This window comes from Prosopis cineraria, unplaced genomic scaffold (assembly GCF_029017545.1).
Source record: "Prosopis cineraria cultivar Desert tree isolate PC_DT_omini unplaced genomic scaffold, ASM2901754v1 PC4, whole genome shotgun sequence".
In the NCBI taxonomy this organism is placed as follows: domain Eukaryota; kingdom Viridiplantae; phylum Streptophyta; class Magnoliopsida; order Fabales; family Fabaceae; genus Prosopis; species Prosopis cineraria.
Window position 1 is genome coordinate 35094670 of NW_026555335.1, and position 72089 is coordinate 35166758.

The 72089-nt window shown below is 30.7% G+C and overlaps 5 protein-coding genes and 1 pseudogene across 5 annotated transcripts; all 6 read right to left on the bottom strand.

Annotated features, from left to right (window-relative positions):
• Positions 1-14400: 14400 nt before the first annotated feature.
• On the bottom strand, positions 14401-15603 carry LOC129309848 (ethylene-responsive transcription factor ERF060-like). The gene has a single exon (XM_054951595.1). The coding sequence runs from the start codon at positions 15505-15507 to the stop codon at positions 14740-14742; it is 768 nt and encodes a 255-aa protein (XP_054807570.1). The 5' UTR covers positions 15508-15603; the 3' UTR covers positions 14401-14739.
• A 15135-nt stretch (positions 15604-30738) lies between these two features.
• LOC129308114 (protein ALTERED PHOSPHATE STARVATION RESPONSE 1-like) lies at positions 30739-35330 on the bottom strand (annotated as a pseudogene).
• Positions 35331-39532: 4202 nt separating this feature from the next.
• Positions 39533-43097, bottom strand: LOC129310055 (type I inositol polyphosphate 5-phosphatase 5). The gene is made up of 10 exons (XM_054951890.1): positions 42715-43097; positions 42531-42627; positions 42366-42449; positions 41839-41923; positions 41661-41765; positions 40896-41463; positions 40602-40795; positions 40389-40497; positions 40129-40277; positions 39533-40009 (listed from the first exon to the last, which is right to left on the bottom strand). Exons 1-10 carry the CDS (start codon positions 42850-42852, stop codon positions 39781-39783), a joined length of 1758 nt encoding a protein of 585 aa, XP_054807865.1. The 5' UTR covers positions 42853-43097; the 3' UTR covers positions 39533-39780.
• Positions 43098-48813: 5716 nt separating this feature from the next.
• LOC129309879 (uncharacterized) lies at positions 48814-52744 on the bottom strand. Its single transcript, XM_054951630.1, is given in 9 exon segments — positions 48814-49278; positions 50028-50155; positions 50232-50333; positions 50457-50613; positions 50701-50770; positions 50773-50818; positions 51270-51493; positions 51716-52506; positions 52577-52744. Coding segments are annotated over 8 exon segments (978 nt in total). The 5' UTR covers positions 51960-52506; positions 52577-52744; the 3' UTR covers positions 48814-49271.
• A 1302-nt stretch (positions 52745-54046) lies between these two features.
• On the bottom strand, positions 54047-54954 carry LOC129307666 (protein DOWNSTREAM OF FLC-like). The gene is made up of 2 exons (XM_054948521.1): positions 54768-54954; positions 54047-54590 (listed from the first exon to the last, which is right to left on the bottom strand). The coding sequence occupies exons 1-2, from the start codon at positions 54919-54921 to the stop codon at positions 54262-54264; spliced, it is 483 nt and encodes a 160-aa protein (XP_054804496.1). The 5' UTR covers positions 54922-54954; the 3' UTR covers positions 54047-54261.
• A 13663-nt stretch (positions 54955-68617) lies between these two features.
• Positions 68618-69536, bottom strand: LOC129309894 (FCS-Like Zinc finger 3-like). Its single transcript, XM_054951646.1, has 2 exons — positions 69057-69536; positions 68618-68953 (listed from the first exon to the last, which is right to left on the bottom strand). Exons 1-2 carry the CDS (start codon positions 69308-69310, stop codon positions 68785-68787), a joined length of 423 nt encoding a protein of 140 aa, XP_054807621.1. The 5' UTR covers positions 69311-69536; the 3' UTR covers positions 68618-68784.
• Positions 69537-72089: the final 2553 nt, after the last annotated feature.

Below are 72089 nucleotides of genomic sequence, written 5' to 3' on the forward strand. Positions count from 1 at the left end.
TAAAAAATATAAAAGGTATTATAAATGACTATAACACCCTTAATGAAAATATATAAAATAATATTAACTTTAGAATGTTCAAAAAAATAATTTTCATAAATTTAATAAAATTATAAAAAAATATTTTTAATTTTTTTTAAATTTTCATAAGTTTTTTATCTTCAATAAAAATAATATATTTTATCATTAAAGTAATAAAATTTTTAATTAATTGAAATAATTTTTTGATAAAAGCAGAAATAATATATTTTACCTTTTACATTTATGCGTACATACTTGCATGAATATATACTTAATTGTATTGTTAAGAAATTTTAAATAAAAAATAAAACATACTTTTGGAAAATAAAAAATAAAAAGTATATCAAAACATTATTCGAAAAGAAGAAATTAATGTAAGAATTATGGATCTTTTTAGTGTTCTTGTAAATCATTCCATTCATATGCAACATTCCATCTCCATATACATATGAAGCATATGAGAGAGGGGTTGGGGGTGTTTTAGTCTTTTTGTAAATCATTCCATTCATATGCAACATTCCATCTCTTGGTCAAAGGGACTGCCGATTCTTTTTGACCCCTAGTAAAGATTAACGTATGAAGCAAAGAATGTACCAAACATGTTGCCTCAGAATATAATTTCCTTTGGCAATCAAACGGTCAAATTTGGGGACTGGAGTGTAGTATCGAGTGGTGTATATGGATTTGTTATTGTTAACCCAATGCTGATATTCACCTGGCCCAAAAAAAAAAACTCTTAATCTGTTGACAAAATAAATTGATGTAAAAATGTTTTATAAGATAAATGTTACTCCCTCTGCATTTTTTAAAGAGGTAGATGTTAAAAAATATAAGGTATTTTTAATTTTTTGAAATGTAATCATTATTTTTTTCAAAAATGTCCCTATTAATAATAACTTTATATTTATTATAGGGTATTTAATAGAGGTAAATATGAAAAGATAGGGTTAATTTAAAAGTAGGTAATTATTTTATTGAGAATAAAATTTAATTAAAAATATTTTACATTTTTAAACGAAGGAAGTATTATTCTTTTAATATACTTAGGGGACAAGGAGCAACAGTTTTCCTTTAAATTAACTGGTTGAAACTCACGAAGGACAACAATTGGGTGAACTACAAACTTGTATATTATCAACTTGAAATCAAAAGAGGTGCTTGTTTTTAAGTGATTGAAGGAATTGAATCAATTAACTTATCTTGAATTCCTAACTCTTAAATTTGAGTTTTTAAATATGGAATCATGTTAGATAAGTACTCATTCTGGTCCTCATTATAGGATGTTTTCTATGAGGATTGTTTGGTCCTTAACAAAATATATTTGATGGGATATTAATTATATTTTTTTAATATTATACCTATTTAAACTCAATAATTATGAGAGATAATATAATGCAAAATTAAAAAATTTATTTAAATATGCGTAAAACTGAAAGTTTATTTTTTTTATTATTTATAGGTATCTTCTTATTAGAGATAATTATCTTATTCAACGTATGGTCAGGTATTAAATGTAGACAATAAGAATTCAAACTTGATTTATCATATTGTGAAAAACTAATCCCTTTTGCTGAACTACACCCAACCCTTGGTGGAAGTTTATTTTATTTTAAGACAAAATTAATAATTTAACCATACCTCCTTAATTTCAATGAATTATAGTTAAAAGTGTTTTATCACAGAAGTTAGAGGGAGTATGTCAAAGGCTCCTTTTATTCTGGGTGCCGGAGGATATAATATCCAGGTTCCTGGGATGCCATAATGGAATAAAATAAAAATAAAAAATCATAATTATGGACTCAATTAGTCCCCATATTTTTGAGTAAATTAACTAATCCAAGTACGATGAAGTGGGAAACCAATAATGATCTCTATTTCTAGACCTATCATTCCTAACCTTAAAGTAACCATTATTATTAACCAGTTATGAAATGTTCATCAGTGATTGCTCCATCAATTTAATTTCAAAAAGTGCATTACTTTACTGATTAATTAATTAATTCTGGAATTTTTATCTTTAGCTCTCATGCTTATGCACCATTAATTATTTTATTTTGCCCTTTAATTCTGATCGTTCGTTCAAATGTCAAAATCGGAAAGCATGTGTTGTTGGCCTGAAAATTGGAATAAAGCTAAAAAGACAGTCTTGATGGTTAGGAAAACCAAATCTCTAAAATTTGTGATGATAGATTCTTTTGGTTGGCGTTCTTTTCACCAAGATCACAAATTTAGTGTAGCTCTTCACTTTCAAACCAGACTTGATTCATATTGACCACATCAGGAACATTATTATTGATTCAATACATGGTTGGAAGTTTCTGTAAAAGCGACATGTGCATCTGACAATTTTAGTTTTAATTTCGAGTTCTATGCATTGATGAGTATTATATATTAATATTTGCACGTAAATGAACTAACTTCTGAATTTATTTTACATGTTAAGCTTTCAAATCATCAATATAAAATGCCGATTTAGATTAAGGTAGTTTTGGATTTGAACTAATCCTTCATTAATTTAGATGAAAATTGTAATTCTTTTATGATTTTAAATTTTATTTATAGTTTAATTATTTAAAATTTCAACAAACATAACGCCTCAGTTCTTTTTATATTTTTACTATTGATATTTCTATTATTTTCATATCTTGTTTTGTCTCTTGGTTAATTGAAAAATAAATATAAACTTATTATTACTCTTAACTTTCATTTTCAATTTAAATCTCAACTTATTTTTTTAAAATTTTTTTACAGTATAAATTAAATGATTTTACATACATAAATTATAAATATGAGATTTCAAATTCAAAATTTAAGTTTAAATCCATCAACCCAACACACTACTTGAATGTTTTAAGGCTCACCAAATTAATTTTTTTAAAAAATAAAAATTATACTTTGGACTAACCCCTCAATCCACTTTGTTAAAAAAGAGGGATCGAGGGCATGATGCCTAAGATTATATTCATCCACTAAACTCTAGAATTGCCCGCCAAAAAGATTCATCAAACAAATGCAAGCAAGCTTTTCTACAAATTAAGTTAATATTATTTTATGAAAATGTTTTAGAGCAAGGGAATATAGAATTCATTGTACACACAATTTTGATTCTAATTTTTAGATTAATAGTCAACTTTCCATGTCAGACGAACGTAATTACAGAACCTGCACTCCAAATTCTGAATATTAATAAGAATTTTTGGTCCTGTTTAATCAATAGATGACATAACATCACTTTCTAGTAGCCGACATTGATTTTCAAGTTACAATTTGCAGTACCTATTTGTTGTGACCTTACCGGCCACAACACTGCCATTCTTTGCACATTCTACAAAATCAATTAACGGGTGTGTTTGTTTGTTTGTGTGTGTGTGTGAGAGAGAGGTTTAGTAAAAATATGTTGAATTTAAGGTTGGAAAGAGATACACATTACAAATATTGATTAATTATATTTGGGCATGAATATATATGTGGGTGCGTTCTTGCAATAAAGAAAGCGACTGATCGAGATGAGTGCCTCGTGAATCATGAATGATCACTCAGTTCTCTCACCTAATTGTTGGGTCAAAATCCATTGAGATTTTGGAGAATGAAATGATGATAACTTCGTTTATATATACTTTGAGAATGACCCTTTTGTTTTTATTTCAAAGACTGTCCATTTTGTGTGTATATATATGTTCTGTATGAGTCAATTTTATTTTCCAATCAGAGAACCGTAACAAAACAAAACATTTTGATTTGCTGACTTGTGAACCAAAGCATGACCTTAATGTTCAAGCCATTCAATAATCTCTTTTTTAAATAAATCTAATAATAATAATAATAATAATAATAATAATAATAATAAAAAAATTCACTTTATGTTATTAAATAACTGTTTCTTCTTATTAACTTTCCTTCCTTAAAAAATTGATTATATATGATTAATATTAAATTTTTTAATATAATTTTCGATCTTCAAGTTAAAAATACATGCTTTGGCTATTCAGTCTTTAAATAGTATATAAATATAAAATTCAATGATCTTGAAAATGTGTGCATGTTTGTGTGTCTTGGTCTCTCAGGCTTGATAATATATGATTCAGTTTCTATCTGAAAATCTAAAATATGGTCATGTCTGTCTTGAAATGCTGATAGGTACCACACGAAGAAAAGTTTTAGGGATTAAATTGTGTATTTTTAAATTTGAAAGACCAAATAATTGAAAATACGATCATTTCACGAATTGAAACAGTGTATTTCTAAAAGTTGAACCTGTGTCCGATAACTTTCATGTTCATTCTTCATGGGAGGTCACAGAAGTTATGATACTGTTGATTATGAATCCATTAACAATTCTTAGATAAACGAAAAATATTCAAGTCTTTTGGGTTAGGGGAAAATCTTCAAAATTATTAACACTTCTTGAATTAAAGTCATATTTAAGGTTCATATTTACGTTTAGGATTCTATTATTATGAAACTATTTTTATACACGATTATCTTTTAATATTTTTTTTCATTATATATATTATTAGGTGATTGGGTTGAACATTTAAAAAGAAAAAAAGAAATTGAAGTGAGTTGAGTTTTCCTAAAGCTTACCAAGACTAGAGTATGTCTCTAGGTTTAAAGTATTTAGAAAAACACTTACAAATTATTCATTCTAAAAAAGATTTAAACGCATGACCTTGACAATTATGAATCAAATTCTTATCAATTATATTAATTTTTATTGACTAAAAAAATTTGGATTTTCTCCCCTGCAACAGAGAGAAAAAAAGAAATCAGTACAAATTTAAACTATTAAATTAGATTTAAAAATTTAAATGTAATAATTTTTGAAAATATAGATTTAATTTAAATGATTTAAATTTGCAATAGAGAGACAGTTAAAAAAAAAAAATCAGAGGAGAGAAACCTACCCCATATTTAACAACATGGAGCACGTGAAACTGAAATGCCGTGAAGAATGTAAAAGGCCAGCCCATTAGTTGAAGTCACAGAACGAGATGGTGAGACCCAATCCAAGGACCACAAACCCAATTAAGACCCATTATGTAAGTAACGCCTAATTAATTGTACGGATCCAAAATTTTAATCTACATTTCTTAACTTTCAAAAGTCGCTATATATATCTTAAAAGTTTAATCTTAAAAAAAAAGAATTTGAAAATATGTAATATAAAATTATAGGAATCTAACAAAAAAATTTAAAAAATGAATCATAAATATTAACTTAAAAAGCTATCGTTGCAGAAAAGAATCTCGATTATAAATTAAAATTTATATTTATAATTTTAATATTTATTTGCAATTAGCTCTGTATTTATGACTATTTGAATTGATATTTAAAATTTAATTTCTAAAAAAATATTTATTTGAATTTTACAACTTAACTATCATTGCTTTTTCTGAATTATATATGAATCCAACTCAAAACATGGAAAGGCAATAACGTTTCTCACGCGTTTTGATCATTTTTCAACGTGATTTTGGGGCCGCATCATCTCTCTCTCTCTCTCACACGCACACAAATAATTCGCAACGTTTTAAAAAAAAAAATTAGTCAAGTTTAAGAATTATGTCTAAAAATTTAAAAATAAGACTAAATTATTTCTATAATTAATGAAATAAATTTGTAAAATAAACATTGACTTTATGAGAGATAATTTGAGAAAAATATAATAAATACTTGAAATTTGTGAATTTTCTTATAAATAAAAGTAAGGAGAAACATAGTAATTTATCTTATATTTGAAAACAAAATAGTACATAACATATAATGGAGTTTTATTTTTTATATAATATTCCCTCCAATCCTAAATGTAGGATTAGTTGAAAGTTTGTTTTTTTAAAAGATAAATGAGCAAACTGTCTATTGAACTTTAGATCCAATAGTATTATAAATTCTTAAACTTATTTATTATGAAAATTATTTTCTTAACTCTTGACAATGATATAATCTAGCCCTTATTATTAATAAAAGTTAATTTTAAATAGTTAATTGACAAAAAAATAATAAAAAATGACTTGAAAAAAACACGGAAAGAATTGAGAAGATATAATGTGAATATGTAGATATTATTTTGAGTTGTGCAGCATTCTAAATCCTAAAAATTACATATTGGACTTTGTTGAAAGAGTGGGCATGATGTATATCAAGATCATCACCAGATATACTTATGAAGCTCGTCACATGCTCAAATACTTTTGTCAAATTAAATATAGAGTTCAAGGTTGAAAAGAGCCATGCATATATTGAAATGATGAAGAGACTAATATGAACATCAAAGTGATGATATGATGACTCCTATATATATATATATATATATATTTATGAGTATTGCGAAGAAAGATAGTGACTAATGGAGATGAGTGCCTCATGATTCATGACTCATGAGTAGTGACACAACTACTTTATATTTGAGAATGACCCTTTGTTTTATTTCCTATATTGTCCCATTTTTTTTATACATATCGATTGTCACTTCTATTCACTAATCAATAATCCCTGCAACAAGCACAAAACAATTGGATTTGCAGATTTGTGGGTACCCCAGAAGAAAAAAAACTGCATTTTTATTTCACGGTTAACCAAAGCAATGAGAGTAATTGTGTTGATCTAAATGTGAACCAAAATCAATGAATCGCCAAACACACTAAAAATCTTTTTACCATGTGATCATCACTAGCTATTAATTTTTTTTTTTTACTTGCTAAGATTGGTGGCTATTCTTGTTTTATATATTTTTTGCTCTCCTATTTATGAGGACATGATAAGAGTATAGTAGCAATATTGAAATGTAGTATATGTATTAATGGGCATTTAGATTTGAATTTGAGCTAAACATCCCATTTAAATACGTGAAAACATATGTATTGAACCTTGAAGTTCAAAAATAAACTGGACAAAAAACTATTATTGAACTGATAATAATACAATAATTGTCTCACACATAATCCCCTCATCTAAACCTATATATATATACACACAAATAACAAACTATTTTCTAACTGGGCTAAAAGGGTTGAAGCCCACACTTATTATTGGGCTCAGTACTCCCCCTCAAGTTGGAGTTGTACAAATCAAAAACTCACAACTTGTCTATTAGATACTTGTGTGCATCTCCTCTAAGTGCCTTAGTCAAAATGTCAACTTGTTGATTATATGATATCACATGTTGTAGCCTAATCAGCTTCTGTTGAAGCTTCTCCCTTACAAAATGGTAGTCTATCTCAATATGCTTCGTACGTTCATGGAACACCAAATTGGTCACTATATGAATGATAGCCTTATTGTCATAGTGAATCTCTGTCGATCCCAGTTGATGAATACCCTGATCTATCATCAAACTTGTAATCCATACAACCTTTGCAATAATAGTGGCCAAGGCTCGGTACTTGGCCTCTGTAGGGGATCTAGACTACAGTCTGCTTCTTAGATTTCTAGGACACAAGTGAATCACCCATTTTCACTATATATCCTGTTACTGAACTTCTAGAATTAGAGCAACTTCCTTAATTAGAGTCACAAAATGCTATCAACTCCATGTAATTTGTTGAAGATATCAGTATCCCAAGGTTAGGATTTACTTTTAAATATTTAACCACTCGTAATGCAGCATTCATATGAGATCGCTTAGGCTTTTGCATGAATTGACTAAGCACTGAACAGGAAGACAAATATCAGCCCGAGTCAAAGTAAGATACAATAATCTCCCAATAAGTCATCTATAAGAATCAGGATTATTCAAAAAATAATCAGGTTTCTGTTACTGTTTCTTAATTTTCTTGTTGGTTCTCTTATTAACTTGAATATCATTTGTCAAATGCAAGTTTTGCTCCATAAGAGTAGAAAATGGTTTTGAAATGCTCAAACCTATATCAACAAGTAAATCCAACACATATTTTCTTTGATTTATAACTATACCTTTATTAGACTTATTGAAAAAACAAGAACAACAAACCATATTCATAAATAAGTTTTTGAAATATTTCCCCCTTAATTTGTGACTATTATATCTTTGAAAGGAATCTTATTTTCTATGAAAACAACATGCCTACTCACCATCAATGATTTAGCTTTTAAATTATATAATAGATAACCTTCACTTGTTCCTAGTTATCTTAAAAATACACATGTTTCTAATTTTGGCTGAAATTTATCCAAGTTATGCAATTTGGAGACAAATGCAAGGCACCCAAATATTTTTAAATGATTTAGAGAAGGTACAGTATAATGAATCACATCAAAAGGAGTTTTAAAATTTAGAAGTTTACTAGGAGTTCTATTGATTAAATAAACAGCAATTTTCACACATTCTCCCTAAAATTTTAATGGAACTCTAGAATGAAAAAGCAAACTTCTAGCAACTTCTAAAATGTGCCTATCTTTTTGTTCTACCGCACCATTTTGTTTAGGTGTATAAGGACATGATGTCTGATGAATGATTCCTTTTGCTTCAAACAAGACTTTATTTTCATGGTTAATAAATTTTGTTCCACTGTCAAAATGTATGATTTTAACAGAGGCATTAAATTGATTATGTAGGTAATTCAAAAAAGTCCTTATATGACTGGGCACCTCACTTTTATGTTTCAGCAATATCATCCCTATTACACGAGAGAAATCATTAACAATAGTTAAAAAATATTAAAAACCTTGGTGTGTGGGTTCTCTATAGGGACCCTATACATCCATGTGCAATAATTGAAACAAAGTATTAGATTTAGTATTACTCGGTGGAAAAGGTAATCGAGGTTGCCTAGCTTGACTACAAACATCACAATTATTTGGGTCAACAACAACAATATCATTCCTTATAGAATCCAAATGTTTAAAAGAACAAAAAGAGGCATGTCCTAATCAACAATGCCATTTATTACTAGTATCAATGTTTTCATTACTATGAGAAACCAAAGATGTTTCATTCTTTAGCTTAGCCTTTAACATATATAACCTATTATGGAGCTTATCAATCTCTATAATCCTTTCAGTTTTCATGTCCTACACAATACAAATCTTAGGATAGAATGATATAACACAGAATGCATCACTAGTTAATTGAGATATAGAAATAAGATTGAAACATAATCCAGGTGCATACAACACATATTAGTAAGAGTCATGTTATTCGACAACTGAATAGTCCTAACATGAGTAACAGTTAAGATTTGCCCATTAAGAATCCTAATTCTCTTAGTGGGTCCCGAATGTGATTTATAATCATCTAAAAGATCTAAACTGCTAATGGCATGATGTGATACACCAAAATCCAACAGCCATTGATGTTGAAAAAATTTAGAATTAAGATAGTCACGCAAACCAAGTATTTCTTGCCATTCCCACATAACCATCATTTGATCCCTTCTTAAGAAGTTGAAGGATTTGCTCATATTGTTGCTGAGTGAGAGTAGGGATCACCACGTTATCCATGAAAAAGGAAGTTCCTAGTATAGTTCTTGTCTTAAAGGACATCATCTAATTAACTTGTCCCTCTTGAGACTTTTTTGTTCGATTATTGTGGAAATGAGGTGGGAAACTTATTATCTGGTAGCAATTATCACAGGTATGTCCCCGTCGATGACAATAAGAATACTCATCTGTGCTAATGCCTTTGCCTCTTCCTCGACTACGTCCCCTTGGCCCATTACAACCACCTCTTGCTACCATAATTATAGTTTCACTGGAAGGGGAAGGAGTAGATGTAATACTGAGTAGTTGTTGCTCCTTTTCTTGGGAAGCCATAGCATAAGCCTGGTTGATTGATGGGAGGGGACTTAAAAGGAGGATATGACTCCATACTTGCAGATAGGATTCATTTAAGCCTATAAGAAACTGAAACAACTTTTGATCTTGAATGATACGAGCATATTCACGTGAAATTTAACACTGGTATGTGGGAATAACAATGACATTGGTGTGTTCATCCCAAAGATCCTTCAATTTAGAATAATACTGAGATAGTGTTATGGTCCTATGGCTCAAGGTATGAATAGCTTAGTGAAGACTAAAAATCTTGGTTGCAACTCATCAAAATGCTCCTTTAAATCCATCCATACCACAGTTGAAGATTCAGAGAAGGTAAGACCATTTGAGAGCTCCTTATTGACTTGACTGAATTAATAATCAAGGACAGCACTACTGTATTACATCAATCCCACTGAGATTTGTATAAATCTAGTTGAGCTTTACGAATACAAGAACCATCAACAAACCCCAACTTGTTCTTCCCTAACAATGTGATCTGCATCACTTAACTTTATCTCGGATAATTGATAAAATCGACTAATGGATTTAGAACAAGAGTCATCGCCTGTGTGTCTGAAGGGTGCAAATAGAGGGGATGTTGGCAATCAATCTTGGGTAGACCTTCGTGTTCACCACCCATTTGGAATGCTCAAACTTGCTCGATCTGGATGGTGACAAGATAAAGATTTAGAGACGATCTAGACAAAGAGAGCGATATAAGAACGTTGATCGAATCGTGATGATAAGATACAGAAACTCTGATTAGATCTTGACGATGAAAGGGAAAAGTAATCTGTTTCACTAGGACAAGGAAGAATGATTTGGCGACTAGGTGTGTGATGATGAGGAAGAAAATAAATCTTGGATCTATGTGTGGTCAAAGAACATCACGGATAGGGTTTCAAGAAACTAGATCTTGAACCTCAATCCGAGTTAACCACTAACTTGACCCATAGAGAGCAAAGCCCAACCTGGCTGGCTTTGGTACCATATTGAACCTTAAAGTTCAAAAATAAATTATACAAAAAACTATTATTGAATTGATAATAATACACTAATTATCTCGCACATAATCCCTTGATTTGAACATATATATATACATACACAAATAACAAACTATTTGCTAACTGGGTTAAAGGGGCTGATGCCCACACTTATTATTAGGCTCGATAATATATATATTCAAATATAAATCCATTTCTTATCATATATTTTTTTAATAATTTCAAATTCCCTTTGTATCATAGTTATTTAAAATTTCAGCTATTCCATTGATTTTGTTCTCTTTATGTTTTCATAGTTGATGTTTTTGTCACTTTTGCCTCTCCTCTTATCTCTTGTTTTCACCTCTTGTTGATTAAACAATACAAGTAAACCCGTCAATCTTAATCTTTAATTTTTTTTTATTTTGAATATCAACTTGTCTCTCTTCATCTTGTAAAATTTTTTATACAATCAAAACAAATTATTGCAATACATGAAATTTAAATGTGAGATTTTAAACTTTAAATTCAAATCCAAATTTATCAATTCAAATTTTTTCTGAACGTTTACTAAAACTTCCCATAAATTATCAAGAACATCATATATTTCACCATAAGAAATTAGGAAATCACGTTTGATCACGTTTCTAAAGAAACCAACCGTTGCATCGATCATCTATCCCATAAGGCTTCAAGAGAATATTTTAATATTACCTTATTTGACAAATCGCTTGCAAACTGTACAAGCCTTTTGGCTTTTGACATGACCTAATATTTTGATTTTGGTCTTCTTGCATGGTTTTACCATGGCCATGTATTAAAAAAAACTTCCCAAAGAAAAACTATGAATACTTAAACTTCTCGGTCCGTAGATTTTATTATAATGAAAAGTATCAAGCATGGAAAAAAAATTAGGCAAAGAACTGAAAATATAATTATTTTAAAGATTGAATAGTTTATTTCCTTAAAAGAATTGAAAATTTGAGGGGAAATTAAGGGTCCATTTGGTTTTCCTCCATTTCACATTCAAAAAGAAAAATTTTACTTTCAAAAAATTAGAAATTGTTTGGGTAGAATATTTTACAGGAAAACACATCCTAAAAGTACATTCAAACAGTAGCTGAAAGTGAATTTCTGAATCGTAACTATTTAAAGCTTTTGAAAAGTAGGATGTTATTTGACCATACTACCCTAAGTTTAATCTCTTATTCTTTTATTTAAAAAATAGTTAATTCATTAAAAATGTAATTATTATTTTAATAATAATAATTAGGTATCAATTTTTTTAGTAATATAAATTAAATAATTAATTATATTAATTTTTAGCATTAATGTATAATAAAAATTACAAATCTTTACTACATCTTTTAAAATTATAAATTAAAAAAATACAAATAACTAGAGATTAAATTTTTAACATTATAGATCAAAATTTATGTTATTTGAAATATTTATTATATTTTTTAAATATTTTAAATATATTATATTTTTATAATAAAAATTATAAATTATTATAAATTAATGTCTTTTTTATTAATTGTACATACAAAAGCACATTTCATTATCACAAACCAAACAACTTTCAATGTATCAAACTAACTTTTAAAAAAATATATTCAAATGTAAATTTTATTACAATAATTGACTTTTACTAAATTAATTTTTATCAATTGGACTTTTACTAAATAAATTTTTAATAAATTAAAAACTAAACGCACACTAGATTAAGCACGTGGTTCCTATGTATTATATGTTTGGAACAAAAACTATTAGCCCGTTAAGCTTTAATGACCATGAAGAACGTAGTGTACAAGGCCAACCCAGTAGCTCAACTCACAAATGAGAGCCTAATATTTTATTTTTTTTGCTTGTAATTTCCTCGCAGACTACTTTATTTGTTTCCTCCTACTAATGGGCCTTGGGCGAAGGCCCATTTCCTTTCTTAAAAAAAAAAAAACGATCTCCGGAAGAACCGAAGGATTTTATTTCATATTTTTGGGCAGAGACCGAATGAATTTAAAAAGTAAGGACTAATGAGGATGCGAAGGTTTTTTTTTTTTTTTTTTAAGAAACCAATTAAATATAGACATGCCATTATACAACTCATTCATCCAGCCTCCTGATTTGTATCTTTATTTTAACTTTAAATTTTAGTTGTAAATCTAACAAAATCTTGATCTGGCAACAAACTAATATTAGTTATCTATATAAATAAAGTAAACCTAACTCAATATTAAATTATATTTGACAACCCATTCTCTTAACTTCAAATGACAAAACGATTTTTCTTCTTTTTTTTTCACTTTGTGACGGAAAAAAAAATTGTTACTGAAAGTGAGGAAAGTATAGTTTGCTAAGAGTGTCATAGGGATTGTGGAGAAACAAACTTATTGTTAGTTACATTGCATAGAATTAAAAATCCAATTGAAAATTTGAAATAGTTCGTCACCAAAGTTTGAAACTAAGAAAATAAATTGGTAAATTAAGAATAATTGTTGTGTTCTGAAATGAAGAAAATGAGCAATTGGGATGTGAATAAGATGCATGTCCAATTGAAGCAATCCACATTACAACGTCAGATAGTTGTATATGGTCACCTAATTTAGTTCATACTCGAGCATTGTCAATGGGCTTAACATCTCAACCCATGGTGTTAGTGATTGGTGCAGCCTCTCAAGAAAACTTAAGGAAATAGCATTGCGTGTTGACAAACAGTTATAACTTTTGGCCTAATAACTGCTCGATCCTACATTTAGTATTAAAGTCAAGTCATGGATTCAAATCCCCTAAATGTTGTTTTGGGGAGAGATTATTAGAAAAAGTTTGGTCAACGTCTTCTATACAATTCAATAGACTTAGCATTTTAATACATGGCACTAGTGACTAGTGCATCCTTTCAAAAAGGCTTAAAGAAATAGAGTTGCATCCTGACTAATAGCTATAACTTTTTATTTAGGGGTTGCGCTTGATCCTCCAAAGTGTTTTTTTTTTTTTTTGTATTCATACATATATTCACACTTGAGACATTATATTTAAATGATTATAACTCATTTTACTAAAATCACCGCCTATAAATACTTTTCATCAAGGTATTAAAAGTCAATTTAACTAAAACTTTTTGTCAATTTAGCTAGAACCTAAGTTCAAAGGTTAATGGATTAAAATCATAGTGAAACAATAATTAAATTGATCATAAATAAAATATTTTATTTAATTGATCAAGATACATGTTTATTCAAATAAGTGAGTTGACTTGTACCTCCATACTAAATGCTGTTTATGAATTTGAAAAGTGACAGCTTTTAGAAAATAATAACATATTTGAGGAGTATCGCGGCTTCTAGAATTGATTCTTCCCAACCCCTACATTTTGGTCCCCCCCCCCCCCCCCAATCTGTGTCTTCTCATGCTCACTTCAGATTCACTCACAGAATTGCAACATTGAATAGTTATTAACCTATGAATTGCAATGAAGTACAATTCTTTATTTTCTTCTTTTTCCTTTTAAGTAAAATATGATTTTGAATTATGGAAACCAAACTGACAATATTTTTATAAGATGATGGGAAGCAGATGTGATTCCACACTCCACAGAAATTGGTGGAACTTGGAACAGAATAACACCAGGATTGGATCTGGCTGCTCCATATACATATGGATGTCATTGAAAAATTAGACCATATTATTGAAACTGTTGGCACTAAAATAGAAGTACAAGTATTCTTCTCACAGCGAAGTCTAATTAAAATGAAACTGGAAGCTCTCATGGGCATGCCAAGAATAAAAATAAAAAGACACCAGCATGCAGTGGAACTCATTTTCACCACCACAAGTCAATAACCGCTGTGACCCATTGAAATTCTGACATCGTCTCCACCGGGATCTCTGCACATGTCGAGATATTCCATTGCAGATGCTAAACTAGAATACATACATTCATGCATATCTACTCAACCTAAAATTCTAAGGCACAGGAAGTCCAAGTAAACGGATACGACATGTCTCAGATAGCAGACCAATCAATCTCAACGGAAGGATATCTGTCCAAACCGACAACCTCTGTTTCATCCACTTTAGAATCGGAGAAATCCAAGTAAGTAATCTCCGATTCATCGGACGACGAGGCTAAGTTGGAAAGAGTACAAGATTCATGATCGTTCTGAGGCTTCTCTGCATTATTATTAATGCTCTGTTTCTGGGAAGTCTCTGTCTCTGCTAAGCTTTCACAAATAGCTCGGAGCTTGGCGTCCACAGCCGAGGGAAGAGGCTTGTAGGCACCGAATTCACCAAACACATGAGCTCCATGGTGGCGTAAGTGAGGGAAATTGAGCCGAGCAAAGTCTCCTCTGAGCTTATGGGCGGCGCTGTCGTAAGCGAAAGCAGCCTCCTCTGCAGTATGGAAGGTGCCGAGCCAGAGTCGAGTACGGTTCTTGGGCAATCGGATCTCGGCGACCCATTTGCCCCAATGTCGCTGTCTGACTCCTCGGTAGAGTTTTGCCGGTTTTGGAGGATTACCCTTTAAACGGCGACGTTGCAGTGAAGGTGATGCGATATGGCGAGGCGTGTTGTAGTGGAATTGGGTCTGAATTTGATGAATCTGAGATTGAGTGAGGTGGTTGAGCCTGATCGGAGTGGTGGAGATGGAGGAATCATGGAGGAGAGGAGGAGGAGAAGAGGAAGGAGTGGTGGTGATAAGTGGTTGGAGAGCTTTCATCAACTCTTGGGTACATGGATCTGACAAATCTGGCATCATGTTGGTGATATGAAGCATGAACAGAGAGAGAGAGAGAGAGAGAGTTAAACACTGGAACAGAGGAGAGGTTGGAGAATCGGGGAAGATGGAAGCTTCTCTCTGTGCTTTTCGTGTTGGCCGGAGTTTCTCTATTTATATACACCGTGGCTCCACGGTTTTAGCCTCTAATGCTTTCTCTCATCACCACAGTCCTATGTTCCACACTGCAAATGTGCACTAATGAAATTTAGCTCGTTAAAAATATAAAAAATATTTTTTAAAATTTTCTTTTTAAAAGTCAAAGGTTATTCTTTTCTTATCCTTATTATAATACACTTTTAATTATTTCATGAAAATTAATGAAAAATAATTAACTTGTTAAATATTTTAAAATGATTTTTTTAAATTTACTTTTATAAAAAAATAAAATATATATATATATAATATATGATGAGTCATAAAATTAAATTTAAAATAATTATAAAATTAAAAATGGTACTTATTATAGATGATTAGCCTTCAACATTCTTTATATCAAGGACTAAAAAAATCTTCCTAAAATGTGATGTATAATAGAAATTAGAGGGAGTACATTAAATGACAAATTAAAAAATCTTCTTATTTAGTTGTTCTAGTAGCAACGTTACATCCTTTATTTGGAGGAGGTTTTTAGCTCAAATTAAACATCCAACTCGTTTTAACTTGATAATTATGAGGGTCAGGTTTGAATTTTAGAGTTTTAAAATATAATACAGGTTTATAAAGACTAGCCCTAATGAGACAAGGGCCTAAACAGGTTGGCTCTGTAGGATTGAGGGCCAACCCATTTAAGCTCATTTATTTATTTATATTTTAAAATATTATTTATTATTATAATATTATTAATATTTTTGGTAATGTTTTAAATACTTAGTTATTATAGCAGTTTTTTTAGAATTAAAATTTACATAATACTTTGATTTGTTTAATATTTTTTGGATAAAGTTTAATTTTTTTAATTCTAAATAATGATATATTTGGACAAAAAAGTAACTATTTGATCTAATTTAAATTTTAGACAATAATTTGATTCATGTTACGTATGTGTGTTAATATTTTTAAATTATATTTTTTAATAATAGATTATTTTTATATTTATATAATTTTGCATTGTATGACTTGAATTAAGAATTTATAAATTTTAATTTTATTATTTGAAATAAAAAAATTTTGTATAATCAAGATATTGTTAATATTAAAAATTAAAATGTTGTCTATGTGATTTAATATTGAAGTAAGATTTTATATTATAATAGAATGAATAAATTATTTTTAATTTAAAAAAAAGACTCGAAGCCTGCAAAGCCAACCCTAAGCCCATGATACTTAGGGTCGGGCTTGAGATATAAGCTCCTCAAAAAAAAAATTCAAGCTTAAATGAGCAAGTTTTTTTAAGTCTAAGCTTGTTTTGTTTTTCCAACTCTATATATAAGTGAGTGGTTTTGTTTTTTTTTCACAAGAAAATATTAGGTTAGAGGTAAAATTCAAATCTACTTATAATATCTAATTATTTATAATGATAAAAAATAAAAAAAAATAAATAATATGAATATTATTAAACTAGACTTATATTTTGAAAGAAAAAACCTGGACAAAAGGATTTATAATATCATGAACAAAGGGAGTATTTTCTTCTTTCTTTTTTTTTACGTATAAGCATATTTTTATTGGAAACAATTTTGTAAACACCGCGAGAATTTAAACTTAAGTTTATTATATTATGAATGATTAGCTTCTGTTCACTAAATCTGGTGCGATTGGTGTATTTTTTATTGTAAATTTGTAATCACAAACCAGATCTTAATTATTCTCTTTTTTATCACTCAATCGCTTTCCTCTTGTACTAATGATACAGATTGGCCATTGGTCAAATATTTTTTAAATATGAATGTCATCCAATTGGTCAAAAAATTTAAAAATATGAATACTATAACAATCACCGCGTCAACTTCAACAATTCCAATATTCCATGAAGGCTAGCCAATGGATAAATGCCGTGTGTATTCTACCCGAACGATACTGGTATCCAACGAAAGCCGGCAATACACATGTCCGGGTTCTATTGGTTGAAATTTAAGCACACAGGATATGGGTTGGCGTGCAGTGCACTCAAATTGTCAACTTTGCGTCTTCAAGTTTTGCTGTCATATGTTTGTCCACGTCGACGTTATCATAAATTCTATGGCACAAATGTTTAGGACTCTAGGTTTAGGCATGAAGGGGGTTAGCTAAAAATGTAATACTCCCTCATAGTTTTCAAATATATATATATATATATATAAATAATTAATTTACATGGTTTAAAAAAATTAATTAAGTATAATAATTATATTTAAAATTAAAAATTAAAAAATTTGAACTAAATTATTCTATAATTATTGAAACAAATCTATCTAGTGAAAATAAATATTAATTTTATAAGGGACAATTTTAAAAATATATATATGATAAATGATCCTTGAAATTTATAATTTTATTTATAAATAAAATAAAAAGACATTATAGTTTCCTTCATATTTAAAAAACAGAGGGAGTAATTTATTACCAAAAAAATACGAGTCTTGCTGGCCGAAGGTTCTAGAATAGGAGTATTAGAATAACATGAGTTGTTGTCCAGAGTGTGTGAGAGGGAATTTTAGATAAGGAAATAAAAAGAAAAAGGATGAATAATGGAATGAAGATTGAAGGTGGTGAAAGGTTAGAGACAAAGCGTGGTGGATTGCGGCGGTGGGGATGGGGAGGAATCTGTTGTTTTCATTGGAAAAGTGAGAAGTGGTGAGAGGATGAAGAATCGAATAGAACAAAGATTGAGTTGTTGTTTGTTGGTTGGATGTATCCATCCTATGTGCCTAAGCCTTCTCTCTTCCCATCTCCATTCTTCCCATCTCCATCAATTACCACACCATAATTGAAATGTTTTAATTGTAGATATAAGTGAACTGATCATAATAGGGGGGAAAAAAAGACCAGTTCACAGGTTTATTATATGTTTGAAATGTTTGAAACCATCAATTTATAATTTTAATATATACTATAAAAGTCCAAAACCAAGTAATCTGAACTCATTGAAAACTCAATTTAAAACATAATAGTAATAAAGATGAGATCCCAAGTTTGGAAAACTTAACCTAGATAAAAACAAGTTTACATTAGAGGTACAAAACACACGGAAGCAGGAATTACCAATTATATTTGAAAACAATTGCAAATAGGATTACAAATGTCATTTTTCAGCAAAATGAGATGTTTGCTATGGCTAAGGGATGTTGCACCACGGCTAATGCCCTCTGCGCCATGCGTCGTGAATTACACAGACCAAATGACAGCTCTTTGCTGTCAAATTCAATTTCTAGGGCTAAACTTACGGTATGTCCCAAATTTTTGTTCAATATTTAATTGAAGTGATTTAGGTATTTATAAAAATCTTATTTAGCTAATTAGCTAATGGCACTGCCTTCGTTTTCAAATTATTCTATACCAAAGAGTTGGACATTTAAATTCAAACTAGTCATATTTTCACACTTTTCACCACTGAGGTGTCCAAAATCCAACTCAAATGTCAAAAGCTCAACCAAACCTCTAGATCACACTCAAAGGATCTAGAACAATTTGTATAGTACACCACATCAATCCAAAATTACATATAACTGAAATTAATCCTCAACCTCATGACCTTCAAAAACAACTAGGGGAGATTTTCAATAGAAATTTATGAAATATTCATCTAATAATATCAAGTTATCCATATCTATACTTGCATTGATATTTTAACTTTGTACATATACTTCATCACATATAACACTAGACCTAGGGCCCAAAATACATTTAATCAAACTAATCATGCAATTAGTGCAAGCACATTAAAATGTAATCTTAGTTGGCAATATCAAATTAAATTACACATATCTAAACTCAAAATACTATGGACATATAGTAGGAATAAAATTCATAAGTCTAAAGTGTTTTTCCCTTTGTCTTACTCGAGTCTAGTGTCTATAAAATGTTAACTAAAGGATGAGTATAACTACTCAATAATTAAAGAAGTCTAATCTATGAGCATGCGAGTTAATCAATTCTTGTAATGCAAAGCCAGCATTTATAACAAACATGTTCTATTTGTGAATCATATGACTATATCCATTCACATATTTACATTTCAACAATGCACAACATAGTCTAGTTACAAACTTGACAATTATGTGACATTTAATTCAATGAAATGCATAATTGATAACCTCCCTTATAGCCTCATGACACTTTTGATTGAAACTGTAAACTATTAAATCAAATAGGATTATGACTGTGTGAATAAACTAACCCAAACTCACCAATCATCAGAGCTACTTGGTCAAATGTTACACTCACTCTTAGATCATGATTTTCTCCATTCATTAATCTCTAGAGTGTCATCAACCCTAAAATAGTAGAATGAGTGGTTAACCACAAGTTATCAAATGGCGGCCATATTATGTGAATTTCTCAATGCTTATTTTTCTAATAAGACAAACTCCCACCAACCATGATGTTGTAATATACACATGCTTAACAACTAGCATGCCATTATTCATTTCATCATGCTCTTCACATTTATCACTTCTCATGCTCAATCAACATCATCATAATCACATCTCATAATTTCATTTACATTCATCATATTCAAGAAACAACGTGAAATTCCTATTTGAATGCCTCATTGCTAATTATCACTTTCAACATCTCAACTCATATCACCAAAATCTCATTTAATTACAAAATACTCAAAATCACTTTAACAGTCAATTTCAAAAGCCACATTTGTATTTATACATTTCTAAAACATGAGTCATTTCATAGTAAATGTCAAAGTAATTTCACATGTGCAAAACACATTCACAAAGCTCTAATATATTCTTAATTAATTGGGGAGTAAACTTTTAGGATGTCACATAAGACACCTCTAATATATTCTTCATTTAGAATTACTACGATATTTTTAACCAATTTACACCTCCCAATTAGTTAATTAAAATTATACATTATTTTTATGTTTATTCTTATTTAATAGGTTATCTTACTTATAAAATCTTATTTATTACATATATAATTAAGGGTATTTTTTTAAAAAAATGTATTAATTATACATTGAAAAACCCAAAATGCTTTACTCCCTCCATTCAAAAATATAAGAAACTTTTTTGGAGGTTAGATATTAAAAAATATAGGGTATTCACATTTTTAGTTTTTCAATATATAATTAATGAATTTTTAAAAAACACCATTAATAAATAAACTATTTAACACTTCACCTTTAAGTGAGACACTCTATTAAATAAGGGGTAAATATAAAAAGGTGGTAATTATAGTTTAAAAATAATTAACTAACTCATTGAGACATTATTCAACTAAAAATATTTTATATTTTTGAGCATACACTACAAAAAAAACTAGCATTTAACAATTGTTTTTTTGTTCCTTCAAGTAGTAGTTTTAATTGCTATAAGGGAGGTTGGTAGTGGTTTCACAAACCACTACTAAATGTATCAGAATGACACAAGTTATAGTGGTTTCACAAATTGCTACCGCAAAAGTCAATATACTACTAGCTTTTAACTATTTGAGTAACCATTGTAAATGAATAGGAGAGGGTTTTTCCATTTTTTTCTCTCCCTTTCCCTCCACTTCTCTCATCCCCACCATTCAAATTATTTTATTAAATAATTTTTTTAAATGATAAAATTAATGAATGATAGGGATGAGGGAAGTGAAGGGAAATGGAGAGAAAAGAAGTGGAGAGACTCCTCTCCCCTAAATGAATGGATATCATGAGCGAACCAAATGGCTCGTGTGGATTTTTCTTTTTGCACGAACATTGTAGCTATTTAAAACTGCCGCTAGTTTTGAAATTTTTTATTTTTGGTGCCAACAATTGTAATGGTTTCTGTGGCAGTTTAAATAACTGATGCACGCGAAAAAATTTGGAAATTTGGAGGAAAATTTGGTAGAAGTTAGTAGAACTGCTAATAAATTAAAAAAAATTTGAATGTCCCTCTAGCATCATATTTGAAATGTTTTGTGGCAAATGTTCATAGCAGTTTGAAGAACCGTTACTAAGTTTGGAGATTAATCTTTTTAAAAAAGAATTTGGAAAACTTTTATCAATTTAATACATTTAAATTTTTTTATTAATTTAATGAATGTTTTTATAATAATTATATGGTTTTTGTAAATGATATTCTCTCTTTGCTAATTTATGATATATTTTTAGATAAAATTATACATATCAATAAAGTTCATTTAATACTCTTTATAACTTTATTTTTCTAAGATAAAAAATATAAATTTTTAAAATTACTTTTGATTCTTTATTTGTGAAATAATATTTGAGAGATAGAACATGATAGGAAGGATCATATCAAAAAAATAGTTAAATCCAACTAATGACCGATTTACGAATTCTCTGTTTTATTTGCCCGCCCCTCATGTCATAGATAGATACAGAGAGAGATATCTAATTGATCTTATATCTAATTAAATCATTTGATTGGGTTAATGTACACCTCAAATGAAAAGGATGTGAAATTGACACTTAAGGGTGTCAAAAGGGTTGACACTAAGTGACAAGAGAACACGTCAGATCCTACGTGGACATCACTTGGCAGTTTCAAGCAACGCAAGCAAGGCGTCATTAGATTCTCTGATTCATCAAACTCTTCACTTTCCATGGTATCTGAGTACTATGAGTTGCTAGGCTTTGGTCTTTATTAATGCTCCACGGATGCCTCGCTCACCTTTTGACGTCCTCACTCTCTGTCTTCTTACACAATCCACCTTCCGATTCTTACTTTACACATATTCCTTCCAAAATCAGTAGAAACCAGTGTTTAATGCTGCTACAAAAATTAACTCATTTAATTAAAAACTGATTTATATTTGATATATGTTAGTCATTGGTCACTATTTGGGTTAAATTTTAGTAATTTTATTTTGGCCCATGCCCAACACATGTTTCTGAAAGGTTACTGTCAAGCAATGTTAAGTTAACATGGAAAATGGGAGGAAGTTTAGGAAAATGTAACAATTAGCCCTCAAATGTGGGAGTTGTATAACAATGTAACTATTTGTAAGGACAAGGGACCAGCATCTTTATAACATTAGGCTATGTTTGGTACAAAATATTGACAAAATGATCCTGTATTTTCATGTTTGTTATGGGGTAATGAAAAATTTAATCTCAATCATAATCTCACCAAAGTTAAGATTGCTCAATTCTATCCACCCTAGGTATTGAGAAATCAATTTTAGGATTGAATTTTTTTTATCAAAACGCCCTCCATCACTCCCCCTTCTCGTCTCTCCCTCTGCCCTCCACTTTCACTCTCTCATCTCTCCCTTTACCCTCCAACCTCCACCCCTCCTCACAACCACAACAGTGATGGTGACGGTGATAACAACCACAAATTTTGCATCAATCTACACAGCCCTCCCTTCTTCCTTGAATGAGGAAGAAGAACAACAACAACGGTGATGCAAGGTGATGACGATTATTGGTTTTTTTGTGCCAATCTACATTATCATTGGTCCGAAACGAGAGAAGAGAAAGGTTTGACTCTATTGATCTACATCGTTGGTTTAAAAAGAGAGAAGAGGAAGGTTTTTTGTGCTTATCTAATCGACGTGCATCTTTAATCTATATGACACACACCCTCATAGTTGTGAAAAATAAGACCACAAAAGGGTTTTTTTTCCTTCGATCTCCATCATATAAGACAAAGAATAACCAGAAAAGGAATAGCAACAAGGAGAAGAGTGATCTTTTGTGTTGCCGTGCTCTTTTGGAAGAAAAAGGAAAGTGATTGTGTGTGAGATGAGTTATAGTCTTCATATTACATATTTTTCTTTTTATTATTTTATGAGCATTATGGTATTTTCATAATTTATATTTAATTGTAAAATAAAATAAAAGAAACTGTTCCATCTAAATAATACTCCATATCAAATATAATCTTAAAACCTCATTCTTACTTCTAGTCACAGCCTCAATCCTAATCCTTTTAAATTGAGACCTGCAGACCATCAAGGCCTTAGTATTATTATGTCTACTCCTAACCTGGGTCTCCAATTTCTTTTCGGGTGCATTTGATTTTTAGTTTAACAAAAGTTCATTTGTTAAAAGTCTGTTTATAAAAAATCAATTTGATAGAGTTAGTTATTATAACAAGATTTGTATTTGAATATATGTTTTTACAAGTCAATTTAGTAAATTAAAAGTTGTTTAGATAACATATGACAAAAAGTATATTTATAAGCATAATTACTAAAAAGGGCATAGTTTTGTGATATGTAATTTTTTATTTAAAAATTATTTTTGAAAAAACATATAAATAATATAAGTTTTGAAATGTTAAATATATATATATATATATATATAATATAAAATGCATATGTACGCATAACTTATGTGCATATAAATCAATATTAAAAAAAAATGTACCAAACACAAATTATTATAATGATTCTTGTTATTAATTAAGGTGTATTTACGCAACTACGGTTCTCTTAACCATAAATTGAAGTATTATAAGTTTACCGCTCCAAAATAAAATGAGAGACAAAGCTTAGTAGTTGTTAAACTTACTAAATGTAATATGGGAACCAAATTTTCAAAAGTTCATATGCAAATGGCAAAAGCAACTCTAATGAAAGTTGAGGAAAAGCACGTTTAGGTGGATTTGAGATGGACTTCTTTATTGGACTTTTTGAGATAAATCTAAATCCAAAAGACTTTTTTAGTTTAAATCTCATTTCAAAAGGACTTATTGGTTTGTTAAATGTGAAATCCAAACAAATGCTTCATCTCTCTATCCCTTCTTATTCTTCATTTTTATAACACCTGTGTCCGAGTAAATTATGAAAAAGGACCCCAACACTTACATTTGATTGAGAAGCTAGGTTCACCATAGTTCACACCATTTGGGGATATCTCTCTTGTCCTGCCTGCAATAAAGCTTTAAAAAATAAAAAAAGACAAGCAATCATATTATTAATTATATTCTCTCCATTAAAAAATATAAGGCATTTGTAATCGAATCTCACACCTAATAAAATAATTACCTACTTTTCAACTAACTCTATCTTTTTATATTTACTTCTATTAAACACCCTACAATAAATATAAAGCTATTATCAATAGGACCCTTTTTAAAAAAAGATAATGATTACACCTCAAAAGACTAAAAATACTTTATATTTTTTAACGTTCAACTCTTCAAAAAATATCTTATATTTTTAAACAAAAGGAATATTTTTTATTGCTTTTATGTATTCTTTTATTGAAGGCAATTTTATTTGAGGTATGGTTGGGGCACTAAATATAGGTACCTTTTCAAGTAGAAATTTAAACATTGGTTTGCTATACTATGAGGGATGATAATTCCTTTTATTAGATCAACTCTCATTTGTATATTATTAATTATATTGATTATCATCTGTAATGACTTCGGTTAATATTTGATCATCGTATGTTTCCAAAACAAAGCACAATCCTGGTTTCTTTTAGGCGTCTTGCCTCCTTGAGTACCAAGATAAAAAAGCACAATTCCTATTACCAAAAAACAAAAAAAAAAAGCACAATTCCAAAACAAGAAAAATACAGATTAACTAATTAAAAATAATTTTTGTAGCAAATCCGCACAATGTTTTTTTGGCTTGTTCATGCTAGTTGATTATCAATATATTAATGTTAGACTTTGCACTTCACAATATATATATATATATATATATATATAGGTCATATGGTTGCCACATTTGACTTGAGTTTTGGCTAACGTGCACGCACTAAATAATGTGCTCATTAGAATTAATTAATTAAATACACTCTGTTGCGTTCCTTCTGTTGCATTATTATTCAGTTATGCATGCCAACCTCAAAACAAATTGGGGCCATTAATAAAATAATGAATTATATATGTAAGCAGTGGGAGACCTTCATTAAATTTGTCAACCAGCGAATTGACCAAAGAAAAGCATTGTCATTATTAATTAGGAATGGAGAGATTTCCAAATAACTGGATTTTTGGAAGAAGTGTATATACATGAATTTCATTTGAAAAGAAAAACTTAAAATATATGTATAGTGATTTAACCTTACATAAGATTTTGTTTTAATTTTTAAACTTTATAAAGTATCATTTTAATTTTTTAATTTTAACATTATTAGTTTCATTTAAAAAATTTTTACATTGAACTATTAAATATTGACAAATAATTTTAAATGTTAACATATTAAGTTTAATTTTTAAAATTGGCACCAAAAATAATAATTTTTGAAACTAATAATGATAAGATTAGATGGTTGAAAAAATACTTTATAAAATTAATGAATCAAATTTAGATTTTATATAAAGTTAAAAAATTAAAAATATAATTTAATTCCATTTATATAATATGAGCACATGTACATGTAATCATCTTACCCTTTCTTACCTTAAATGATTCATTTCCCACCGAATTTGGTCAAACATATATTTGGTGTCCACTCGTGAAAATGCATAACTCATAAAATAATAGGAAAATGAACTTTCTATTTTTTTAAAAAAAGAGTTGATTGATTGACGGTTGGGTTAATGCACTTCCCAAATGAAAGGATGTGAAATTGACACTTAATGCAAGTCAATAAGGTTGATGAAGGAAATTAAATATACACACAGTTGGCTGACGCGTCAACAAGTCAGATCCCACGTGGACATCACTTTCCAGTTTCAACGCAACATCGCCACTCTCGCAAATTATATATATTCCACTTCCTATAGTACCTGCACTCGTCATGGACACATTTTTTAAAATATCCTTGCTGTCAAAAAATAATTTTATGTGTTTTCTTTCTGATGGAGTCAATCATGTGTTCATTTTCAAAACATGTACAGGAAAAAGTGAGGATAATACATGAGATTAGCTCAACATTAATTTTACTTTTAGGAGAGGGATTACCTAGTTTAGGTCCATTTGGTGGGGTTCCATTTTCTTAGCCCATTTAAAACATTTATTTTGATGTTAATAAAAGGAATTATGATTGCTTAAGCATAATTATCAGGTTTAATTTTGTATAAGTGAAGAAAACATCTTAAAGAAAGCTACCTTTAATTGGACACGATAATTTAACCTAACTAAATAGCTATATCAAAAATTTTATAGGACAGTTTATTTGTACAATGCTAATAAAAATTAAAAAATTATATAATAATTATTGTATCTCTATTATCATTATTCAGTAGTTAATTATTTTTTAATAACATTCTTAAACGTCAACAAGAATATTTCATTACAAATATTTTTTATGTTGCTCCATTCTTTGTGCCAAACATTTTTTTCCCCTAGTGTTTGCGTGTAAGAAAAACAAATTGTGTGCACTTGGTTCAACACCACAAGGCTGGTGTAGCTCCTATTTCAAATAAAAAGAAAACAATGACTTTTGCTTTGAATGTGTGCGTATATATTCTTTTATTATTAATGCATGTTAACAAATAAAAACTTATGTTAATGTCACGAAATTTTAAAATATTTAATTTAATATAACATACCCATACCCAAAAAGGGTTTACCGGAAAATAATATGACATCCAAAGTAAACTAAAAAAACTATTTTGTAACTATTAATTAATAATTAGGTTCTCATGAGACAAATAATAAAATTTGCCTTGGTCACATCTAATGGATATAGAATCTCAAACTATTTATTAAACCAAAATATATAAATTAACTACTAATGGGGTAAAGTCTAGTAGAAGAAACTAATCTCCTATATTTTAATTTTACTATAGATAATTATTTTTTAAAAATAAAAGGACAGCACAAGTGGTATAATTTGATAATTTAGGGAAAAAATAGATTTAATATACCCAAAATAGTGGATACATTTTTAATTAAATTGACAAATGGGATTTGAGAACTTGACAAACGATGTGGATTCTTTGTGTTAGTTTACCAACACATTAGCTTTAGTGCACAATATCGCAAACTAAAGTTTGATTCTTTATTAAAAGAGACGTGGACTCGCATTTAGTATTCATCAAGATTGATGAGCGCTGCATGCTCATCAACCCTACAGTGATCTTGACTCTTCATTTTACATCAAATAATTTTTATTTTATATTTTTGAAAATAAAAATGTTTGAAAAATATATAAATCTTTAATAAATTTATTTATTAACAATCTAGCCAATACAAATTTAATCTGAATAATCTAATTTAATTTAATTTAATTTTTTTTATAATTTTTACAAATTGACCATCTAAATATAGTTAGAATAATCCATAATAAAATTAATTTTTTAACAATTTTTATATACTTATATTTTGATAATTATAATATTAAAAAATAATTTAAAATGAACAGTAAAAATCATTTTGAGTAAAATAAAAGAGCTAAGATCTTCTTATAGGTGATGCCTCATGAGCACGGAAAACGAATGGGAATAAGACGCGTGCAATAGGAGAATAATTGCGTCAAATAAAAAACACTGTTTTTTTTTTGTCAATAAAAAAAGAGTGTTATTTTGGAATGACAAAAATTGGAAGGAACAAGATGCGTTTCAAATCCCGTTGGGTTGATTAACAGAAGCCCAAGTCAAGAAATTCCTGTACAAACCAAGAGCTTATTTGATTCAGGCATTGCTATTTGAATATTTATTTATTTTAGCTACAAATAATCAACTGAATTGAGTCTAACGAACAGGACTAATCTTTTATAATATAAAAAATTATAATTTAAATTATTATTGAAAGAGATATTTATATTTATTACTCAATAATGCATCTAATAAAATTGTCTCAAAAATAAGGAAATCTGCGGCTAGAAAAAAATAGCTACAAATATTATAAATTTATAACAACAACAAAAAGGGAATTTCTGCACAAACCCAAACAAGTAATTTCCGCAACTAGTAGGTGCTAATGAGAGGATGCTAAGTCACAAATTTGGATCGGCCAGTGGAAAAATAAAACAATGGACGAAAAAAAAGAGTTAAGAAGAGTTGGGCTTATTTAAAATTATTTTTATTTTATTATTTTAAAAATAATATTTTATAGAATATGTTTTGAAAAAATAATAATAAAAATAAGTGTTTTTCACATTTTTTATTATTCATTAGAACAATAATCTCAAAATATTTAAAAAATATTTTTATTTTTTTATTTTTCAAAACAATAGTTGATTTTTTTATTCTCTAAAACACTATTTTCACATTTTTTTAAAATGTTTTTTTTTTAAAAAATAAAAAACTATTTTAGGAGTAGATTGTCAACCAAGCCCTTGTTCACTTAGTCCTTGTACCAATCCCTTTTGACGAAGCCACAAATTACATTATCAATATCAACATATATAATAAAATCTAATCACGTTACACTATTTATAGACCATTAACAAATATACTCCCTCTGGTTCATGTAAGAGCTAATTAGAATATTTGTTTTAGTCCTAACTCTTAAATGTGTTTCCTATATTTATTTTTTTAAAACTACCTTTAAAACTGGATTCTTACTAAGGATGAGAATATATCAAGTCCTTGTCAGGGGCTTACACTATGGCTTCTTTTAGGCTCAACCTAATCTATTTATTAAATAAACTCAAGTCAAGTTTAAATATTTATTAGGCCTATTTAGTTAAATAGGTCAGGCTTAGTTAAATAAGTCTAACAGGTCAGCCTATTTATACACATGTGTGTATTATGTAATATATCACATACACACTAGTTTTACCATTTAATTTTCACTTCATCCACTCTTTTTTATAAGTTTTTATTTCTAATTATGTTTTCAATCAAATTGGACTTATATATTAATTTTAATATTCTTACTTTATTATTATATTGTATTATAGTTGATAAATCTTTTTTAATTATTATATATCGTAGCTGATAAATCATGTTATATATTTGTACTAATAGCACTAAAGTGTATTTGAGATACTTAAAACTAAAATGCGAGCTTATTTAAAATGTTTACTTTTAAGTAGGTTTTTAAATAAGTTTTCAGGTCAAGTTACTCTTTAATTAGGCTCAATCTTAAACTGTGAAAAAAGCTTCATATAAGTTTCAAGTTAAACTCAAGCCTCTGACTTACCATGCAAGCTTTTATTTGGCCAAAATTTAGCTTGGCCTAACCTATTTTCACTCTTAATTCCTACCATATATAAGTTATCTTAACATTATTCCAATGTAAATAATTAAAATAAGGGGTATCTTAGAAAAAAAAATACACATTTTTTTATAAATAACTAACTTACTTAATTTTGTTAATTTGTAAATCAATTAACTAGTTTCTTCATTTAAAATCAGAAGCAGTAGTGCACAACAAGCTACATAAAATGTAATCCAAAAATTGTATTTAATTTTACTGTAAAATATAAATCTCAATTTTTTAAAGAGTAATGTATCTTCATAATTCAATGGAAAAATGACTGAAAAATCCACTTAAAATATGTAAATAATAAGTAAAATGTAATAATTCTTTTCAAGTTCTTTAAGACTTTTCTTTTATTAATGTCATTTGTAAATTAGCTATAATCCCCTAATTAAAAATAAAATATAATTTTAACGACTACTTTAATTTAAATGATGACTACTTTAGTTTTGATAATGGTTAAAAGATGATAGGAAAATCCATGTTTCACTTGCAAATTTTTTAATAATTAAATTTCAATGTTATGAATATCATTGACTACTTTGACTTAGGTAATGATTACTTTTCTCTTAATAATAAATAAAATAAAATAAATATTTATAACTTTTCTTTTACAAAATATCTTATCACTAAAGCCCAAGTATTGTAAATTTCATTATGAATATTTTTCTCTAACAATGATTAAAATAAAATAGCAAATAACAAGTTCCTCCCTACCCTTTTTTTTTAAAAAAATTTTAACTTGGGAACATTATAGTTTTTTACTAAATACAACAATATCATAAAAGTTATAAGAACTTGAAAGGAATTATCATATTTTGCAACATCCCATTATCATTTACATATTTTAAAAGAATTTGTCTGTCATTTTTCCTAATTTAATTTTTTAATTAAATAACTATAATTAAAAAACTGATTGAATAAATAAATTTAAATTACTTATTCTACCCAAAATTTTGATTACTTTTACTATTTGTTGGCTTTGGAGAGTTTCAATTTTTTCCCCCCTTATGTGTAATGTAGTTAAACATGTACTAAAAAGTGGAGAATACGAAGCTTTGGAGACATCATGCAGAATTGATTTGAAAATATATTCAAAAGTGGCATTGCCGTCGAATCAGACTGATTTCATATACAAAAGCTTCACACAAAGGTCTTTTTTGCCTTCTCCGTTTTTCACAAGAGCCTACATGTACTATCAAATATCTTCAGCCATAAAACGCTTAAATATTATAATAAGCATTCCGAGCTGCTTCATTTTTCTGTCTTATGTCTTCATACATCTTCAAAGATGTCTCCGAAAATTTGGTCAGTCTCTCCACAACCTTGCTCAAGCTTGTATGAATACAGCACAAATTTGCAGTGTCCTTGTCATCGTTCTCCTCCGTCATTTTGCTCTGCGTTTCCTCATAGTTTCCTTCACCTGAAGAATCCTGCTTCTTACCGACCTGTTCATCTTGCTTCTCTATCAGCTGCTGCAGATTGGACAAGAAGCTTTTGATGGCAATGCATAGTTCCTCAGATGGCAAAGTCTTGATCCCAGCACACCAATCGCGGCAAAGAACAAATATGGGCGGAGCAAGAGCTCGGCGTGGCGAGAAAGGCCGCCGGCTCTTGGACTTAGGTTGTAGTATGCAGTTTTGAAGCCAGGTGTTGAGAGATTCAATGTAGGACGTGTGGCTGTTGATCCAGTTAGCAAAGCTCAATCCGAAGCACTCAATTTCTTCGAGCAATTGAGTCAAGATCTCTCGGCGTGCATCGCCTTGCAAGGCTCCACCCGAACTTCTTGAATGGTACGCCAGAGAGATTGTGATGTACTGAGCATGATGGCACTCTAGCATTGCCTTCCACATCCTGATTAATCTGCATAGACATTATAGCCAATTACTTATAAAGCTTCAAGGGCTAAGACAGCTAATAGATGAAAAGCCGGATTTGGAGGTGTCTGTTGCCCTCTCTACTGCATCCTCTAATGCCTAAAATCTCAGCCCTTCATTTCAGCTAATGGTAAGAGAAATTTCAATTGGGCTGAGATTTTAGGTATTAGAAGGAGCATCAGAGAAGACAACAGACACCCCAAATCCACATGAACAGTCTTACTTACCCATGAATTAGCTCCACAAGTTGAGGGTGCAACTCTTCATCCCTTATTCGCTCAATTCGCTTGGATATTGAATCTACGGATCGGATGGCCACTCTTATTCGTGAATGCAAATCCTTCACAACAGACCGGGTTTTGTCTATGACATGAGTACCTTGATCTTTGGCATATTGATGCCTCAGCTGCTCGCATTTTCGATCATACACTTTCTGCAGTAATTCACTTGCCTGTGAAGTACAAAAGGGAAAAGGCAAACTTCAGAGTCAAGTCCTAAATCAGCACTATGTTCTCAGAATCATGGCCGTGTATGTGCATAAACTATTCAAGTCAGCTAGAGAGACCAGGGTTTCTCTTTAGTTTCAATTTTATACAATGCATGAGACCCACATCCAGTTTAAGTAAAATAACCTATTTCAGAATTGAAGACATATTTCGTGCGGCTAGGTTGATCAAGTTAGAGCAATAAGCAAACATGTTTTGAATTCAAATGCGATAGTGTCTTCGATACAATACCTTCACTTCATCATAGAGTTTTCTCTCCCACGCATACAGTCTGTCGAGGGTGGAGGAATGGCTTCCAGCAATCATACAGCATTCCTCAATGAAGTCACTTCCACTATCATCAATATCTTCCATTGATGATGCAGCCAATGGATGTCTGGATGATGTCGATCGAGTAGATGCCGTCCTTTTCCAGCTAATAATTTTGTGTGCAGGTTCTACACAAAGATTTGCATTTATCCTTCCATCAAAGTTCAAGCTAAAAGTAACAAGTACTTAAAAAAATTGAGAAATATCAGCACCAGACTAGCTAAAGCCTCTGAAACAATATTACTCAACATTACTACATATGACAATCATAATCCATCAAACATATTGACTGTCATCAGAAATTCAAAATAAAGACTTGATGCCCATCTACTGCAGGAGACCATCCAGATATCTGGATTTATGTTCAAGTATAAGAAAATCAAGCAAACCTTAAATTTAGTTCATTTCACACACACACACACACACACACACACAAAATATAACTATCAGTTCTTATACTTTTAGCATGTTTTGGTATTAATCCCTCTACTTTTTTTCATTACTCCTTTCTTAAGTTTTATCTATCTGCAACGTTAGTCACTATATTTTTAAATATAACTATAAGAACTTAATGATGGCTAACGTATACATAAATTCGGTTATTTCTTGTGTTGATTTGTCAAAATCATGATGAATTGTATAAAAATGAGTACAAGACAAAAAAAAAAAGGAACATTATACTAGAATCCTTAAATGTGAAAAGGATGAATCTTCAGAAAGAAGAAGATGCGACATCAATGGCAAATAGACAGAAATTTAGTTGCTATTTTGCTCCTACAATGTTCAACTCATCATAATTTTACCAACTCAGTAATAGAATTAACAGACTTATGTACACACTAACAAATTCAATTCTGTCAGTGATTATAACGACTGACATTGTAGACAGATGAAACTTAAGGGACTTTGAACAACGAAAACTAAGTATAGAGATTAATACCAAGACACAATAAAAGTATAGGGTCCAACAGTTGTATTTCCCATACATATTATCACAACAGAACATTCAGCCTGAGACTTGATTTACATAAGAGACCTTGCGGTTAATATGGAGAATTATTATACCTAGCTTACAGATTTAACTTGGCAAAGGAAAATGGCAAACCCAAATCCAAACCATGAATGATGGAAAATTTCAAAGCTCAACCTATTAACATATAAATCAGCATCTTTTTTTTTTTTTAAATGCATATTAGTCAGCAAGCTATTGATGTTTTTTTTTTTTACCCAGATATACAATTACAATACGACTTACCTTGGGAGTGAAGCGATGCTTCTCTATGCCAGCAAAGATGGAGAGCTGACATCAAAGACAAGGCAGATGACATCCCTATCATGAGAAGCTTCAATCAGATTACAGATTTAAAATCTTGAAAGTTGAAACCTCTAATTAGCTGAACTTAGTTCAATAACATGCACAATTCATAGCAAGTTCTGCACCTTGGCGTGCGAAAAAAAAAAAAAAACAGAGACAGCCATTACCTTTTGCCTCACAATATTGAACCCTGATTTTGTTTGCCTCTAACATCCTTGAGACCTCCCTGCCAGATTCAGAAGCTCGAATGAACTTATGCTCTATATCCTTTATGCTTGAAAGGAAATCTTTAGCTCTGTGAGTAATAAACTCTGAGGGATCCTCTCTCTCTTCAGACACATTTTTCCCAGCCATGGCCTTCTCGTTCTTAGAAAGACCATCTTTCTCTGTCACTGTCTCAGTAAAACCATTAGCATTATTATTATTATCTACTAACTCTGCCTCTCTTCCTTCTTTTGAACCTTTTGCTTGCACCCTTCAACATTACATTCCACATATTGTCCACCATTGTAGTTCTTCGTTGTAGCTACAATGGTAGAGTCAGCCTTTTCAACCTCGCACTCTCTGAAATCAGTTGCATGCGCTACAAACCTAAAATTCTCAGAATCCTCAGTGGGGTCGAAGAACCCATGATGGCTCCAAATCAGAAGGAGGAGGAGGAGGTGGTGGCGGCATTGAAAACGCCGAGGATTGGTCGTCTAAGTAAGAGTTTATACATGGATTGATTCGAACAGTCACAGCTGTGGGACCCGTTGATCTCATGTAACTCAAACGAGGCATTGACGGGGTAAGAGGGCTTTCGCTGTGCAAGGGCGAGTCTGAAACATCAACAGTGTGTGAAGGTGAAGGAGAAGGGTATGTCGATTGAGATGGGGTTTTGTCGGAAATCGAGAGAGACGACTCCATCAAAACCCCGGCCTCAGCGTAACGGCGAAGAGCGATTCCGACATTTCGGAGAGATTGTATGTAAAGATACATGAGCAGCAACAAGATCGTATCTTGAATCCATTGCTAGCTTGATGAATCGCTTTCGTTCCCTGCACAAACGCAAGGCTTCATTTTTCTCCGTTTTCGAGCTTGCAACTCCCATTTTCATCTCAACCAGTTCATCTCAATCCGACATTACGGTTTGCGAAAGCTCACACCTTGTTTGAAAACTTTAAACCCCATTCCTTACTTCACAAGGCAAGCTTCATTTCGACATTTTCCGGAATACTTGAAAAGAGAGTGAAGGGAGAAAATTAACCAGAAACGGTAAATCACAGGAGGAACAAGCCCTCAATGTTTAAAAAACAACCTTAAAGAAACCCAAGAAACAATCAGGTCACCGAGGTATGCATGTGTAAGGAAAGGGACGGGACCTAGGTGGAAGTTGGTCGTTCGAATGAGCTCCGACTACGCTCTTTGCTTCATTTCACTCTGCTGAGCCGAAAGCATGAGTATGGTAATTTTCAAGGACAATAAGTGGCCAATGAAGTTGAAGGAAACCTGAATCACTGAATCTTGAAGCATCTCACTCTCCTACTTCTGCTTCAAGGGGGTGCCATAAAACAAAAAAAAAAGAAAGAAGCAGAGAAATAAAGAAGCAAATGTGAATAGGGAAGATAGGAGAGAGGGGGAGAGAGAGGGAGGAATCTGAAATAGTAGTTAGTGATGGTGAGTGCTCAGAGAGAGAATATTAAGTGAAATGAGAACAATTGTTTGTTGTTAATGCTGCGAAATGTAATGACGGGGTTACCCTTGAGAGTTCTCGAAAAACGAGACATGGCCAACGGCCCCTTCAATTCCGGTTCGGCTCTATGGGAATTGGGCTGACCTTTATTCTCCTTTTCATGGCCACCATTCACTAGTTATTATATTGGCAAAGTTTTATTGTACTGGCAAAGCCCCATCCCATGACACATGCTCTCTCTCTAGGTTTTTTTTTATAGCAAGACAGCAAATTTAATGATAAATTATTTTTTTTTTTAAAAGATCTAGACTATAATGCAAAATAAATTATAAACTTTTAAAAATAAAATATGAAGTAGTCCACTATTGATTTCAACTAATTGACATTATATGGAGCCAACAATGACAAGTGTCACAACATATTAGCATGATAAATGTATAAATTTTTAGTCATAAATTATTTTTTAAAAAGTATTGAGTAGCCTCTATTATAAAAAAAAATGAACCATTCAACACCTCCTCTTAATTTTGACCAAATACCATTTATTCTCATGCTTATGAAGCTCACAAAGTATCAAATTCATCCAATCTTCTTGCCTTTATTGTCAGTTATCAGCTCAAAAAGAATAATTTAAAAGAGTTCTCATCTGAAGATATCACAAAAAATGATAACAATAATGAAGTAGAAACTTACTTTATTTTACTGAGCATGAGAGGAGTTTGATCCTAACTTAATTTATTTAGCCATGTTTGTTAGCGTTGTCTTCATGAATATCTTCAAATACGAACTCTTTGACATTCTTCTTCTTGAGTTGAAATTGAGAAAGAATATAAAAAGATTGGAGAGATTGATGCTTTGTGAGCCTTATAAGTATGAAAATAAATGGTGTTTGGTGGTCAAAATTAATGAGAAGGTATTAGGTGGTCCATTTTTTTATAGTAGAAGTTACCCAATACTCCTCAAAAAATAATTTGTGAATAAATTTGTACCTGTTATTGTGGGTCTCACATAACATCCATCAATTATTAAAATTAATGGCAGACTAATAGATGCTCCATTTGTTAAAGTTCGTGATTTATTTTGCCTCATATGATAATTTAGGCTATCAAATGCTTCTTAAAAAAAATATATGATCAAATTTGTACCTTTACTTTTGTTTTTTGCCAGCCTATGTGTGATCTATTTGTTTTTTTTAGAGAAAGCCATGCCTACATTTCATTTCATACAACATATTAATTATCAAAATTTCCTATAAAAGGCATAAAATATTCTCAAATTCTTAACCTTACTCGTTTACAACTTAACCAATGATATTTATGATTGAGCAAATGGCATTTATAATTTATGTATGAGTTTAACATTTAAGTTATCATTTTCTTTTACCCAATTATAAATACCCTTTGCTCAATTATAAATAAGCAGGATTTGAAAAATTATAAGTATTTTATACATTTTATACGACCTCTTGATAATTAAATATGTTCTATGAGACTTAGGTGTGATTTTGCTTTTTATTATATGAAAAATCTAATCATATAATCAAAATTAAAAAAATCATAGTTAAGCCATTAAATTTGGTTTGAAAATGAAAGTAAATTTTTATTTTACCTATATTTAAAAGTAAACTTTTTATATTTATATTAAATTCTCTCTCATACTTAATAACTTTATATAAAGGTCGTATTAGAAAAATTTACTTATTCCCCATCAGGTAACTTCTAATAAAGAATTATCCATCTTTTATCATGTGTCTTATTATGTTGAAAATTTTGTATAAATCCGCACAAGATTAAAAGATCCCCAAATGTCTGGTTGGATTATTGAAGATGGAGTACTAATATCTTTTCATTAATTATTAGTAGGATAAATAAATAAATTATTCCTTAAATTTTAAGTCCAGTAACAATATAAACTTTACACTTTTGCAAATTATTCTCTCTTAATTTTTTAAAAGCATTGCCATTTAGCTCTTGTCGTTAATAAAAATTAACTTTAACTATTAATTAATTAAAAAAATGATATAATGAATCTCAAACATTAATTTTTTGGATCCTTATCTGTAATTTTTAAATGTTTTATTGTAGTTTTTGCTTTATTTATGCAATTTTTTACGTTATTTTTATTTATTTTTTTAATAACTAAAGTTAAAAGTTAATTTTTTTAATAATAAAAGTTAAATTATATCATTTTAAAAAATTAAAAAATAATTTATTATAATAAATAAATTCAAAATTATATTATTATTGCACTTAAATTCAGATGAAAACTTTTACCTTTATTCGTATATGCAAACATTAATAATTTCATGGCACCAACCCCATTATCCATTAGTCAAACTGGATGCTTGATCCACACTCTTTTACTGGAAAGAGAACTCACCAATCACCAATCAATAAAGGAAAAGTAGACATTCAGGCAAACATAGCCAAATATGCTTCTCTTTAGATTTCTTTTAGGTTTTGTAATATCCGTGTGTTCCGTTGTTCCTCCTCCGTTGCGCATCTTTACCAATGTTAGAAAGGGACTGATCTGATGTTTTCTTTTGGGTTTTACGTCTTGGATCACAGATCATCACCAACCTACTCCTGGGAATGTACTATGGGCCAAGCAAGATTTGGTCTTGCGCGTAAGAGTGCAATATTATTCGATCACTACTTTTGAGGGCTTATAATAGGAGTTGATGTTCACATCGTCCCTTGGTTTGGGTCTCCTAAATTACATTTTAATCTAAATACATAGAGAGATCAGAGAAATAAAGATGGGCCAAGAGCTTTTCTCCTTCAATCCCATTTATAAAATATATTTAAAAAGATTTATTTAATCTTATTTATCAGTTATGATGTGACTTTTTAGATAATATTTAAAAATTATTTTTAAATTTATTATATAGAGGTATATTTAAAATTCTATACACTTTTATTTTTTATATTTTTTTATATTAATATTAATAAAATTAGTAAAAATAACTTATAAAAAAAATTAAATGAGTATCTTAAGAAAGTGAAATCTACATTTCTTTCTCTCTCTTATTTTCCTTTCAGTGTCCAGTGAGGTGCACTCTAGGAAATTTTGTTTTGATTGTCCATGGCAAACATAGAAAGCGAGTCTGACAATATACGTACGCCATTGATAATCCAAACAATGAGTCGATTTCAAATTGAGTACACATCGCCTTGTGGTTCTGCTTAAATCTGATCTCACTTTTGGATAACAATTGGTTAGATTAAACAATACTACTTTTGTTTGGGCCTAAAAATGAAACACTAGCCCAATGAAAAGAACTAAGGTAAAAGAGACGATAGGCTCAAGAAGCATAATCTAGTTTGTTTTTAGGAGAAAGGTGTGCCACGCACGAGCCTAGAGTAAGACACTAGACTCGAAAGAGCTAAATGTAAGAGACTGTTAAGCAGATAGAGTGTGACGTGCCATGAATCTCGTGGGCTGTGCTAAGTGATCCCTAATATCTCAAGCACGGGCTTCGAATCTCATGGGAGTAATGGTCTTGATTGAATAATTATAAAAGAAATAGAAGGTCATAGGAAAAGGACAAACAATCAATCAAGATCATCTATTAGCACCTTTGAATATACTTCTCCAATTTACTTTGCACTTTCATGTGGTTTTTAAGATCATTTCTCGAGTCACTATAACTTTGTATTGTGCATTAATATCAAACAAACACTCGCTTATCTCAATTTTATTACATCTTTACATTTAAATAAATTGTGATAAAAAAGTTTAAAAATTCATTGTTATTTTTTAAGACTTAACATTTTTGACATGTTTGGTATTTATTGTTTTGTAAAGAACAATTTGATTATTTTATTAGATTAAATAATACTTAATTAATTTCTTGACACAAATAAATAAGAGGACTTGGCTTCTCTCCATTTCTTCTCCATTTTTCATTTCAATTATAGAATTTATTTTTAAATGGATGAGATTTGATACTTTATAAAAATTATTATATTTATTTTTTATAAAATTTCACATTTTAATAATCATTTTATGAAATATCAAATCTCAACCATTTAAAAATGGATCTAATGGTTGAGATGGAAGGTGAAAAGGAAATGAAAAGAGAGAAAGATGGAGAGAAGCCGGTCCTAAGTAAGGTATTATTTCCTGATGTAGCTGGCAAATTTGTACAAACATAAAATTCAATGATTTGGCATGATCGTGGGAGCTTGAATGATCAATATTCAGTCGTGTTAGTATTTACATGATGTATAACGTACATCGACAATGCCTCTGGAGTCTGGACATGAAAATTGCAGAGCATTAATCACTCCTCGCAACTTAGAAGCCTTTTAAATTTTGATTATCTTGTTAGGTGGAAACTCTATGGGAGGAGGGAAATTCACAGGAACGACACAGAGATGAGAGATTGTAGATATTATATATATGTATGTATAGCCTAATGAAGTTGGGGGGGGGGGACTAATCATAGAAACTATGCCTTTGAGGAATGCAAGTGTCGTCGTATTCAAGTCTTGGAAAAGCATAGGAATAGCCCTTCCTGAACCTGTTCATCACATTGTTTCTGCTCCTTGCTTCCACGTCCACAGCAAACACCGCGCACACAGGCCTGTGATCAGAAAATCTGGATTCCCCTCTTATGTATGATAGTTGTTCAATCCCCTTCCCACGCCATAATATCCTATCACACCTGATCATTGTAATAATATTCACATATTTACTGTCACTAACCAACACTACTGTACAATGATAAGTGTGTGTGTGTGTGTGTGTGTGTGAGTGAGAGACTGAGTACAATGATAATAGTACCAGGCGGGTGTTCGTCGTTTTTTCTTGGACTTGACAGTTTCTCCAGCGTATGAATCTGAATTTTGTGAATACTTGTAAGTGGGAGCGAACATGATCCGTCCCTCGTCGAATCCGTTGAAGACCCTTCCTGCGTCCCTCTCCGTATTCAACTGTCATTACTTGTCATCAGTTTAATGAATAAGAACGTTAAAGCACTGATTAATTATAGTGTTCCATTAGATTATTGACTTATAACAGTGAATTCATAGAGATTGACAAACCTGATCTTTCTCTAACAGCGCGTCCCAGTCATTATCTTCCAGCAAGAATCTTGTTTCATCGTAACTCAAAGAAATCCGGTAGTTCAAATCTCCTAGCCATATTATTCGACTGCGAGAGGTAGCTATAGTGATTAATACGAGCTACGGGAGTATGGAAGAAGAAGCAAAACGTACAATTACTAAGGGACAGAATAATGGAGGCCCATAACTCACTCGTGGTCAACTATCTTTTCTGGCGCTCGACGACAAGGATTCTTACCAATCCTAGGGAATTGTGTGCTTTTGAGGATCTCGGCCACGTCGGAATTCCTCCTCAGCTCGTCACCTTCTTTCTCCCCGGAAGCCAAATGACTACAAACGAAACAAAAAGTTGTTTGATGCAATGACATGCTAACTGATATGCAACCCTGCAAAAGTAACCTGCAATTAATTGCTCAAACCATAATATTTTTATAAATTAACTTAGTTCCAAAAATGATCAGTCCTAAATGATAATCATGTCTTTACCTTGTTGCCAAGGCAACCCATGATTCCTCTTCCCACTGAGTCTACTCTGAGATGAGCGATGTGAGGAACCAGGTCCTTTCTGGTCCATATGGAAAGAAAGATCCCAACCATCTGCTTACTCGATATGAGGCAGTATTTTGTTTCTTTTGGAGGAGGTGGTATTTCTGCAATTGAGAGGAACTGATCCATGGAAGGATCACGATACAATGGAGGATCTAATTTACTCATCAGGTCATTACGTTTTCTTAGCCTTCGTCCCTCTCTGGAAGGTGAATCCAGAGAACAATTGCAAGTCTTGAGCAGGCTGCTATCTGCTCTGTAGTTTCTACTCAGAACTTTAAGGGAAGGCTTCTGAAAGAAATTCAGACTTCCTGGGGGCTTTGTCGACTCCTTCGAGTTGTTTTGTATTGAGGTTCTGGAAACATTTCCAGATTCGGAGGAACTGTCCAAGCAGACATTTTTGGGTTTATTTAGTGATTGATTAATCAGACTCAGCCACTTCGCTGCTGGTTCATTATCTTCAATTACCAAAACATTGCCTGCACTCAGAGGGACAATTTCCTGAAACCTGTATACACAAAAGACGTCAACCAACATTGCACTTCTAATTCAATCACTTAACACACCACATTGCGCATCTGCAGTACAAGATAAATACTACTACAAGTAATCACAATCCATTGTGCATATAAAAATATTCCAATTCATATATTTAGGCATAGCGGAGGTGTTGCTTAGGAGCATAAGATGGAGGAAGATGCATACCCCAAGACATATATATCTGCGGAGCCCTCCACCAGTAAGAAATCTTCAAGGTTGAGGCCTTGGTTCGGTGTCTTTCCTCCAACATTCCATGTAGCAACAAACATCCTGCGACCTCCATATTTTAAAAATTCATCCAAAACAAGAAAATGGCATGAGGGCTTCATTTTTTTCCCTTTACCTGAAAGTCTGAATTTCAGTAGTGGGAGTCATAGGCTGCTCGAAGTTGGACAGGTTTAGGCCTTCGATCGCTGGGCTCGTCTCCCCTTTGGACATGAAATAAGAAATTAGTTAGCATCACTCTTTCGTTTTTCTTCCTGTGAGTCAATAATTGATATGAATGTCATCCACTTGATGAAAGGGATTAAAAGTCAGTATCAATTATGAAACAAAACAGCTTTATTTCCCCCCTCTGTGTTCTGGCCTTCTGTTTAGCGATACGTTGCATTGTAAAAGTCACTGTTGTTAGGTAAGCTACCATAATAATGTAGGAAGACACAAGGGAGACTTCATCTTGCTTGATAGGTACGTGGCTCTGTAGCGTAGCAGACCGGTTGGATCCTGAATCTAGTGTTGACCCACCCTTTATTTAGCCTAAACCCCCGGAATCTGATTTAATTATATTAAAATCATGAACAGGAATCATCTTATATTAATAAAAGATTTAGGTTCCACAGAAGCTATGCACTCAAAAGTCAAAAGCCGTACCTGAGAAACTCTTTCTCATAACAGGGGATGTAGGGGACGCATACGCGAATGCTTTTCTCTTCGAATCAACCACCTTCTCTAAATCTTTTAAATAAAGGGAAAACGTTATGAAAAGGAAACGCGGAAAAGGGAATCGAAAAACCAAAAGAAAGGAAGGTGCAATACCAGGAAATTGAGCGATTCTATCTATATCCGCTTTGAACTCGTCCTCATCAGAGCCTCTCCCGCTTCGCTTTGATCCGAAAATCTTAGGAAGAATAGACTTGATCCCGAAAAGCAGAAAATTAGAACGATCAGAAATCACACGGCGAATATCGTCTCAGGAAAGAATGAAAAAGAAGCACCTCACCTTCTTCTTGCGGTCATTCTTGACAGAATTATCAGGCCAGGGGTCTGTGGAGAGTGGGGGGCTGAGGGCGGCGGAATTAGCCTTCGTCATTTCAGAATTGGCATTTGGGATTGAACGTCTTGAAGTAAACGACGACATTCAATCATGTTTTCTGGGATTCAATGATCCGATGCAGGAAGCTCGTGCAGGACGAGAATTGACATTGGCGTTGAACGTCGTCTTCGTTCATTGGATAATTTGCTTGAATTAAATTTAGTTGCCAAGAATGAAGGTTTTTTCTGGTTGATTTGGATCTATTTCAAAGAATGAGATTTTGGCGCCAGAGCTTTCGGAACACTTCAGGACGACAGCGAATCAAGGAGATTCAAACCGTTAAGCACCACTTCGCAGTTTACTCAATAACCCCTTCAATGTGTACCACTGTATCCTCTTGCTTTTGCAAATTATTATTATTATTAATAATCAATCATTTAATCCCTATATTTTTTATTAAGTCATGATATAATTTCTAAACTTCAACTTAACACAGCTTAAATTCCTATAATTTGAATTCAAATTCTAAATTTTATTTCAGTGTAATTAATTTTTTTTATAGTTTTAATTATTTAAAACATTAATTCTTAAGTTTTTATAATAATTTTATTTTTTTAAGATGTAGGATTCATTTTAATTTGATAAGATTATAAGGATTAAATTGTAAAGTTTAACTGAATTAAAAATATAAAAATTGAGTTACCTTAAATTAAATTTCAGCAACTAATTGCTGTTGTTGCTGTTGTTTTGGTGGTTGATTTTGTTTCAAATTAAGTATGAACACGTTGGAAAAATGGGTTTTTGAATGTTTAACGGAGTCATAAGATATTCCTCACCACAGTATGCATAAGACAACTATATTTACATTTTAATGGATATTATATAATTTTAGCGTGTGACATTACAAAACTCAGAAAGATCAAAACATCAATCAAGAGCGCAAGAAAAATTAACTTGCTCTCCTTGTTTTTAAAAAATAAAAAAAATAAAATGTGTAATGCAATGGTTATATATATATATATATATAAATATATATAATATATCTAATATATCTCCATATTATTAATATAAATTTATAGCCTTTTGATATCACCAATGGACAAGATTAAATATATCGTTAGAAATCACACCAATTGACAAGCACAGAGAGCAAATAGTCATTTAACTTCTTTTAGCAATTGTTCTGAAAAAAAAAACATATTTTAATTGTGTGAGTGCATAGCGTTAAAAGAAAAGCTCCAAATTTTGATGAGTTTTTAATTCTTTGAGAAGTTATAAAAGTCAAAGGATTGGACAAAAAAAGGGGAGTATTAAAAAGTTCGTCTAAGGAGTTACAAAGTGACATCTACATGGCTCGTGTGTGTACAGTAAAATTTAATTTTTGAATTATAAAACCACAGTAAAACTGTATAAAAGACTAAGGTCTAATCATATCTAAAATCATGAAGTTTCTACAATCATGCGGTAGTTCATAAAAAAATCATAATATTAAAGATATCATACGAAGGCCGGTGAGATAAGAGATCAGCACATCGATTAGCTTCTCTATGGATATAGTCAAAGGTGACTATCCAATCTCTCATAACAAGATCTCTGATCTTCTTGACAATGTCATAATATGGGTGACTCTCAGAATAGGTACGGTTAATGAGTGATAACGCCTCCATCGAATCAAAGTAGATATTGATTCTTAATAGTTTCATATTTTAGCAAAGTTTAAGTCCCTCAAATATTCCAATGAGTTCTGCTGCTGTGCTAGGTTGATATCCAAGGAACTTGAAAAAAAACCTTTAATCCAATTACCCTTATCATTTCTAAGGATGCCTCCACAAGCTGTAACACCATTAATGTTGACAGAACTGTCAGTGTCGAGTCTAACCCATCCGAATTTAGATGGGCTCCATTTTCCTTCATCTGTAGAGTTGCTTTTGCCCAAGCTGTTGATTTTGTATAGAAGCTTCAAGTCATTATTTATTTATTAAGTGCTGAAGAAGGCAATATTGCTATTAGGGATGTTATCTATCGAATAAAATTTTTTGCATCTAGCTTTTCAAATATTCCAGCAAGCTTGTGCAAAAAACTTCTGCCAAGGCTTTCTTCTTGTTTTTAAGCTGCCTGCTTTATTCTTTGCATTCTAGATTATCCAGTCCTGCACATTAAAGGAGAAAAAGATGTTAAGTTTTCTAGGTTTAACTAATTTTTGCCAAACTTCTTTGACTTCTTCACAATCTCATAAAATATAAATTTAGGAATCAAGGAAATTACAACCAAATGGACAGAGACGTTGATGGGGAGCATTTCCAGATGTTTGCATGTGATTGGACTAAAGACAATTTGAGGCAGCTTTTCATAAAAAGTATTTTATTTTTTCATATGTAGGCCACTTTCAAATTTTAGTCTATATATCAGAGTGGTGTTGATCTTTTTGGAAATCCATGGCTTTATAAGCATATTTAACAGAGAAGTTTCCATCAAATGAGGGTTTCCAAATGAGAACATCTTCTTCGCCTTGTTGGTTTGGAGGTTGCACAAGTAATATTTGTTTAATTACATCAGAGTGGAAGTAATGATTTAGAAGATCAATATTCCAACCTCCTGTAATATGGCGAAAGTCAAAGACCTTAGCAGAGAGAATAGAATCAGCATTAAGAAAAACATGCTTGACAAGAGGGTCAGGGAGCGGAGACCATTTGTCATACCAAAATGATATTCGATCTCCTATACCAACTTTCTAACTTACATGAGATATGAATTTATCCCAAATTTTACAAATGCTGCTCTTGGTGTAAGAATAAGAGTTAGGTTTAACTATCATCGAAATTTTGGGTTTGTTACATTTGTATTTATCACGAAGAATTCAAACCCAGAGATAGTGTGGCTTAGTGATAAGGCTCTAATAAAGCTTCATTATGAAAGTGATATTTTGATTCTTCAGTTTTTTGAGTCTAAGTCCCCCATCTTTTCTATCCATAGTGATTCTATCCCAAGAGAGTAGATGTGAATTTTTGTTTTCACCAGTCAAATCCTATAGAAAATTTCTAGAGATTTTTTTTCAAATCAGACAAAATATTATTTGATAAAAGTATATTTTGCATAGTGTAATAGGAAGGGTGGATAAAACAGATTTGATGAGAACTGGTTTCCCAGCCATGTTCAAGTAACAACTTCTCCAATTTGCCAAGCGAGAATTTGCTCTATCAAGAAGTGGGGTAAAAGTGAGTTTAGATTCCTTTTCATGAATAATAGGGATTTCAAGGTATTTTCCAAGATTTCCTGTGAGTGGAATCCTTAGTCCTTCATCGATTTGTAAGGCTTTGTTAACATTGACATTCTTAGAACAGAAGAGCTTAGATTTTTTTGTGTTTATCTTTTGACCTAAGGCATTACAAAAATCAAAAAGACATCGTTGGATAATCATAGCTTGTGAAAGAGAACACTCTGTAAAAAGAAAAAGATCGTTATCAAAAAATAAATGAGAGATAAGAGGAAAATACTACTGTTTATACAATGACTTAAACGTTCTATGCAAAGTATAAATAGATAAGAAGAAAGAGGGTCTCCCTGCCAAATGCCACGAGAGGGTGTGAATTCCTTAAAAGGTTCTCCATTCCAAAGGACTCGTATGCAAGTGATAGAGATGGCAGCTTGAATCAAGTTTCTAAAGTGACTATTAATTCCAATGCACTGAAGAGTATCATCAATGAAGTTTCAAGAAAGCTTGTCGAATGCCTTTTTCAAGTCAACTTTAAGGGCCATGAAACCTTTTTTTGCCTGTTTTGTTTCACATTGCATGGATGATTTGCTGAGCAATAATGATATTATCACTACTCTGACGTCCTTGTATGAAGCTGCATTGATTATCCTCGATTAAATGATTCATACAAGCACGAAGTCAGTTGGAAAGAATTTTTGTGACAATTTTATAACTCATGTTACAAAGGGATATAGGGCAAAAATCTTTCATACAGGTAAGATGATCCTTCTTAGGGATAAGAGTGATGAAAGTGTCATTAATTGTCCTAATGATTTTAGGTTCCTTGAAAACTTTTTTGACTAAACTATAAATACTAATTTTCAAGTCATCCTAGTAAGTATGAATAAAGCCAGCATTGATATCATTAGGACTTGGAGCTTTGAACGCCCCGATCTCAAAAGGAGCATTTTTTATTTCTTCTTCAGTCACTTCTTTATGAATAGATTGAAATTGAATAGGAGAAAGAGGTGGAAAACTTCTATCAATATTAAGCTTGGGTTTGATAACTGTATCTTCCTTGAAGAGATTGTCAAAATAGGTAACAACCATATTTTTTAGTTTATTCCGATCATGGACCCAAGTGTCATCATCAACTTGGAGTGATAGAATTTGATTCCTTTTCCTTCTAATGACAGATGTTGCATGAAAGAATTTGGCATTTTGATTACCCTATTTTAACCATTTGCACCTAGATTTCTAGAACCAAATCAGCTCTTCTTGCAAAAGAGGTTGTTCATAATCTTCTTAAAGAGATTTTTCCAAGTTCTTGAGAAAATAGTTATCTCTATAGTTTCTATTCCTGTCAATGCCTTCCAACCGATGCAAGATTCTTTTCTTCTTAGAAGATATATTTCCTATCTTATCTTTGTTTCAATAGGCGGCGGAGGTTGTAAATTTAGATATCCCTTCATTCCAATCATTAGTTACCCAAGAACATTTAACCAAAGGGTGGAAGGAATCCTCCATCATCCAAGCAGCGTGACAACAAAAAGGAGTATTCTGATGCTCTTGGCAATCTTCCTTGGTAAATTGTATTCTAATCGGGTAATTTTTTAATTTCATTTTACATTTAAATTAAATTTTGTCTCTTAATTTAATTTGATTTTGATTTAATTTACTAACTTGATTTATGTTTTCCTTTTTTTTATTCGATTTGCTCTTTATTTTTTTTTAAACGTACTCAAATATTTGTGTTATTTTCATTTTTCACATTCCTATAGTTTAATTTGGTAATGTTTGATCAAGGTGAAAAAAATTGGTAACGTTCACAGAAAATATAAATTGTTATTGAACTGAAATAAAATACAATGAATATATAAAAATTAAAGTTAGAGCAGTAGAGATGAAAATGTTGAGACGAACTTGGAGGCATATACATAAAGATAAAATTCAAAATGAACATATATGATAAAAAATGAGCATAACATCTATTGAGAGAAAAACAGTAGAAAATTATTTAAAAGAGTTTGGACTAGCAAATTGTTTAAAATAATTTGGATATTTATAAAGAAGATCAAGGGAGGCATCACTAAAAAAATTGAAATGAATAATTTTAAATCATGTTAAGAGGGGTAAAGGAAGGTTAAAAAGAATACTTATGAAAGTTAGTGACTGATACATCTTAATTAATAACATTAATAAAAACTTAATAAATAATAGAGTATAATAACGTCATGCAATTCAAATGACCAACTTCACTTAGTGGGATAAGGCTTATTGTTGTTTTTGTTGTTTATATGAAAATTAAACAAAAATCCCAGTTAAAGTTAAATGAAATTAAAAACCAAATTAAGCAACCCAAAGTTAAATTTCTCTAATTGATCTTTTTGAAAATGATTGTTTGTCATGTATTAATGTATAATATTAAATACTCCTATTCCTATATACAACCATATTTATAAATGAGAAATAAAAATAATACAACCCAACTGGAAGTAGAAACCATTGAAAATATGAGGCCTGATGTTGGTACCTCAACAGATGGATTATAGCTTTCTCTGAACAATATAAAGAAATAATATGAGGTCCAGTTGAATTGAAAATCTTCTAAGTCATAAATAATTAACAAGTATCTTTCATTGTCGGAAAAAAGAATTAAATAATTAACAAGAATCTTTCATTGTCCAAATTTATACATTTTTTTTAAAATAACATTCACAAGTATACTTCAAAACCAAAGTTTATCTTAAAATGGAGATTCTAAACAATTACAAGTATAATTGTACTACCACATCGTAGATGTTAAAAATGCAAGCATATTGATAATCAAAATTAAAGCAACCACCTCGTCTATATCAGAATAACCAAGTTGAAACAGCTTATTTGCCATTATAGTCAACAAACGACCAGCCGTTTTTTTAAAAATATTAAATGACGACAAATATAAATTGGATTAAGTGTTCTGATCAGAAAATACTGAACTCGTTACAAGTTACAATCAGAGTTCAATCTACAAAAGCCTTATCAATTTCCTGTGAGAATATTCAATGGGTTGTGATACTGTGCAATTGGAAAACTCGTTCTATGGAATGTTACTATCAGCCAAATGTATGTGAGAAAGATGGTCAAAAATCTGCTCATCAATCCAACTATATTGTGTATCGGCCCTGATGATTGATGAATATCTTTTGTGCAAGTGCACAACAAACTAAAATGGCAACCAAAAACTGAAGGTTCTTGGAGTATCGTCGCGCCTTTTATCATTAAAAGTGAGAGGGATCAGATCAACAACTTCAATGTTGCATTTCATCCAACTGTTGTCTGTAATCAGCTAAGCTCTGCAAGCACCATGGGAAACATACGGAATTGGGATTATCAAATAGGCTTAGAGAGATGAACAAAGCCCATGTGCGATGACAACTCAATAAGGGTGAGCAAAGAGGGTATCTCCCTTCTTAAGATGGAATTACAGAAAAATTCATGTATGATAAACCATATCCTGCCATCCAACCTGGCTGAATCATGCTTACAATTATTGAAACTTAGGAGAACTAAAAACAGTAACCTTCTTGTCAAGACCAGAAGGGATAATACACTCTCCCATATAATTTTCATTAAGCCTTGTTGCTAACTTGATTTAAAACTTGGGATTGACGACTGTCCAATTTCAATTAGGGATGGTCATAGTCCCCCTTTCTAACAAAACAGCACTAGTATGAACTATACAAGGCCTTATGATTAAGCCCAGCAAGGTTCCATTTTTTTTTTTCCCCTCAATTTGTTATAACTGAAAAACCGAGAAAGTAGTAATGGGAAGAGTAGTCATAATACAAACTAACAAAATCTGAGCAAGCTATAGACCACATTTCTGGCTTTTCTTCGTTTGCAGGTTATAATGAAGGCCAAATATTGCCAACAGAAACATACTGAACGAAGGCTATGACAAATTGATATTCAAAATTTCATATGGCTGCATGCAAACAAAAGGCCGACAACCCTAATAGAGCATCACTTCACGAGCTTACAAGCAATTGGTGTCAATTTGTTCACCAAAAAGTCAAGTTAAGACAAGGCTAATATATCATACCTTAGTATATGCATAAACACCTGCCTCTGTAGGCCCACCAGGACTTCCCTTGCGGATAAATTTTCCCTCTTTATATATGTAAAGCAATGGTATACCAGCAGAGAATTCCAAGTTGATGACCTGTTTCTCTACAGAGGTTCAATTAATATTAGCCCTATCATTATTAACTAGAAACGAGTGTCATAAGAAAATTTTGCTCGGTACCTCCTGAGATGTTAATCTGTCAAGATACATTACAATGGATCTTAGAGAATTCCCATGTGTGGCAACCATCACATGCTTTCCAACTTTAAGTTCGGGTTCAATCTACAATTCATGCTTCTCAAAATTAACTTCCATAGCAATATAATTCCAAGAGACAAAGTATAAAAAATATCCAAAGGAAAAAGCGGAACTTTAAAGTTAGGGAAAAAAAAATGATGTACGCACATGATCCTTAAAGTAGGCAACGGCTCTCTGGGAACACATTTCTAGGCTCTCACCACTGGGAGGGGGAATATCATAACTACGATGCCAATCGTGCACTTTCTCCTTGCCATATCTTTCTGCAGTCTCCTGCTTATTTAGACCCTGCAGCTCCCCATACCTGTAGAATAAAGAAGGGTTATTCCATCATTTTATTTGACATTTACATCGAACCATAAATAGGGGAAAAGATTTTATTAGCCCGTACATTCTTTCATTCAATTGCCAAGCTGTTATAACTGGAATAGACTGCTTCTTGGTTTTTTCGCTGAAAACTGTGTCCAGGTTTTTGCTTGTTCACTGTCATTATGGATGATAACGGGCACCTGAAGAGTACACGTTTGGCTTTTGAAAGGGGAAAAAAATTCTAGCTTTCCAAAAAAAAAAAAAATGACAGCAGAAAGGAGAGTTCAGCTAATTTTATTTCAATTCAGGAGGATATAAAGTAAGTTTGACACTACTAAACAAGAGTGCGGATGAAAGTTTTGTTTAGAACTAAGCCACAAACCAAGGCACTTGACAACTTTGATTTTAGTCTTACTACATAAATATAAGTTAAATAATGTTTCATAAATACGCCAGTTCTTCTTTCACGTAAAGCCTCTTACAGGAAAAAAAAAAAAAAAAACCATTTGAAGGATAGAGAATCGTCTAGCACTGTGCTGTCAATTAAGCTGGAATTTAGCTGACACTGAAAACCAGTTTCATTAAGCATATTCTTGCGAAGAGAAACTGGTAAATTTCAATAATATCTATCAGAAAGCAACAAGCACATACCTTCTTGTGTTGGTGCTGAGTCATGGCAAGCATAGCAGTCATCTGCGCTCGAATCAGAGCAGATGTAAAAATTACATCTACTGGAATATAGCTAATCCTCTTACCAGCTTCAATTGCTTCTTCTATACCTCTCCTGGTCAAAGGCACGTCAACACATCCGGTAAACAAGTTCTTCTCATTCCACAGAGATTCACCATGCCGAATCAATATCAAAGCAGACTCAGCTAAAAACAAGTATGTAATACCCACCAATAAGAAGATAAAGCAAAAGCATTAAAGCCCTCTTTCTCAATCAGAATGAGTAATAAAAAACTATGATAGAATGGGGTTATGGACACATAATTTACAACCCAAGTATATGCATAAGTTATCAGATATTGGGCAAGGGGAACAACAGTTATAGTGTCACACAAATACCACGAATCATCTGGAAAGTTATCACTCACCTGACGAGTCCTGACAAACGTTAAGAACATCGTTAACTGATGTAGAATCCGCAGTAGGAGAATAGGATGATCCATGAGTAAGGTGGGGAGATGTAGGAAACTCTTTTCGGAAAAGTGCAGTTTTGCCTTCCAAATGCCTTGAGAGGAATCTCACAGTGAGATTCCCTGATCTTATGGAAGAGCTAGAAGCATCAGAGCCCCAACTATGGAGCCCCACGGAATGGCAAGAAAAAGTAGCAGCCATGCTGATAATGCAATGGACCACGAACAAAAACACATTAGAATTTTCATTAGAAGAATGACGCAGAATCTATACCACCATAAAGATTGACAAGATTTTTAGTATTCTCAGGACTGGTTATATTTCATTTTTTTTTTTAAATCCATCCGTTCTTTCCCGGTGAGCTCGAATTGAAATAGCTATGGGGAAGTGCTTCATAAACGAAGTTTCCAGAATAGTCACATAGTAATAAGTTACATTCTTTCCTTCCCAAGAGATTTTGAATCCCATGTCAAGAATCCACTGGGGAAGCATAATTTTTTTTTTTTTGCGCAATTAAAAGGCAAGCGTCCGCTTGAGGGGGGAAAAAACAACGCGGAAAATTAAAACAGGACAACTCCTAAATTACAATGAAACAGGTGGCAAATGTTGCCTATCTTCCCAGAAATATATGAGCACATCTCGGCGGTGTATCCTTCACCAAGGGGAAGCATAATTAATGACCCCAATCCAACAGTAGCCAATGATATCCAAGTGAGAAGTATCAAGCATGATACAGAGCAACTGAAATCTGAATATTACGCAAAGATCAAATTAGCGGATGAACCAAACATTTTGAAAAATGAGGACTGTAAACTCACGTGGATGGCAAATGCTGAGGGAGAGAAGCTGAAACTGAGAACGCTCGAGACAACCTTGTTAGAGAGAACGTTAATGCTTAATCTTTTTCTTTCCCTCTTCTTTAAAGAACGATAGCGTGAATTGACACATGAAAAAGGAAAAGAAGCCGACAAGCATAGAAAGCGTGGCAGTTTTTTTTTTTTGAAGATTCACCCGCCCCTGCTCGGAACGGAACCAGCTTCAGGGGCTCTGCGGACTGCGAGTGCCTCTTACTAATCTAACCGTTCGGATTAAAATTGTACGGTCAGGTTTAATTGTATTTTGTTTTGATATTTTTAATAATTTTTTCAAACCCAGCTCGGACGGCAATATTCGTTTTTTAAAATCTCGATGCTGCACACAGGTTCATACGGCGTCGTTCCAAATTTCGAAAAGCAAGCAATGTATTCTGCCCATATTGCTTATCAAGTTGGTCATAAATCTTCTTGTTTCCGTTAAAAAAACACTTTTAATTTTAACTAACTCTATCAACGAGACAAAGGCGGTTAACACATTAAATTTATTTTAAATTTAAAATATTTTAATTTTATTCCTATTAAAAAAAGGAAAATACAGTATTGGACAAGTCAAATGAAAATACTAAATTAGAAGTAAATTCTCCTTATATATAGTAATTTGCAATAGGGATAAAATTATAAAATCTTGATTAATCGCTATGACTTTATATTAAGAACAATTTTTTTGAAAGACGTTTTATAATAGAGATTAAGAAAAATAGAATTTTATATGCATATGTCAAAAATAGGCGATAGAAAAAAGTGCACATCCTTCTTTCGCCCTTTTGCAAGTCGTAACCTTCCCAAACTAACCGTTTTAAACTTTAATGCATAAATTAATCCTCTCAATGCATGGGATAATAATTTATAAAATGATAGAGTTCAATTATAAAAAGATCACTAGATAAAAAATTATATGAATTTTAAAATGTGTCCTATAATACACCACATTATTCATAAATTATTAACTATAATAAATAATCTATAACAAATCGTATTCTTCATTAAGCAAACAAGGAACCATAAATGGTTTTTATTTAATTTTTAAATATTATAACTCTCATATAATAAACCAGAGTATAAGAAAAATTCAAAAGCAGTTTCTATGCATTCGTGTGGGTTAACGGTAGGAGTAACCGACATTAAGATGAACCTTCTAATCCATTTTAATTTCGATCTTAGCTCAAATTATATTATTGTTGTTTGTTTTAGACATATAGTATTATGCATAAGCATATCCATTTCAAGAAACCTTGGATTCCAGAAATGTTTGTAGTTATCAAAGAACAAATTAATTATTAGAGCCTAATTTGTATTATTGATCTGGTACTTGCCATAGAAAAATATACAGCATTAATCATTAATCTCAAACTTTAATTTGACGGTTGAAGGTAGCTTTCATGGTAGGAAAATAATTCAAAGATCCTTCTAGTGTAAATAAAAAATAATGTGGCGAGGATGCTCATTCTTATTTAACTTGGGTATTAACACATCAAACAAAACACCGTAGACTTGAACAATCCGTGATCAGCAAGGGTATATTAACTAAGAGATCACAGATAAATTTAAACACCTATTGATCTAAATAATCAGCAAAGAATGAACAAAACATGAAGCAAATAATGGAATAACTAAGAAAGACAACGAAATTAAATGTCATCGGCCAGGTAGTACTTCATGAGGTGGTAGCATTCAGGCAAAGGCACGTCCTTGAAGCAGCCCAAAGCATTGGCATAATGAAGATCATTGACGATGCCGTTTTGAGTACGAGTAAGAACGATGGTGGATCTGCTTCGGCCTGGGTCTGGCACTTTGCAATCTGAAACAGGGCTGCTCACAAACGCGCTCTCACACATCTGATCGCCATGATCGTGATCCACCAATATGCTGTACGTTCCTGTGGAATCTGTCACTCCTTCCTCTCTGAACATCACTGCCAAACTATCCCTGTCTTTGCACTCCACTCTCACCCTCGCACCTAAATTAAACCATTCCAGCATAGCAACATTCATTAGCTCCACGCTTCAATATTGTGTGTGTGGAAAAACACTTTTTTCTGAGTACCGAGAGACAGCAGCCAAAATGAATGAAAATGACACGGAATATAAAGACTTTTCTGGTCTCTTACTAAACCCTAATAATCTGTATCTGTTACCTGCAATGTAAGTGGTGACATTGGTCTCGAACCCGGCACGGCAGGTGTCACAGTAGACGCGACCCATGACACGGAAAGGACCATGATCTGAGGTGGAAAATGGAAGGAGAATGCAGAGACAGAGAGCCACCAAGAAGAAGGCTTTTGTGGCCATTGCTAATGGATATGGGAAAATTAAGGTATAAGGAAGAGGAAGGGTTGTGGGGCTGTTATATAGTGTTGAAAATTTGGGCTGTGATATTCTATCATTTAGCAGCATGATCCTTCCACTGCATGCGCCTTGTAAAGTGACATCGTGTCTCTAGGTCTCCCCGCTTGCATCGCTGCATTCACATGCATTCTGATCTATATCATATGCTTAATTCTTCCTCGCTTAATACTTAATATGGATTAAGGCCATTAATACATGGATATTAAACACTCATTTACACCTTGCATGTGTATTATATCTTTGAATGAAATTATAAAATTGGGTCAATTGATGGGCAGATCCAATGTGAGAGATAGGAAGGGTTGACTTTAGCTACTCTCTGCTGAGAACACATCGAGCAGAAATTCATGTCATAGATCCCAAGAAATCCGACTATTAAATATTGGAACATAAGACGAATTACAGCCTCACGAATATGTTCTTGTGAGCTTCAAAAATTAAAGTAGAAATTGGCTAATTAGAACCAAAACATGTCTATACCAAATTCAAAATGCGTCTATAAAAATACTTACAAATTATTTGCATTGATAGCAAGAGTTGATCCTCACAAGTAATAAATTATATGCTAAATCCTTACTCAAGAACGGATATAGGTGCATCTCAAGTGAGGCCAACCTGTCCACCCCTTACTATATATTGGGGGTATGGCATTTTAGAGGCTATAGCAAATGAAGTTATTTTGGCTTGTTGTCCCAATTTAAAAAAAAAAAATCTTTAAAATCCACTCACATGTACATATCATATATGCATGCACACGTACATACATACTCTTTTAATTCTATTTATAAGATAGATAAAAGATTAATTTTAATTTTATTTATAGAGTACTTCATTATTTTATATGTTCATCTCTAGAAAAAAATCATTAAAAATAATTTTTTTGTCTTTATTAAAGATAGTGATGGAAACTTATTAGATTTCAAAATAAAGTTAATAAAGTTTAAAGTTTTTCATTATAACAGTAAAATATATTAGAAATGACTTATAAATAAAATTAAAGATAGTATGTATAATTCATTTTAATTATTTTATATTTTGAAAAAATATTATATAATTATAACGTTTTATTATCTTATAAAATTAATTATTATAAATATTAATATATATATATATATTAACTTTTTAAAATAAATTTGGCCCCTCTCACTATTTGCCTTGGTTTTGCTTCTGTGACCTTATCAACTGAACCAATTTTTATTAGTTTTTTTTTATAATACAAGGAATAGAATCCATCCATAGTAGAGAGTATCTTATTCTAGATATTGATGACAAATACTAGACTTGATTGTTTTTATCATAACGATGGGTAACCTATTGTTAACATCTCATATGGTAGCCTTATAATTAATGGTTTGATATGAAAATTTAAAGAGAGATTGACAGTTAGGTCCCAAATAATTGAATTAATGATAGTTATAAATAGAAATTCATATTACAATTTAAGAGTAACATTTGATATTTAAATACTTATTTGTAATGGAACTCCTAAATTTATAATTATCTAAATTGATATATTTAACTTATTTAAAAAAAATTGTTGAAGATTTCTCTATCGTTAATTTAATAGTCTAAGACCTAACTGTGATTCTCTGAAATTTAAATGTTTTTCCGCCAATAAAGTGAGTTGTGAATGAAAAAAGCTAAAAAAACGATTAAACTGGAATAATTGTAATTATTTGCGATTGTTTTAAAATATATTTCGTTGTATTCAATTTCCTTTGTGCATATAATGTAAGAAAGTTTACTGGCTGTGATGTAATTGTAAGCTGACGTGGTCTCTTGGGGAGTTCTGACTACTTTTTTTTAAATATAAACTGAAATACTTTTATTTTTAAGGAAGAAAAAACAAATAAGAAGAACCAAGCTATTATTTCTCATCATTTATCTCCCCCAACCAAGAAGTAGAGAATGATCATAGATTTTAAAAAAAAAAAAATCTATGCTAAGATACAAGAAGGCAGAGAATGATCCTCAGCGTTAGAATTACCTCCACGCCCCTTCACTTCTTTTACTTTCCTTTCTTCCTAAACTTCTTCTTTAAGTTTTTTCTTGCTCCATTTTTTTTTTAATTTGAACCAATCCAATCGGTAGAAAAATGTGAAAGTTGAATTACATATTAAATATAAGGTCAAATTGCTAATTTTGCCCCTTAAATTTTTTGAAAGTGCATTGAGCATCATCAAGTGAATAGCGGTGTAATCTTGTCCTTCAAATATTAATTTTTTTTTTCATTTTGATTGAGTTTAGAGGTTTTTTTTTGGTTACCTAAGGTATCCTCATAATTGACAGCTGTGAGATTAATCCTCTAAAGAATCTAATTGTCATTTAAGGAGTTATCTTCTTTCAAGTAATATTTTTTCATACATACCTTCCAGAATCAAATGCTGGAATGATATTTAAGAGGCTCAGACCACTATCATTTGTGCCACATTCACTTGGTGAGCTTAGAGTTTAGCTGCCATGTGAAAAAAATATAACCTAGCTTTAAATTTCAGTGTTGGGTTCATCCGGTGGCGAAGCCAAGACCCTAAGATAGGAAATGCGTGTTAATTTAATAAAAAATTAATTTTTCTTAAATAATTATGCTAGAACTAAAATTATAATAACATAAATAGTTTTATTATTTTTTTATTTTAAAAAAAATTATATTGAACAGACTGATATAGTTTTTATTGTAAATATGTTATTCATATTTTATCTAAATTGTTCAAATATTATATATCTTATCTAAAGATGCTATTAAAATATTGTAAATAAGTTTTTGGATCTAAATATTTTTCTTTTAATTTAGAGGGTGTCAAAAATTAAGAATAAGGGGTACAAAGTGATAAAGTTTATATATCTTACTTGTAATTTTTTTTTAAATGAGGGGGTGCAAATAACTCAACGGGGCTCTGCCATTGGGCTCATCTGACAGAAATTAGAAATGCCCAAGAATAAATCGGCCCAAACGTTTTGGGTTGAACTGGACTCAAAAAATGGGAAAACAATGTTTAGTATCATGCAGTTTCAGGCTATCAGCCTGGTCTAATTACTAGTTTCTGCTTCAAGTATGGTAAATTATGGACATGGAACATCATTGGCCATTTTTGTGTCAGATTCAAGAATGGTAAAGTGGTCCAATTTTAACTAATTATAACTGAAATCTTGAAGTACAAAATAGCTGGAGAAACCCAAAAAAAAAAAAAAAACCAACACGGGCAAGAAGTGAGGGACCATTAAAAAATTAAAACCAGGGTTCATGAATTCATAAATATGGCATTCAGAGGTGTGTTATTTGCGCAGAAAGCCAAGGCATGGTACCAATAATAAATAGTGCAGTCCTTCAGAGTTAGTACTCCATAGCAGTACGTGGGTCCTGTGTGAGACATCTTAAATGATCTGTTTTTCTCCCTACCAGCAAAGTTTAGGTAAGCTGAATTTTAAAAACTCTTCAGAATTAAAGATATATCTTTACACTCAAAGAATATTTATAAATATATTTATATATTATTCAATAACAGAATTTAAATTCACAATCTTATAAGTTATAAATTAAATTTTTGATAACTAAATCAATATTTATTAGTTATGTTTAAATAATATCTTTTTATTTCAACTTTCCGAGTTTACTTTTTCATTTTTTTCTCTACAGTGAGACTGTGTTCTCAATTTTAATAAGCTTGGAGAATTCAATGTATCTAGATATTTCCACTCAAACAAATAGCTTCATCATTGTACTTTCTTTACATTTTTTTTCAATCATGCTGGTGAGTGTTACTTTCATGTTTTTCCCCTCATCTCCGATCTGCACAGTATAACTGGTAACTGTAAGTTAAACTGTCAAAGTGCAACCAAAGAAAAGTTAAACTGGTTAGGTTTTGTGATTCAGAAATCTGGGTCTGTCCTTTGTTACAATGCTTTCTGCTTCTACTCCAAAACTATTCCCAGCATAGTACCAAACCTAAAAAGTCTATATTTATCTCCTCCTCTTTTAGGCTTGTGGTAAGTAAAATATATATATCAAAATGATCATCTTAGTGAAAAACAATAAATAATAAAACATACTTTCTCCGTTTAAAAATATAAAATATTTTTAATTAAATTTCACTATTTAATAAATTAGTTATCTATTTTTTAACTAATCCTATTTTTTTATATTTATCCCTATTAAACATCCTACTATTAATATAAAGTAATTTTTAATTGAGACACTTTTAAAAAAAAATACAATAATTATACCTCGAAAGATTAAAAATACATTATATTTTTTAACATCCAACTTCTAAAAAAATATCTTATCTTATATTTTTTAATAGTGAGAGTACAAATTTTTGGAATTTGCTCTAAGTGCCCTTAAGACCGGGTCAGGCCTTATTTGTAGCATGCATGATGCTATCTGTTGTGAACTATGGTTGTATTCGACATGCGATTCCAATCAACTAAGTGGGAAAAATTGAGTGAGCCACTAGTAAGTTTTGGAAAAATCACATCTAAAGACTTATGAACAATATTATTTTTAGATAAAGATTAATAATAAGTTATCATCCCGAAAAAACAAATTTAATTCTCATTTTAATAATAATTTATTTTTTATTATTCTTTATTTGTGAATAATAAATTTTATAGGTTCTTTAATGTGATTCTCCCTAAATTTTTCTACCGGAAAGATACGTGGTTTTTATCTTTTCTGATATGAATTTCTTTCTTGAGATTCTTGCGCATATAATCCATTTAATATGAAAAATACCCATTCACCTCAAATTTAAAATCTTATTTTCATTTTTAAATTTAAAATATATTACGCCCAATAAAGTGAATGTGAAGTATTCAAAAATGTTCAACATTAAAGCGATATATAGTTATATATAGGCCATGATTATAATCATTTAACTGCGAGAATTTTGCTATTTTGTCACACAATTTTTTTATTTATTTTGGAGACAAAAATTGAAAATCACACCCTAACTAATTATAAATAAACCATATTTTTAAAATCATTAAAAACTTCTTTCATAGTTTCTGGTTAATATATTTTTTATGGTCATTGGATTAATTTTCAAATATATGTGTGGAGACGCACGCTAAGTGTACGAGAGAAAGAGAGACGAAGTGTAAGGTGCGAAAAATGTGGTAGAAATGGTGCGGTCATGAGCGTTGGGCAGCGAAGACCTTTTCAAATCATAATCTGTGTGGGGTCCAACAGATACCGGATCCCCAGCAAAGAGAATCCTTATTAATTAAACTCACAAATCCCAAAGATTAACACATCTAATCCTGAATTAAACTCATGTATATGTGTATTTATCATGAAATCACAATCACAATAAAAGGATGAAAAAACTAAATTAAGCAGATGCTGTTAGAATCTACAATTCAGTCGGCTGCAGGAGAGACCGGTTCTGACGGCGTTAAAAATATTCAGTTATTGTTAATTTCTAATTAACTTAATTAACATGATTATGATGTTTGTTTGAAGCTTCCGGGCTTTCTCATGTCAACATAATAAGAAACATTGAATTTAATTACAAACAAGCTTATCAGACGTCACGCACGAATTGATCTAAATGATACTTGAACGTCTGGCTTTGCTTGGCTTACATGCAGGCCAATTTATATATTTGTCGCTTCCCTGCAACACCGCACACATCCGTCTGCGTAAAACTAATATTTAATGATACATATCATCTCCTTTTATTATTTATTCTCTCTTAAATTATAAAATATTTTTAAATAAAATTATACATACAAATAAAATTTACTAAATTTACTTTATAAATTATAAATTTACATTTTTAAGATAAAAATATAAATTTTTAAAAATGTCATTTATTTAATACGACACTGATAAAAGAATATTAAAAAAAGATAATATATATTTCTCTAGTCTTATATATTAATCACTTTTTAGAAGCATAATCTAATTTATTTTATAAGTCATTAATTGATAACATTATTTTATTTTAAATTAAAATTTTTAAATAACCCTTGAAAAGTAAGAAAGAGAAATACAGAACAAATAATATTATATTATTTGCTTGTTTTTTATTTGAGGATCATATTTAAAATTTCACTTGATTTTATTCCTTGTACTTTTATTGTATTGATATTAACGAGGTTGATAGAAATAAGTTATAAATAAAATCGGAAAGAGTAAAAAAGATAATTTTTAAAAAATATTATTAATAAAATAATATTTTATTAAATTATTTTACATTTTTGAACGTTAAATCTTTTTTAAAAAATATTTTATAATTTAAAATGAAGGTGATATCATGTAATAAAACTGTCTTTTTGGCCAAAAAAAGTGTATCATGTGACAATATTACCCACTAGTCTGGTTCTTATTATAAGGACCTCCTCAATATAAGATGTTTTATTTGAAGTATTTTTGTTTTTTTTTTCCACTTAGTATCTATAACTAACTATAAAACTTCTTAACCAATATTTCCTATAGGCCAGAATACGATATTGGTAATTATTTTATAATTTTTTAAAAAATTAGATGAGATCTTAATTCATTTAAAAAATTTATATCTTTTTAATTATGCCTTCATTAAATATTTATATAATTATATTAATAATGATAATTAAAATTTCAATACATCATGTTTTTTAAAAAAAGCAATAAATAAAATGGGGCATAGTTAGAAAAATAATTATAAAATTACATAATATACCTTTTTTTTTATCAAACATGACTTCCATAAAATGCCACATATTGGCGTATTGTGGTTTGAAGGGAACATTGAGAGAAAAAATAACTAATTTTAACTAACTTTGTTAAGTTACACAAAGTTGTTAAAAATTTCTTGAAAAACGGACTAGTTATTCTTTTACCAAAATAAAAAGGACCAGTTAGTCAAGGGAATATTAATTTTATCAATTAGTCTCTCATTTTTCCCTTCAAGAGAGAATAAGGGAGAGAGAAAAGGAGAAGTTCCACTTCCGATGTGTGTGGGGTCCATGGAGTAATAAACTCACTTTGGATTAATTGTGCTCCCTTACTTGGCATTTTTACCAGAGGTGGTTTTCAATTTTCATGATTCAAACCTGCTGTAATATGTGACACCAGCACAAACTTTACTAAAGGGTGTTAAAGGTGCGATTAATTATTTACCAAATCTAAATCTAAAATCTAAATCTGCCCAAAATTAATCATGAGATATGGTTTGCCTCCTGCACTGAAAATGTTGTCTGAACCCAAATCATGTGCCTTCTCAACTAGGTTTCTTCTTCGTGGGCCTCTCACACCCACACACTTTGTTTTATGTCCATCAATTTATATCTTTACATCCAAATCAGTCATTCATACTTAACCTAAATTAAATCACCCACTTTAATTTATACAAGCAGAAGGAAAAAAAAACAGAAATGGAGAATATATATGACATAAGTAAAGTCTTATAAGAATAAATTAATAATAATTAAGTTTCCAACAACAATGGCACAGCCACTTGGAAAAATTATATAGTAATATATAATTGAAAAATGAAGGAATTAAATGACAGTAAGAGTAAGGTGACAAATAAAAAAGATCAAGACAATTCCCCTCCCCCCTTAATTTTCAGAGTAAGTAAAATTTTGTGGGTTAACCCCAGTTAGTGCTATGTGTGGTTGAATATGTCAAACTTAAAATATTATATCAATGAATGTGATTTTAATTTATATGCTATGTATGAATGTATAATTGAATTGAATTGAAGTATATAGGAAGGTGAAGTCTCCCAAAAAAAAAAAACACACATAATATAAATGAAGAGAGGGTCTCTAGTGGAGTAGGGGACCTCTTGAAGTGGATGGTCCCTCGGACAAAAAAGAGTGGTGACTTTATTTGAATCTCAGGGACCCCGCAATTGCCCTTCCCGTTCCAATTTCATTTCTTTTCAAATCTTTAATAAAGATATCTATGCTATTCATTCACTAGATTCTCTAACATTTTTTTTCTAATTTAAAGAAATACCATAATTAATATTTATTAATTCATATATAAATTATGAACTCTAAGATGTGATTTTTTTTTCCTATCATGCACCTGTATCCTTTTAATATTCTGTTTGAAATATAATTTGACACTAAATGATGTCACCCTTTTCAATGAGAATTCAAATTAGTTAACGATTAATATACAATTTAAACCCTGAATTATAAGTTTAAAGGTAATTTTGAATCTTAAATTTTTAAAAGGTATATTTTGAACTCTAAATAATTAAAATTGGATCAATTTTGCCCTCACAATTAAATTTAAATAAACATCTGTCAAGATGGAACCTATTGTGCAATTTTCACCAAATAAAGGTAGGATAGAGAGGGAGGTGAATTTTAGTAAAAATCACATGTTAAACCCTAATTTTTAAAAAAACTAAGGGACGTTTGCTAAAATTTAACTGTTGGGGCAAAATTATCTTAAATTTAATTGTTTAGAATTCAAAATATAATTTTTAAAAGTTTAGAGTTTAAATTATCATTAAACCTACATATTAATACTTTGGTTTATTATATTGAGATACTGATCTATTTCGCTAGATTTAGCCTCCGTCGGTATAGAAGGATAAGATTTGCTAAACACATTTGGTTTTGTATTGATCATGTATTTAATTGATATATAATTGATGGTTTAGCTAGGTTAGATTTAGATAATTTAAGTTTCTTAAAATAAAAAAAACATAATTAACAGAATCTGAACAATCATGTAAAATTTGAAATTTTGAATGGTTCAAAATCATCATATATGTATCCTGCAGAACATTTATTTTAAAGATGTGCAAATTAAAGAGGAATTTATTATTATTACAAACCATTAATTCTTCATCTTCACATAGCCCCAAAGCAGTCTCTTTCAGTTTTTAAATGTTCCCAATAGTCTTCTTTTTCCACATTCCAAAGCAACGTCCACCTCTCACGCATTCGAAAACTTTATTAATTCAATTTTCTGGTCCTATAAATATATATATATATATATATACACGCATGTATGCATGCATGCTCGATGACAAACTTCATTATTGATTTTCAACATCCGATCGCCTATGGCATTCATAATATAAACTGCTCCTTTATTCAACTCTTTCCTCCAAATCATAAATGTTCAAAGCCCTTGAGGCCCCTCTTAAGAATCCAGATTACTCCATCTCAACCATAATATAAGACGTTTGTAATTGCTTCACTATTTCTTTTTTTTTTTAAAAGTTGGGTGAAATTTTAATGTCTTCAATTTTTTTGCATATTTTCATTTCTATTGTTGTAAAACTTTTTATACAAGCGTCTTAATAATGCCAATTAAAATTTCAATACATCATTTTTATAAAAATTACTTAATGCCTTGTATTTTTGAATAAGCAAAGCTTCAATAAAATGTGTATATATTCACTTACCAAAAAAATTAACATTAAATTACTTAATTTCTCTTGTCAAACTTAAGAAAACAATTACATTTGTTTTACAAAAATCAAATATTATGCTAAAGTATGCTTTTGGTCTTCAAACTTTATAGAAGGTTTTAATGTAACTACTTAATTTTATAAAGTATCTTTTTAGTTATTTAATCTTAATATTATTAGTTTTAAATGATTATTTTTTATGCTAATCATTATTATTTTTTAAAAAATTAAACTAAATATGTCAACATTTGAGAATATTTTGTTAATATTTAAAAGTTTACATGTAAAAATGAAACTAATGATGTCAAGGTTACAAGACTAAAACAAAACACTTTATAAAATTAATTAAGGAATCAAAATGAAATATTATGTAAAGTAAAGTTAAATGACTAAATGTATACTTTTGCCTATGGTATTATGAGATTAGATTTGACTATTATAGATTTAATTGGGAGTAATTATGAAAAAGTGACAATAAAATCCCTTTGAATTATATAAATGACAATTTGGATCATCAAAATGTCATAATTTTACTGAAATCCTTAAAAACTTTTTTGTTGTTAATGAATTTATGTAAATGATTAAATTCTTGATATTGTTACAATGACAATTTGATTATTTATGTAAATTCATCAATGAACAAAATTTCTTAAAAATTTTAATAGAATTATGATATTTTTAGAGATTAGATTGTTGTTTATACAATTCAAAGGGTTTTAATGTCATTTTTTAAGTAATTATTCTAATGTGATTTTTTTTCATCTATAAAATTTAATTCTTAACTTTGATCAAGAGAAGTCAAGCCACTTCCACTTAACCTAGCGGCCCTTGTAGGTTTTGTTTTCTTTGGATATCTAAAACAACACCAATAATAGAGCAGTTTTTTAAGACAAATAGAGTACGTATATGCTCTTGAATTGCGCGATGAAGTATCAAAATACTTAAATTTGCTATAAAAAAAACTAATAATTAGCTAGTACAAAATGGTGGGTCGCATTTATTTCGCACCACACAAAAGAAAAGTCTTAATTGGAGTTTTGTTTGCATATAACTTCAAGTAGAGAAAACAAGGTATAACTCACTAAAGATTTAGAGAAGATTTAAAATTATTTTTATTTTATTAATTTTTAAAATATGTTTTGAGAAAAAAATGATGAAAATAAATATTTTTTTTATTCTTCTTTATTTTTTGAATAATAATCCCAGAACACTTGAAAGTTATTTTTATTTTTCTATTCTCTAAAATAATATTTTATTGTTTTGTACTTTAAAACATTTTTTGACAATATGTTACCAAATAATTTTTTTTATTCTTTTATTCTGAAGAATAAAAAATTATTTTTAAAATAAGTTATCAAATAGGCCCTTACTAATTAGGGTTTAAATCTTTTGATGTTAAAAAGACAAAAAAGAAACACACAGAAAAGCAAGTTAAGCCTTGATTCCTAATGGTTTATAAAATTTGATTCGTTTTAACTAATTAATTTTTTTATTGAATATATGTATTCTTTTATTAAAAATAATTATACTTGAGATATGGTTGATCTTGGTATAATTAAATTATTATAGTTTTGACTTATAGTTAAAACTTACTCCTTTTATTAAAAAATATAAGACATTTTTAACTGAATTTCACTCCAATAAAGTAGTTACTTATTTTCTAATTAACTATATCTTTCATATTTATTCTCATTGAATATCCTATAATAAATATAAAGTAATTTATTAATAGGAATACTTTTGAAAAAAAAAGAAATGATTATATCTCAAAAGACTAAAAATACCTTACATTTTTGAATATTTAACTCTTTAAAAAATGCCTTACATTTTTTAACGGAGAGAGTAGTAATTAAACTTTTATTTTTATAATTTTATTTTTTTAAATGTAAGGATAAAATTTTAAATGTTTAAAAATCATAGTAATTGTATAAGTCAGAGTATAGTGAAAGAATAGTACCAAAATTTAACCATGAGTGGAAACTATATTTCCAAGTGATCAATTTTTCCAAATCTATAAGACAAATACAAAAGTGTGAATAGAAGAGATGGTCCTCTTTACAGGCGCTCATAACTAGGTGATTTTATTTAATGCGCAATAGAAGAGCTGCCCAACAAAAAAAGTCATCATATTCATAAAAAAACGAAGGACAAAGAAAAAGTAATACAGTAATTTTAAAGAAAGAAAAAGAGTGCTTCTTGACATCACAAAACACACACACACATAAAGGTGATGAATTGATCTTTGATGATCTATGTGTTTTGAAGCCTCTCCTTCGTTAATTAATTATTTTTTTTAGAGGAAAAGGAAGGGGTGGTGGCCGATGATGTATGCCTCAGATATAGCATTCAATTGGAGGGTAGTGATGAAAATGGAGTATGTAAGAAATCATATATATATATATATATATATATCACAACTCTATAAGATTCTTATATTTGTTTTCTTCGTTGCTTCTTATCATGTGTCATGTCGCATTTCAATACGAAGCCAACACTTGTTTCTGTTTTGTTGCATTTCGTCGACAACCTTTCTTTCTTTATTTTATTTTTAATTTTTTGGGGTCTCACCTTTTTGCTGCTGTGAAAGCAAATTTTCAGACTATTATTAACTTGGTACATCATAAAGTGAATATTATTTCATTTTCCTTATAAGACCGCCAGAACCAAAGACAGCGAAGTTGTTTTGTTTGGTCTGTATATAGATATATACAAGTTAAGTATTCAAATTAAAAAATATATATATAGTGCAGCAATAAATCAATTAAATTAGATCCCGTTTTTATACTGATTGAATTTCAGAAATAAGCCACACGACTTGTAAATTGTAAATAGTATGAACATAACTAATAGTTTCTTGTCTTAGTAAAAATAGCTATATGGCTGTTTAAGTAAAAGGTCGATTGGATCGGTTCATGTATGCAAAAGACTTTACAGAAGCCATACCCTCCATTTGAGGCTTGACCCCAACAAATTAAATCTGATTTCGAATACTAAATGGTTTTAAACATGTAGTATAACATTTTTACATGAATATTTATGATATTAATTGATAAATGTTGGTTATTGTAGCATAAATTAAAATACCGATAAGCAAGCAGACGCTGACTCAGTAAAACCCACTGTTCTAGTCGTTTAATTGGTAAGATTCTTAATGCGCTCGCACGGTATGTTTATACCAAGGTATCAAAAATTAGATCAGCCATTGAATTGATTGAGTTATTGATTCAAACAGTTAATTGTTAAATTGTCTTTGTCAAACGGTGATTAGATCAATTATGAACAAATTATTTCAATTGAGCTGATAGACCAAGACACTAATTCAATTGATCAGGTATTGACCCGATTTTTACAGGTGCGTGTGTTTTGTATAGCTACTTCATTAGGGGGAGCTGCACCCATAAAATCCCCACTTCATCCATATTATCTGTTCTTAAAATTGAATTCTATACAAATTAAATTAAAACTACAGAAGTTATTAAAAAATAATCAAAAACTACCGCAAGCATTATGAGCAGTGGAGGCGAACTTGCATAAAAATATAAGATTACATTTGCTTATTAGAATAGAATAAATTAAAAAGATAAAAACACAAATAAAGTAAATCACCCTTTTCCTCATAGTAAACATGATAACATTTATTAATATATATTATAAATGTAAAAATTTTTACATCTTCTAAAAATTTTATGAATCATGATTCTCAACTCTATGAATGAAAAAACCCTTCTCTTTGTAAATATGCTCACATATCTCCTTTGATCATCTTATTTTTATCTTTATTTTTCAATCAATTCTATTCTAGTAAGCATGACCTAACTGATTTAGAATAAAATCACCTTAATTAGATTGAATGCTTAAAATTGTATAGTATATATGGTATATTCATTGAGATACTTATTAATAGCAAGCACTAATTTACTCATATAAATATATATATATATATATAGATATGTATGTATGTATGTATGTGGACATGATTACTTCGATATGGTCATGGACTTTTGCGCTCGTGGGACACAAATCAAACGTAATTGATGTGTTGCTTTCCAGATTTAATCAATAAAGCCATCCATCCACCGGCTCTGTCTTTCAATTTCAAAATTATTATATCATATATTTAAATCTCCCCCAATATAATTCAACTTTAATTTTCTGTCTTAAAATTACTGATTAATCATTCCCTTAGTTTGGTTTGCTTAATCAGATCAACCAAAAATGAAGAACCACAGTCAAAGAATGGTTTTGCAGATGTAGTGAAGAGGATCAAGCTAGAGAGAGACTGCAGAAAACTAATTTCAGATAGATTAAAAGAAGAGGTGTGAGGTAGAGAGCGAGAGAGATAGATGGTTATACAAATCAGAGGCAGATATGTATATATAGCTAAGGATCCGAAGTAGAAATCAAAGAGGGATTTATATAAAATCCAAGAAAGAGAGAACATAATTATTCAAGCAGCAACGACAGTGTGAGTTTTGGTGGAAGCCTTGGAGGTGGAGGTAGAAGAAGAAGTAGAGTCTTGCTGTTTCTTAGAAGTCACTTTATTCCACTTATCTTTCCTCTCGTCCTGCTTCATCTGCTCCTCCCTACACTCTAAGCTGCAAAATGCTGTGTCCCCCCTGTGATTTTTTTCATCCCAACAATAATCAATAAAAAAACAAAACCAAAATTACAAGAAACAACAGATCGATATGGATCTAGGCTATCTAGGTTTATGTGTACCTGTACATGTAGATGTCTTGGCCAGGGGCTAAACGGCGGTTGCAGAGCCGACAGGTTCGAAGGAAGTGAGGTGTAGTGTCGATGGCGATGTTGGAATATCTCGGGGACACCATGGGATGATGATGACGAGACATCATGGGATCATCAGATGGTAATTCCTGGTGGGTTTCTGTGCTGTCGAGGTCTATGTTCATGCCACTCATGCTGCTTGTTCTTCTGATAATCGCACCTCCTCCACGCTTTCCCAGCAACATCTTGTTCCTCCTCCTCCTCTTGGGTCAGGGCTCGTATGCAGATATATAGGTAGTCGCCGAAATCAAATACGTACTGGCACAGTTACGATTAGCAGGTAGCTGGTTTACACGAGAGAGAGAGAGAGAGAGAGAGAGAGAGAGAGAGAGAGAGATTGGTTTAGTGTTAGAGGTGAGACAAACTCATAGCTAGACGCAGTACTGCGTGAGTGAGTTATGAGAGAGTGAGAACGGAAGGTGGGAAGTGACGGTGCCTGATAAAGGGGATGACTCTACCCTCTCCTCCAATCTCCACCGTTGCTTCTGCCCCTCATCTACTCTTCCACGTCATCCCTTCCCTCTTCAATCTTTTTACCCTTTTCAATTTATTACTCCCCGCCTCCCTCCGTCACGCTTTTGGAGGTTACTTGGTGTCCAAAAATGTATGGGGAGAAATTTTGACAACTATCCTCTTTGTTTAACTCCTCATTTGATGTTAAACTATTTTAGATATCCTCTTTTATATATATATATTCCCTCCATTTATTTTTTTTAAATTCATATTTGTGTTTAAAAAATATCATAAAATATATTTAATGAACTATATTAATTGGTATACATACTTTTATCAAAAAATGTCTTATAAATTAGAATAAAGGCAGTATATGAAGAGAAAAGAAGAAATAAAAAAGGCTTTTTTTTTTTTAATTCCATTTATATTTATTGGTTCTAATAGAAAGGACTAGAACACGAATGCTTGAATTTGAGTGGTGTAAATACACAAATCAAGTTAAAAAAGCTAAGTCTTATTTAGGGGCACCGCTCTTTGCAAAAATCCAAACTATTTTTTTTCCAGAAAAAATCCAAATTAATTAGGGGTCTATAACTTATGCTTGTTAAACACTTAAAATATATTGATATTAATTAATGATACGTAAGATGTGTATAAATGTTTTCTTTTAAAAAATGTCCTTGAGTTAGATCTTAAAGATACTTACGTGTTTATTAATGAAATATTACAATGGTAATAAAACTTTAACCCCCTACTATGTGATTCTATGGTATATATAAGAATAGTTTTTATTAATTAATAATTAATTAACCTTCACTACTCAAGTTTGAACTCTTGCGAATTCAAAAGGACATATACATAGTGCGCGCTTTAGAATATTTTTACACTTGTAAACTTAATTATTCTGATTCATTTTTATACTTTTTTTAAGGAATGTTTCTTAGAGACTTATCAACTACTAGAAATAATAATTAATTTCCCTTCCAATTTTGAACCACAATGTTATTATTCATTAAACAATGCCATCTTTCGTCTTGATCAAAAGAGGATTACTTCATATTCCTTGGAGTGCTATTTTATTGGAATTTATTCCCTCATCTAGAACTAGATGCTTTCAGATTTAGGATTTGTTGGAATACTAATGACTGTTACGTATTGGACCTCATGCAACATCGAATAAAATTACCCCCCCCCGCCCAATTGATTGGAGAACGAGAATAGGATCTAATTTTCGATTTAATCCATATAATGTTCATAAAATATCAAATTTTAAATTTCTTTGGAGACAAGGAGTGTTCTTTTTTCAGTAATCGTGATGATGGCTTTGAATTTTTAATAAGAAATATATCTTAATAATTTTTAAATATTGATAAAATTCAATTATTATAATTAAGACACTCATTGAGTAAGTGTATTTAGACTACTCATCCAATTTAAATCCCATCAAAAACTGAATGAAATTAATTAGTTTCTCATGGTTACAGATGTTAGAGGATAGTTGATTATCCAAAATAACTCAATATAGCACTTCTTTTAGTCTCAAATTATAAAATATTTTTAAGACAAAATCACACATATTAATCAAACTCATTAAATATACTTTACAACATTATTTTTTAAAAAATATATAAATTTCAAAGATGCCCTTTATTTAATACTCTATTTGTAAAAGAATATTAGATAGACGAAGAATATATGAAAAGAGTAATATTAAAAAAGTATCATTAATAAAATCTTATTTTTATCAAAGAGTTTTATATTTTAAAATGTTAAATTTCTTCCAAAAATGTCTTATAATTTGAAATGAAAGTATTATTTAATATTCATATTAAGAAGTCAAATAAATTCGAGTATTTGTCAGGCATACTTAGCTAAATGATATGCATATGATTTTTTTTATTTAAAAAAACTTGAACCAACAGCTACTTGAAAGGATAATCTTCCACACAACTTAATCACCATTGGCAGTGTGAGTTGCTTGTTATTGAACCTAAATTGTTGAGGGGAATGTAGATATTGGCATCCTGCATACCCATCTAATCACGCGGTGGAATCTTCAATTAACAAAGCTTTATAATTTGAAGGAAAAATTTAATTATTAGTGGCTTTCGTCAAATTTCAATCCATGTCAACCAACGAATGGTTATTAATGGACCAAATTTAAACGTAAAGAATTATTTATTAATTTAAAAATAAAAATTATATTATATCCTCTTAGAAAAATAATGCCAAGATTGACATTTTTTTGGTTAAGAAAAGGAGAATACCCAACTATCTGGGTCTATTATTAAAAATGCAAATTTGGTCAACTCCCAAGGCATTGTCTTGCAAGAGCTTCATCAAATCATCTGGTGGATGATCCAAATCATGCATGCTCATGTTTATGGTAATAGCAAAAGAAGCCAAGGAGTCAGCACATTTATTTTCTTCATGATAGAAGCGATTAATCTTGACTTGGCATCCTTTATGTAGGAGGGAGTGGATTTGCAAAATCAGTCGACTGTTGGCATT

Excerpts from the sequence above, each read along its gene's own strand:
- LOC129309894 (XM_054951646.1), bottom strand. The coding sequence starts at position 69,310 with ATGTTGCTGGGAAAGCGTGGAGGAGGTGCGATTATCAGAAGAACAAGC. Across the intron at positions 68,954-69,056 it reads CAAGACATCTACATGTACAG|GGGGGACACAGCATTTTGCA; the intron begins GTACACATAAAC and ends AAAAAATCACAG.
- LOC129309848 (XM_054951595.1), bottom strand. The coding sequence starts at position 15,507 with ATGCTTCATATCACCAACATGATGCCAGATTTGTCAGATCCATGTACC.
- LOC129307666 (XM_054948521.1), bottom strand. The coding sequence starts at position 54,921 with ATGGCCACAAAAGCCTTCTTCTTGGTGGCTCTCTGTCTCTGCATTCTC. Across the intron at positions 54,591-54,767 it reads TGTCACCACTTACATTGCAG|GTGCGAGGGTGAGAGTGGAG; the intron begins GTAACAGATACA and ends GGTTTAATTTAG.
- LOC129310055 (XM_054951890.1), bottom strand. The coding sequence starts at position 42,852 with ATGTCGTCGTTTACTTCAAGACGTTCAATCCCAAATGCCAATTCTGAA. Across the intron at positions 41,766-41,838 it reads ACTGAAATTCAGACTTTCAG|GATGTTTGTTGCTACATGGA; the intron begins GTAAAGGGAAAA and ends TGGAGGTCGCAG. Across the intron at positions 40,278-40,388 it reads CGCTGTTAGAGAAAGATCAG|TTGAATACGGAGAGGGACGC; the intron begins GTTTGTCAATCT and ends AAGTAATGACAG.